At 51.8% G+C, this 70,764-nt stretch overlaps 1 protein-coding gene and 1 long non-coding RNA gene across 2 annotated transcripts in view; one reads left to right on the top strand and one right to left on the bottom strand.

Moving 5' to 3' along the window:
- The first annotated feature begins 57,534 nt into the window (after positions 1-57,534).
- LOC128316222 (uncharacterized) lies at positions 57,535-62,330 on the top strand. The gene is made up of 3 exons (XR_008299810.1): positions 57,535-57,840; positions 61,343-61,543; positions 62,130-62,330. It is a non-coding gene; the product is annotated as an uncharacterized LOC128316222 (long non-coding RNA).
- A 7,490-nt stretch (positions 62,331-69,820) lies between these two features.
- Positions 69,821-70,764, bottom strand: part of SERPINA3 (serpin family A member 3) — an 8,212-nt gene continuing 7,268 nt past the window's right edge. The window contains exon 5 of the mRNA XM_015074976.3: positions 69,821-70,236. Coding sequence (XP_014930462.1) covers positions 70,033-70,236 — 204 coding nt within the window. The 3' untranslated portion in view covers positions 69,821-70,032. The remainder of the gene's footprint in view (positions 70,237-70,764) is intronic.

Below are 70,764 nucleotides of genomic sequence, written 5' to 3'. Positions count from 1 at the left end.
CGTCTTGCATGCCATGCGGAGAATCAAGCCCCGTGTCTGCACAGCCCGAGGGTGGGTGTCTTGTCATGAACAAACCCAGGAAATTCAGAGTGATGTAATGGCCATGGGCCTTCTGGGTGAAAATGAGAAAAAGTCCTCACCTCGTAGCCCTGCCAATATTCGCGGACCATAAAAAAGGAACATTAGAAGTGAAAAATGGGCGATCGCGATGCAGCCGCCATGGAAATCTTTGGCTTTGGAGACATTTGGAAGAATGGGGTAGAACAATGGATTGGGGGGACAGACTTGTCCCGATATTTTTATCCCCCTTCCCCACTTGGGCAGGGGGCCTCTGGAATTTGTGTGCTGCAGAGGGCACGGCTGATCCTGGGAACCAGAATGATAATGACGATAAGAGCAGCTGCTATTTATTGATTGATCTATTACCTGCTGTTTGTCTGTTACCCACCTGGCTGCAAAGTACCAGGATGGGGCCGTCAAATAAGTTGTTGCTAATTCTCACGACTCCCTCGCAGTGGGGAAGGAATCTGGATCCCAGTGTGACCTCAGAGATGGAGAAAAGCAGAGTCCTGAACTCTTTGAAGACTCTCTCTTGCCTGGGCCGCCTATTCCCCGTGCAGGTGGCAGTGAGAGGAGGCCTGGCTTGAAGCCCCAAAGCAGAATGCTGTGTGCCATTCGGCAGGACGCTCGACGTCGCTAAGCCACAGATTCCCCATCCACCAAATGGACAGAGGGTCCCAGCCCTGGCCACTTCACCGCGCTGTTAGTTAGGGGGTCCCCTGGGGGCTTGTGAAGTGTTCTTTGAATGGAAGCCGCTGCTGATAGATTACTTGGGGGCTTTGTGCTACCCTATGTGTAGGGGAAATCAAGGGGAAGACCTCAGTGTGCAAGGGGTAGCCGGGCTCACAGTGACTGAGTGGCGACTCCTCTCTCTCTGGGCTGCCTGTCCTTCCCCTGGCATCTCTGATGTAGCCGCCACCGGGGGCTGATGGAGCATGACTTTGGGGCCAGGAGAGACCTGGGTTTTGAGTTCTGGCTCCGCTGAGGACCAGCTGTGAGACCCCGGGTAAGTCACCTATGTGTCACATGCACAAAGTGATATCCTCTCGCTGCGGGCGGCATGGTACCATGCTTCCACGTGCCTCGTATACGGTAAGCACTCCATGAATGCTAACTGCCTCCTTTTCGTCTGAAACCTTGTGTATTTTCTTTTCCAGCATGGCTGTTCATGGGTCTTTTGGAGACAGAGAGAGGCAACTGAGAATAATCAACAAATTTTAGATCCTGTGACGGTCGGTTTTATGCGTCAACTTGCCTGAGGCCCAGTCCTCAGGTATTGGGATGTTGCTGTGAACGTGGGTTTTTTCATTTATTTGTTGGCTTGTGTTTGGGTATGACTAACACTTAAATTGGTGGCCTTAGAACGAAGCAGATTATCCTCTGTAACGTGGGTGGGCCCTGTCCAATCAGTTGAAGGCTTGTTTAGAACAAAGCGTGAGCTCCCCTGAGCAAGAAGGAATTCTCCCAGCAGGTGGTCTTTGGACTCTTCCCCTGGATTCCTAGCCTGCCAGCCTGCAGATTTTATATATCAGCCTCCATAATTGTGTGAGCCAATTCCTTCCAACAAGCTTCCTCTCTCCCTTTCTCTCTCTCTCTTTCTCTCTCGATCTCTCCCCCCCCCCCATCCTGCCCTCTCTCTGTCTCCTTCTGTACACACACACACACACACATGTCCCGTTAGTTCTGTTTCTCTGGAGAACCCACCACAGACCCCCCCAAGTCAAACCTCTGTGCTGTCTGGCCCCCTCCCTCTGAAGAATCAGCCTTGAAAGCGATTTGGGGGCCTGGACGCCTCAGGAGGCAGGTGAAGGACTCAGCATGAGTACCTCAGAGCTGCTTTGCTGAGCCACAAGCTCTGGTTCATGATAATGAGAAGCGGACCGTGAAGCAGGAGGCATCATGGGATTTCCCCAATTTGTCTGAATAATGAAGTGTTGCCCTTTGCCTGCATGGCTGACTATGAACAAAATATGTGTTCTGTGCTCTATCCACCATTTGGGGCAGAAGAGAAAAAAACATTTGGATTTTTTTTATGAATGGTCTCGTGAAAACGTGTGCTGTGTTCATCGACGTCTTCCCTACCCTAGAGCCTTGCCAATTACCGAAAGTTATGTTCTCCCCATGCTCGTTACAGTTGTTGCGGGTGCTCAGACATGAACTTTCCAGGCTTTTACATTCTGACTTTCTCCTTATGACAGGTTTCTCAACCTCGGCGCTCTTGACGTTTGGGGCCAGACAATTCTTTGTTGTTTGGGGCTGTCCTTTGCATTCTGCGATGTTTCCCTGCATCCCGGGCCTCTAACTGGGGCTCACTCACCCCATTAGTCACAGTAGACCCCGTGCCTAAGGTTAGGGGCTTACAAAACCGGCTTCATCTTAACTGAATTTTAAAATCAGAAGAAAAAAAATGAATATAACAATAATGAGTATGTAACAATGTTTCCAATGTCAGTTCTATTCCTCTTTACACCAACTCAGCTTTTTAAATAATGTTTTTAAATGTTGAGTTTTGAGAGAGGGCTTGGGAGCGGGGACAGAGCAGAGAGAGAGGGGAACAGAGGATCCGGGCTCTACACCGACAGCGGAGAGCCTGATGCGGGTGTTGAACTCACGCGATCATGACCTGAGCTGAAGTCAGACGCTTTAGCTGACGGAGCCGCCCAGGTGCCCCGCACACCAACTGAGTTTTAAGCTATATTTAAAAAAAAAAAAAAAAAAAACTTTTTTTGGAGGAAGGGGCACATGATGATGGAAGTAGGGTGCAGGGAAGTCTTGATGCGTAGCGATGCCTGTATGCGTTGCCTCCCGCCCCCCAAAACGTCTCCAGACATTAGCAGGTGTTGGGCAGGTGGTGGGGGGACGTCCTACAGAGTCAGTCGGTTGGGAATGCCCGCTTTACGCTCTGCTATGTCATATCAATAGTAATTGCTTAGTCAGTGAACAAGCATCCAGAGAGCCCTCCTGGGTCCTGGGTGCTTGCTCTGAGGATGGGAAGAAGCATAGAAGGCTAAGAGAGTCTTCCTGCCCTGGGCGGCTTCGGGGGTGGCCAAAGAACCAGGGGAGGTGGGCAAGTGGGTTAAGAAGGTGCAGGGACACATCAGTCCCGTTGCTACAGAGGAAGAGGCCTTGGCTGGTTCAGGGGGTCAGGAGGGACTCTCAGACGTGGGCTTTCTGAATGGGGGCTTGGAAGGTGAGCGGACGTTTTTCAGGCTAGGACGAGAGAGCCAACAAGCCCGCAGGGGTGAGACGGCACCCCGGGGTCTGTTTCTGGGGCCACTGCGAAGTTTGAAGGGCCAGACATAGGGCCCTTTGTAATAAGTGTAGAATAGGAGCATATTTAGTTCCCTGGAATCCCAGGAATATTAGTTTCTTCTCGAATCTCCTGAAAGATTCATTTCTTCTGTTGGCACCAACAATAACATACGGCGTGAAATACCACCGGCCCTGACACCATGTCCAGCCCCGTGAAGTCCAATTAGAAAATTACCGTCGATTTCAGATTTATCAGATTCGAGTTTTGACTTGTGTCCAGAGGAGAACAGGGGCATGGTGTTATTACAGGCTTGTATTTCACCTTCTGGAGGAAGGAAAGGAAAGACACACGTCGTTTTGACGGGATCCAGAGCCAGCTCGGAAAGAGGCGCCCTATTTTATAACGGAGCTGCTGTCTAGAAATAGTCCTGCCCTGTGGATGCTGGTTAGTTTCTGGGCCCGTCATGCCAGCCACGTGAAACAGAGTGCAGTCTCTGGGCCGACACCAGCTTTTCCAGGGCGAGGGGATCTGCCCGGGGTAAGAGTCAATGCTGTGGCACAATGTGTGCTCTCAAACTGGCACGTGGAGGCGGGGGTGGGGGGCAGTGCTTCTGGAACTTTAAAATCAGCCACTGGTCCTGCTTTGCCTAAAAGGCTGGGGACTGTCCTTCTCGGTGGACACCTAAAGGTGGCCTGGAAACTTCTCAGCCTTCTTCTCTGACCATTAAGAGCACAGCCGCCCCCTCCCCACATCTCCTTCCCTTTCTAGGCACCGCAGTATGGGATAGAAGGATAAGATTTGGGGGGATGAGTCCCTCATGACACCCTGCTGGGGGTGCGTGCGGGGAGAGGCAGCCTGTGTTCCTTCGAGCCCCGCTTCAGCCACTCAAGTCCGCGGCCGTGAGAAAACCTCTTGACTCTGTAGGGTAAGGGTTGGCCAGGCGCTGTTGTACGTGTTTCTCCTGTCTTTGCTCGTTGGCCATCGCAACACCTAGGAGGTGGTGAGGGGCGTAGCGCGAGCCCTCAGGAAACGCTCGCTCTTGGCGGCGTTGATTTGACTTATCGTTACTGGAGCATCTGAGAAAATAATACGCACGAGGAGCTGAGCCCCGAAGCTGACGCCTCAGAGGTGTTCAGGAAGTAGGAGCTGGTGTTCGTATATACTGAGCTGGTCTTAGCTCCTGTATTATGATGGAAGGAGGGACTATCTGTGTATTCTGGCTGGGGGATTTGGGCACCGCAGAAAGGGTGTCATCATTCAGCAGGGAAGGGAGTCCAGCGGCTGTGATCCCTAGAGGAAGGGGGACACCTCGGGCCTCCCACTGGAGGTTGGGGCTCCTGAGCCCATGTGCTCTGCCCAAGGTCACACAGTGAATCGTGGAATTGTGGCAGAACTGGGAGCCGACTCGGGGCCACCTTCCCCTGTCCCAGGAGGCCTTGGTTCACGGAGAAAGTTCCGCCGGGCTCACACCCCTGTCCCTCCGGAAACCCTTCTCCCACGGTCTGGTCCGCAAAGGAGATTTGGATGGACGTCCTTTGCATTCCCTCCCCGACTAGGGGCCGGTGACCGTCACCGGGAGGGCCAGCCCCACGTTCCCAGGTTGCCCGTCCCAAGGTGCCCCGCAGCCCTACCCAGCATCTCCCAGAGAGCAGAGCCCGGTTGCCTCTGGCACCACCTAAAAAATGAAAATAATTTAATACTTAGCAATGCAGCCCTCATTATCTCTCCGAGCAACACGATCTGTCTACAAACCTGAGAAGTTCAGATTACCGAGTTTCCAGGCCTTTTTACCAACCCAATCCAAAAACAATCCTGGTTTTATAACTCAATAAAAAGGACTCAAGAGCTTTCATGCAGAGCAGAACAGGCGGGAGCTCGCAGGCCCAGGGGCTGACGGGGGAAATGATCAGTCTCCCCAGTTGGGAGGGGGTGGGGACGGCCGCCAGGCAGGGCCGGGCCCAGAGCCCTTGCTTGTACAGGGAGAAAGCTGTCCGCTTCCACTCCGTCATGGGATTTACCCTCCCGGCAGGCTGGACGGGCAGCAGGGCAGAACCCCCTCCTCTCTGTCCAACCGATGGGGAAACTGAGGCGGGGGGCAGGTGCCAGGCAGGGTTGGGCCTGGTGTTTAGATTTGGGGGGGTGCTCCCCAGCCAGCCGTGCTCCCTGGTGCGAGGCTGCCTATGCCTGGAGGGGGTGCCCAATCTGGTTCAGGCACTTGGCCTCCCTTCCCGGGCAGCGAGTTCACTGCACTGTTTGTTTTGTGGGTTTTTTTTAATGTTTTATTTTTTTTATTGTTGAGAGAAGGAGAGACAGAGCACAAGTGGGAGAGGGGCAGAGAGAGAGAGGGAGACACAGCATCCAAGGCAGGCTCCAGGCTCTGAGCTGTCAGCACAGACCCCGAGGCGGGGCTGGAACTCAAAAACTTTGAGATCATGACCTGAGCTGAGGTCAGACGCTTAACTGACTAAGCCACCCAGGCACTCCTGCACTGTTTTCATGGAGTCCCCGGGTCTGGAACGGAGGACAGCCCAGAGCGCCTTGTATCTAGCCCTTGCCCGCTTTTCCCGCAGTCAGATTGCCCTGGCTGGGTTGTGGGCGTGGTTGGATCTCTGAGTAAGAATTTAGTGCCCACCCCTCTGCCCCCCCCCGCAGCCTCAGTTTCCCCAGTGTGTGGGGGAAATACAGCTCTCTGCAGGGTGATGTGAGGTATAAATGAGGAGAGGACGCACAGGACTGGGGAAGAGGTCCTCTCCCACACAGTTTAGTGGAGTAGGAACTGGTTCCATCAGGTCTGTTTGGTGATTCGGATCCACGACGATTATCCCAATTTTGATCCAGTCATTCTACTTGGTGGAATGGGTCCTGGGGGGTAATTTGAGCTAAAGGCAAAGATGTGTGGAGGAGGAAGTAAGTTCAGGACTACCCTGTGTATGGTAGCAAAAACTGGCAAATCGCCAACCATCGGTAGAGGGCAGGTTTAACAAAGGTGCATCCCCCACCCAGTAAAATATGCTGCACCTGTTGAAGAGAATCAGCTAAGTTTCCATGCAGTGACCCAGATTGAAACCTAGTCACACACACACACACACACACACACCGGGTTATGGAACACGATGGAGGGCATTCCTTGATTTTGGTCAAATCTTTTATCATATGCATTGATTTATGTATTTTCTTCATATATACATAAATAAATCTGGAAATACCAACCAAATTACTAACAGTGTTGGCCTATGGGGAATGTTTGCAATCTACCAAATCCATTTTATAGTGCGTGGTTTTCTTTTTTCAAAAAAATGGAGCCTGGGGCACCTGGAGGGCTCCGTCGGTGGATCGTCCGACTTCGGCTCAGGTCACGATCTCACGGTTTGTGGGTTCGAGCCCCGCATCGGGCTCTGTACCGACCGCTTGCTCAGAGCCTGGAGCCTGCTTCAGATTCTGCGTCGCCTTCTCTCTCCGCCCCTCCCCCGCTCACGCTTTGTCTCACTCTGTTTCTCAAAAATAAATAAATGTAAAAAAAAATGAAATAAAAATGTAGCCTGCATTAATTTTATCATCAGAACAAAAGTGATTCCAGTTTAGAAAAGGAAAAAAAACCCAAAAACCTGAGAGAGCACAGAGAAAGCACAAGAATAGTTTCAAACACATGTTAGGTGCTCAGTAAATGAAATTTTGTCCACGGGGCCTCTTTTTTTAAAATTTTTTTTTCACATTTATTTATTTTTGAGAGAGAGAGAGAGAGACAGAGCGTGAGCAAGGGAGGGGCAGAGAGAGAGGGAGTCACAGAATCCGAAGCAGGCTCCAGGCTCTGAGCCATCAGCACAGACCCTGATGCGGGGCTCGAACCCACAAACCGTGAGATCGTGACCTGAGCGGAAGTCGGACTCTCCACCAACAGAGCCCCCCAGGTGCCCCTCTGTCCACGGGGCATCTTGATACTGTCCCTCCCAAGTAGCACTTTGAAATTTACGTGAGCATTTGTCCCCTACTGAAAGCCCTCAAGTCCAGCAATAAGTGGCTAAATTAAAATGGAAATATATGGGCCAAGTCAGTCTCATTGAAAGAAAAAAACAGAAAAGAAAAAAACCTGACTATACATGTGTATAAAATCCATATTATAACATGCTGGGCTGGAAACCATAAATTGGAAACAGGTGAAGTCGCCCTACATGGGCCTATAGATTGCATTTTTAATACATTGCCTTGACATTGGCCGTCTTCTTATAGCATCTGAGGGCGGCAAGGGGATCGCTGGCCTAAGGGAGCAGCGGGCCGCCCCGTGCTCTCGGGCACCTCTGTGTCCTCTTCCTTCAATGCCAACAAGTTAAAAAGGATCTTGTCACCTCCCGCCCACCTTCCCAATCTCCCAAGGCAAATACCAAACAGATGTTCTCAAAGGGTGGAAAAATGAAATGAAAGGCACATTTAGGATTTATAGAGCTGAAAACCAGAAACCAGTGGAAATTAGAACTCTGATGAGCACAAAGCTGGCCACTAATGCCTTTTTTTTTTCACCATAGCATTTGCAAATTGGCTTTCAGATCCCAAAGCTGCGAGCAGGATATAGGAAAGTGGCCTTAGTTTGCTAAAGTGATAGGTCTGAGTCAGGCATTCAAAGCCCTTCAGGACCTGGCAGGAACCTACCCGTGCAGACTTATTCCCCTCCCCTGCCCTCCTTGGTCCTTCCACCCTCGAGGACCTCCTCCTTCCCCCCACCCTCCAGCACCGCCCTCCTCCTCCACCCCCTCCCCCAAGTCTCCAACACTGCCTGCCTCGGTCCCGCCCCTTCCCCCAACACTGTGGTCCCTGGTCCCCCCATTCTCCAGCATTCCCATCCTTGATGTACCCCTTTCTCTGAACTAACATTTCCATCCGGGATGCCCAGTGGACTCCATGATGATGATTTATAGATCGGCCCTTATCCAAATCCCTGGTGGCCTCTATAACGTCGTTCTCTACATCTAGAATGCTCTCCTCGGTTGTGAAAACGTCTTGCAAACTTCAAGACTCAGAAGAAAGTCATCTCTACTTGTGGGCTCCCCTCCACCCAGGGAAGGACGCCGTCAGCCCTTCCTGCACGACACTGCCTCTGCTGTTCAGGCCTGGCCCCCCCCGTGGAAGCCTTTCGGAGGCAGGGACTATAGTTATTATCGCTCTGGCAGAGGGTTCCCATGGACATCTTCCCACACAACAGTAGAAAGCACTTCATTGGATGAACGGATGAAATGGGGTCTTTGCCACAGGCTCACCCCATCCTCCTCACCCCACGAGAGAACATCTTGAGCCCCTCGGGTGGGAGAAATAAAGCAATTTCAGGAGGAAGCAAATTGCCATTCATCACGACCGTCCTGCGACCGCCTGCCCTCTGGGGGCTTCATGGACTTTAATCTCATCGAATTTGTCCATTTCTGTTCTACAGATGTTGAAACAGAGACTCGGAGAGGTGAAGGGCTCTGCCCAAGGTCACCTCCTATCAGGACCCAGGAAACGGGACTTGGGGACCAAGGTGGGGAGAGACTGAGACCAGGGGGTGGGTGTGCCGGAAGCAGAAGAGGGCGGTCAGCAGGTCTGTGCTCAGGAAAACGCCCACTGACCGCAGGGTAAATGTTCATTTCAAATTCATTATTGTCTTTGTGAGCAAATGCCTGCTTATCTTCCCACACTAGAATTCCTGGAATCCTTGCATTTGACCTGATTTCCCTCACAATAGCCTGATAACAGTCCAGTGATATTTTCTCCCCCTAAATGCTCGTGAACATAATTAATATTCCATCTCAGACGAAACACCGAAGCTTAGGAGCCTTATTAGTTTCCCAAATAACCCGAGGACTTTGAGCCAGGGTTGAACCTGCGGGGTCTCGCTCCCAGCCTGTGCACCTCCCACCATCCTACCCCGCTTGTGACGCCTTCCAGTTGGGTGACCCCGGGCAGGGACACGTGTGGAAGCCCCAGCCTGGTCCGGCGGGCCACGCGATCCTTCCCTTGGAACTGGAGTCAAGGTAGATGCGGGTTCTAATCTCCCGCCAGGGCCCAGGGCCTTTCAGAGGTCAGTCAGTCGATCTGCAAACGCACGCCCGCTGTGCGCCGGGCCCTGTGCCTGTGCTTGTCCTGGTGTCCCCAGGGCTCACGGGCCACCTACGACTGAGCAAACACGCAAACAAGATTACTGAAGTAGCCGCTAAGGTCCTACATCCCGAAGAACCCAAGCAACGACATGAAAAGGGACCGTCACCCCACAGGTCAGGGATCACAGGGGTGTCACTTTTCATAGACAAGGGGACATCCCGGGTCAGGACCAACGGCACTGCCAGGCAGATTCAAAACCCTCTTTGCGGGTCTCTGCCCTGCCACTTCTGGCAAGGCTCGCATCCGTTGGGGCGCGCCCGGAAAAAGCAGCCCCAGTAGGCACTCCTGGGAAGGGGTCCACCGTGGACTGACCCACAGGTGATGGAGGACAGGAAGCGCAGAGGGGGAGCACTGAGCGGAGCCAGAGGTCAATGTGGGGGGGACAGCTGCCACCATCGCGAGGGTAGACAAGGGGTCTGAAACCAGGAACTTGGAGAGGGGGTGCTGGGGGAGCTGGGGGAGGGACCTCTGAGATGGGAAAGAGGGGAGGCTGACTGCAGAGTTGGGCCATTGTGTGTCGGGGGGGGGGGAGCTCGGGGCCAGCAGGGCAGAGGCCACACCCCTCGATGCCACCCCCCATCCTCTCTTGCCCTTGTGCCTTTCTTGGTGGAGCCCACAAGAAGCCACTGCCAGCCAGGTCACCTGCACACCCAGTCCCAGCATCCCTGACCTCAGTGTGGACAGATGGATAGAAAGAGGAGAGGCAATGACTGACTCTGCCACTTCCTAACTGTCTCACTTCTGGAAGTTTCCTTAAATTAACATCTCTGAACCCCATCCACGAACTGGCCTACTGCTGGTCCTACAGTTGCTTTGGGCGCTCCCTTCTTTTCCCTTCCCTTCCCCCTTCCATTCCCTCCTCCCTTCCCTCTCCCCTTCCTCCTCCCCTCCCCTCCTTTCACTTCCCTCTTCCTTTTCTCCTTTCCTTCTCTTCCATTTCCTCTTCCCTTCTCTTCGCCCTTCCCTTCCCTTCCCTTCCCTCCCCTTCCCTTCCCTTCCATCCCCTTCCCTTCCCTTCCATCCCCTCCCCTCCCCTCCCCTCCCCTTCCCTTCCGTTCCATCCCCTTCTCTTCCATCCCCTTCTCTTCCATCCCCTTCCCTTCCCTTCCCTTCTTGTCCCTCCCCTCACATCCCCTTCCCTTCCCTTCCCCCCCCTCCCGTCCCCTTCCCTTCCCTCCCCTTCCCTTCCTTCTTCTCTTCCTTCTTCCTTTCCCTCTTCCCTCTTCCCCTCCCCTCCCTTCCCTCCCCATCTCTTTTCTCATTTGGAAAGTGCTCAAGTAAAGTACCAGGCTGCAGGACTCTAGAGCCATAAAACAGGGCAAGGATGCGGTGGCACCTCCACAGCCCACTCCCTAAGCCACTCCCCTGCTTTCGTTTTACTCATAGCCAAATTCCAGTGAGTCAGTTGAAAACTCTTGTGTAATGTCCTCTCTCCCTATTAGAATCTGAGCTACAGAAGGACAGGGATTTCCATTTGTGTCCTTCTCTTGCGAATAAGAACAGGGCCCAGCTTGGAGCGCCTGGGTGGTTCAGTCGGTTATGCTTCAGACTTCGGCTCAGGTCATGATCTCACGGTCCGTGAGTTCGAGCCCCGCGTCGGGCTCTGTGCGGACAGCTCGGAGCCTGGAGCCTGTTTCACATTCTGTGTCTCCCTCTCTCTCTGGCCCTCCCTCATTCATGCTCTCTCTCTGTCTCAAAACGAAATAAACGTTAAAAAAAATTTTTTTAAAGAACAGGGCCCAGCCAGAACTTAAGTCTCATCCTTCCCACTTCCCCTCCCTCCCTCCTTCCTTCTTTCCTGGAATATGTACCATTTAAAGCCCTGGAAACTAAGGGCATGTTACCTTTAGTTACCAATCATCTTGCTTGTCACCTCCGTGACCTCGGAGGTGGGGTCTGACTCTTCCCTTGGGGTCAGGCCATCTGGGGTCGGTCGGTCCCAGCCCACCAGAAAGCAGCGGTGTCCTCTGTGGATAATTTATTCACTCTTCCGTTCATTTGTCCCACAAACTCTCAGTTAGGCTGCGTGTCCAGGACTTTGCTCAAGACTGGGGTAAATAGACCCATGCCTTCGTTTACTTTAGAGCCAATTTATTTAACATCAGCTATGTAACTCACTTAAAATCTCTGAGCCTAAGGTTACCTGTCTGGGAACCGGGCATAACAATCCCAGCTGTCAAGGTTACCGTGGAGAAAGCCACTGAGGCAAGTGACGGGCACACCCCCACTGCCAAGGGCAGTGGCCGTGAGCAGGCGGTGGGTTTCTGCAGCACGAAGAGGGATGCAATTAATCAGTCATCTGACAAAGCTTGCCAAGCACCTGCTCTGTGCTCAACCCTTCTAAGTGCTCTCCTGGTATGAACTCATCTAACCTGTAACAGCCCTGGGAAGTAGAGGTACTGCTGAGATGCCCTTTTTCTGGGGGAGGAAACCAAGGACAAGTTGAAGATACGCAATTTTCTCAAGGTCACACAACCAGCGGAGGGCAGGATTCCAACCTGCCACTGGACTCTGGAGCTCTGCTCTTGACCATGATGATATGAGGCGGGGGGTCAGGAGGAACAGGGACCCAACATTTCTGTATGGCAGGAACTGGGGGCGGGGGCAGTGGGTGTGAGGAAGGTGGTTTGCAGGGGCTCAGCCCTTTCTTTGCATAATTAAAAAAAGTCCACATCCAAGAGTGGAGGGGAGACCCTGGCCACCTCTTACCACCCACCTCTCCTCCCCCCAGGGTGTAAATGCACTTGGAGGGTCTGGAGGGAGGGTGGCTGTGGGGAGCCCTGTGGAGGGGTCTTAGCACCCTACCATGCAGGGGGTCTGCAGACCAGTGGCACCAGCCTCACCTCGGAGCTTGTGGAGAATGCAGAATCTCAGGCCCCATCCCAGACCCGCCGCGCCCCGGTGTGAGGGTGACGGTCCCAGAGCGTGAGCACCTGCGGAGGGTGGGGGTGGTGTCTAAAGTCAAGTTGGGAGAAGAAGGTCTCAGGTGGAAGAGGCCTTCCTTGACCACCTTCTTCAAGGCCCATCCCCTTTTATTTCCTTCTTTCTACTTCTTGGGCCCACACTCATTGCACACACATACACACACACGATACTAGTGGGGGGCAGGGCAGTTGAAGACTTTGTACGGCATGGACTCCCCGGCTTTCAACAGTGTGAAATATGATGGAACCCTCAGTTTTAAATGCAAAATTTGCAGAACGTCGGACATCTCCTCTCTGAGTCTGGTCTGTCCTGGGCGGGGGCCCTGGTGATTGGCTGAGCCCAGAAATTTGGATGTAAGCAGAAGAAAACGCGGGTGGAATGTATCTGCCCTGGGGCTGCTCAACACGGAACCACAGGGTAAAGGGGGAACAAAGAGTGACAAGCCCCTCCGAGGTTGGGCGGAGGTCTAGTCACACTCTAGTTAGAAGCAGGGAAGCCTTCACGAGCTTGAGCTCCGTACTAGGCTCTGCCACCCCCTTGCTGCGTGATCCGGGACGACCTGCTTGACCTCTCTGAGCCTCATTTGTATAATCTGCAAAATGGGGAGAATAACATCTGCCTCCTACTCATCTCTCGTGACAAATTTTGGCTCACCCCTCCCTCCCCATGCAGAACCTCCCCTCCTGGAAAGCAGGGACCAGAACGTTTTTGTATTTCTCTTTTGTTTCTCTTTCTACCTCTATTCGGCCTCGGTTTCAGGCAGGCTCTGTTCGGTTCAGTTCCGTTGCCTTCATCCAGCTGCCCCTGGTGGAAAGCCTGCCGTGGGGTGGGCCTGGCACAGGGACCGGGAGGGTGGAGAAGAGGGGAACCGGATCCTGGTCCCGGGGAGGAAGCAGTAGGTGGAGGAGGCGTCTCGGAGGTGGTCACTTCCATACAATAATACAGGGAGGGTTACAGCTGTGTAGCTGTTTGAGACCCCACAGTGAGGTCAAGGAGGACTTCCTGGAGGAGGTGACCCTTGCAAGATGAGGAACAGTTGGGCAGGGGAAGAGGGACCAACGTTGTTGACGATGACGGTGGTTGCTGGTAAGAGCCAGCACTTAGTATATGAGTGCCAGCATTTCCTGAGGGCGGTCTTCTGCAAGCGCCTATGAGGTAGGCATTATTTCATCTCCATTTATAGATGAGGAGACTGAGGCACAGAGAGGTTAAGTAACTTCCCCAGGATCACATAGCTCAGTAAAGCAACCACAAGTATCATTTACTGGATGTTTTTTTTAATCTTTTTTCTAAAAATGGTTATTTTTTAAAAAAATTTTGTTTAAGTTTATTTATTTCGAGAGACAGAGAGGGTGAGGGGGGAGAGGCAGAGAGACAGGGAGAGAGAGAATCCCAAGCAGGCTCCGCGCTGTCACCAGTGAAGTCCGATGCGGGGCTGGAACTCACAAACCGTGAGATCACGGCCTGAGCCAAAACCAAGAGTCGGATGCCTAACCAACTGAGCCACTCGGGTGCCCCTAAAAATGTTTTATTTTTTTTTTTAATTTTTTTTAACGTTTATTTATTTTTGAGACAGAGAGAGACAGAGCATGAACGGGAGAGGGTCAGAGAGAGAGGGAGACACAGAATCGGAAGCAGGCTCCAGGCTCCTCCGAGCTGTCAGCACAGAGCCCGACGCAGGGCTCGAACTCACCAGCCACGAGATCGTGACCTGAGCCGAAGTCGGACGCTCAACCGACTGAGCCACCCAGGCGCCCCAATGTTTTATTTTTGAGAGAGAGAGAGAGAGAGAGAGAGAGAGAGAGAGAGAGAGAATGAGCGGGGGAAGGGCAGAGAAAGAGAGAGGGACAGAGGACCTGAAGCAGGCTCCGGGCTGTCAGCACAGAGCCCGATGCGGGGCTTGAACCCACGAACCATGAGCTCATGACCTGAGCCAAAGTTGGACGCTTCACCGACTGAGCCACCCGGGCGCCCCTACCTGATTTTTTTTTTTTTTTTTTTTTTACACCAGTTACACAGTTAACTATTTTGCAACTCACATCATTTACCATTTTTTACCGATCCTGTCAGGTGAGACGCATCGGTTTGGTTCTGCATGATTCTGATTTTACAAGTTGGGAAAAGGCGACTGAAAGGGACAGCATGTCCACTGTCGCCCAGCCAAGGAGCCGGGAGGGCAGGACTGGAACCCGGGGCCTGCCGCCCAGAGCCTTGCGTCAGTCCCTCTGCTCTCCTGCATTTGAACCCCCGGCTCTGTGCCAGGCCTCTCCCTGGAACCTGACACGTAGCAGCCACGGGGCGGGGGCGCGCGTTTCAGAACGATTCACGAAGCAGCCACGGGGGGAGGGGGAGGGCGTAAGCGGAGAGCAGAGTCCCTCCCTTGCCCTCCCCCCTGCACCCCCACCTCCAGAGGAGTTTCCAGCATCCCAGTTAGTGCCGGGAGCCCTTCGCACACCCTTCCCGCGCTCCTGCTTCTTCTCGCTGCTGGTGTTTCATCCGGGCGCTCCTGGAGAGGTGCACCTGCGTGTTTCACAAGCCAAACGTTGGACAGAAGCCTCTAAACGTCTGGAGGAGCGCAACGAGGGGTGCACGCAGGTAATGAAGCTGAAAGCTCGCAGAGTCCGTGGCCTTCGGGGCTTGATTAGCGGGGACTGGCACTGTGCTGCAGAATTGGCAAATGAAATGCTTCTTGGAACTAACGCGGGGCGAATTTGTAAAACTTGGGAACGTTCGGTCTTGAAAAGCCGGCCTTCCCCAGTCTGGCAGGGACCCGGACAGACAGAGCCCCTGGAAGCTTGCTGACCCCTCGCGGGGTCTGCTGGGAAGGAATGGGAAGACTTGGAAGACGGAGGTGCCAGTCTGGGCGCTGGCACGTCTTTGCTGTGATCCTTGGGCCAAATTTCCTACCCTCTCGAGCCTCAGCTTCCTCATCTGTAAAAGGGACGCGTGTCCTGGGTGGCTCAGTCGGTTAAGCGTCCGGCTTCGGCTCAGGTCGTGATGTCGGGATTCTTGGGTTCAAGCCCCGCGTGGGGCTCTGTGCTGGCAGCTCGGAGCCCGGAGCCTGCTTCGGATTCTGTGTCTCCTCCTCTCCCTGCCCCTCCCCCACTCGCGCGCGCGCGCTCTCTCTCTCTCTCTCTCTCAAAAATAAAATAAACAGAAAAAATAATTTAAAAAAAAAGGTGGATGTCTCCTACCTCATGGCATCGTGGGAGGATAAATGAAATATTGCGCATAAATCTCGTGGGATCGTCAGCTCTGGTTCTCTTCATTCTGTTTTTTGCCTGCCTGCATCCCTCCCAAGCCCCGCTGCCCTCCACCTCTGTTCCCTGTTGCTCTGTGCCTGGAACGTTGCCCCCGCGAACTACATTACCCAGCTTCCCTTGCTCTGTGGCTTCGGCCATAGAGAGGCTCCGGTCGCGGCTCGGGGGCGGGGCCACAGAAAGAGGCCGGGGGTGTTTCTCCTCCACTCCTTCCTGGCTTCAGTGCTGGCCTTCAGACGGCATCTGAGTCCCTCGAGAGCTGCCGCTGCCACCAGGCAGCCCTCCAGGGGGCTCCGGCCCTCCCTGGGCTCCCGCTGCAAGAGATGGGGATGTGTCCCCTTGCGCTGGTCCCCATGTCTTCCCCACGCTCTGCGACTCGCTCCCAGAATTCCAGCCATGGCCCGTGCTGTGTCCTCCAGGCATCTCGTTATCGTGTTCTCAGTAATGTCAGGTTTAATTTTTCTGTCACCAACAGCCTACATGCGACCCGAGATGAGCCCCTTCTGCTGTTCCGCACTCCTCAGTGTCCGTGGCCAGAGACTGTCTGCTCTCCCCTCCGCAGGATAAAAAGGAGGTAAACAGTCTGGCCTCCTGCCAGCTTCGGGAGGGGGAGTAGCTTAACCAGCGGTGACTTTGGGATGGGAAACCCAGGGGTGGAATCCGACCCCTCCTTCTGGGAGAAAAGAGGCCCGCGGTTGTGGGGTTGGATTAACTCTGCGCACGAAATCTCAGGGACTCTGGTTTTTGGCCGCAGATCTGAGCTCTGCTCCCTCATCAGCTGTTGTAATGAAGCGGACGCCTCAGCCTACGGTTCTGAGGTCCCTGCTGCTTCCAGCCTCAGGAGGGCAGAGGTCACTGGCCCCACAGCCCCCAACACCTTTCCAAGACCAGTCTGTTCCTCTACAAATAACAGGGGCGCTACTGAGGGCTCACCAAACTGGAAAGTTCTGCAAGTCTGTGAATGCTGGAGCCCATGTTGGAGTGTGGGAACCCCGGGGGTTTGGATCCCGTCTTCCCGGCGAGCCCTCAAAGCTGGTGACCAGGTTTGTTCATCCTGAGATTAATGGGCCCTCCCCCCAGCTCCCAGCCCAGCGCTCCTTATACAGCTTGATAAACGCATGCTGAGGACTTGGTCCCCGGGGCAGTTCACGTCCTGCAGAAGCTCGTTGCTCAGGTGGGTTTGGGGCGTCCCGGGATTCACTGTAGGCAAAGCCCAAGCCCGTGAGGGAGAGGAGGCAGGAGCATCAGGGAGAGAGAGTCTTCGACCCCAGTGAGCTTCCGGCAAAGTCTCGGCCAGCCCAGGGGAGAACTCCAGAGCAAAGATTGCTTGCTGAGGACGCGTGCTAAGGACACGAGTGGCCGGGCCCTACTGCCCCTGTAGAGACCAGCTATTGACAGCCGCCTGGCCCGGAAATGCCTGGTCCTGGCTCGAAGGCCAAGCTGGAGCCGGATGGCTCCGTCGGCAGAAGGCTGGCAGCTCAGTGCTCGCCCTGACGATGAGCCCCAGGTTCCTTCTCCAAGAGAGACCTGAGCGGCTCGCCCCCACCAACGGTCACTGGGCCATCTGCTTAATGACAACTAAAGGAGACATACAGGTCGCAGGCCTCTGAGGCGACCGTGGTCCACCGGCCACGATAAGTCCAGACCATCCGAGCGGGCAGGGCCCTTAGACTTAGGCATTCATTCAGCAAGTGTCAGGGGAAGCCGTGGGATGCCGGGCACGGTTCTAGGCTCTGGGAAAATAGTAGGTGAATGAAACGGTCTCTGTGCGGATCTGCCAGGAGAGGGGTCAGAAAACTTCAAAGGGCCAGAGAGGAAATATTTTAGGTCTGTCGCAAGGACCCCGTGCTGCTGTTGTGGGGACACAGCAGTCGTTCACTGTGTAAGCGAACGGGCGTGACCGTGCCGGTAAGACTTCACAAAAACAGGCCAGGTTTGGCCCGCAGGCTGTAGTGTTCTGACCCCGGATTGGGATAACACCTGCCTGTTTACAGATGCAAAGACTGAGGCCCAGAGAGGGTAGGCACTAGACCCAGCTCACACAGCAGGAGGTAGGGGAGCCAGCGAGGACTTAGGAGACTTGACTCCCATCCCAGCGCTGTTTCTGAGACCCATATCTCGTGTCAGTGAGCTTCTGGCGGGCAGACGTCATTCCCCTGTCGGCAGAGGACATTCTGGCAGGAGAGGGGCTCACGCTGACACCAACTGCTTGGGTGATGGAGGAGGGACACCGGGCCGTCTGCCGACTTCAGTCCCGTGCCACCGAGTCCACGAACGCCAAGTCCTGATCCGCTGCTTCTGGTTGTGGAGCCTGGGTCGCCCTTCCTCAGTCTCCCCATCTGTAAAATGGGTAGACCAGCAGTGCCCTTCCGTCGGATGGTGGGGATTAACTGAGGCAATATTTGCGGAGAACCCAGGGACACGGAAGGGGGCACTCTGCCTCTATTTACCCAGATAAAACAAAAGGTAGCCTCAGCTGGAGGAGAGACCAGACCCAGACCCAGAGAGTGAGTCACCCATAGTTAGGGTACCTTTCACACAATCCAGGACCGTGTCCCGGTCCTGGCTGGGGAAGAGCGAGGGTCCCCTTCCCGTCCAGCCTCAGCGTCATGAGACCCAAGTTCCGTGTTTGGATTACAGACGTGCGAGGAATCTGGTCAACCGAGTGGTGCCGGTCATCAGGCTCAGTGCTACAGGGCACCTGGTGTGGCCACCACAGGACACACACCTGTGGACCCAGCCTTGGGCCTCCCCCTCATCTGGGTCACACAGCTTGAACCAGAGCTGGGGACGGAGCACGATTTGCTCACCTTGCAGGGCCCTGCAGGAGTCACGCTTGGGCGCGAGCCATAGCTGCGGGGTGCCTGAACTATTGTTTACTTGATTTAAAATTAAATTTAAATTAAATACGCCAAAAATGTTAAATCCGCAGTTACTAATAATTTTTCTTAACTCAATCCTCATTTTACTTGAATACATTTCCTTGAGAGGAAACTGTATATATAGACAGAAAACCGCACCCCTTGTGAGAAGCAGAAAGTCATCTTAGAAATACACAAAATGAGGGGCGCCGGGGGTGGCTCAGTTGGTTAAGCGTCCAGCTTCAGCTCAGGTCGTGATCTGGCGGTTCGTGAGTTCGAGCCCGGCCTCGGGCTCTGTGCTGGCAGCTCAGAGCCTGGAGCCTGCTTCGGATTCTGTGTCTCCCTCTCCCTGTCTCTCAAAAAGAAGTAAACGTTAAAAAAAAGAGAGAAAAGCAAAACGAAAAGCAGGACATATTCCTCTAGCTGCATACTTTTGTCTTTTGTCTGCTAAAGGATGTGACCCTGAGATGAGCTTTCTCTCCACCGTGAAACAAGGAAGCTAGGTGTTAGGCGTTAAATGCGTTAGGACCGAGCCTTTCTTCTTGATAGAATCAGCAAGGCCGAGGAAGAAGCATAAAGGCGCTAACTTTCCCACTGGGTGATTCTTCCTCCAGGCGGTGAGTGTCGGGTGGGGGTGGGGGCGCTGGCGCGTGGCTGGCACACTCCCGCTTCTGGGCAACTCTGCTCTGGACAGACAGAGGTAGCTACGTACCTGGGGCATTTCTTTCGCAACGGGGAGTCTTCAACAGGAGACCGCGGACATCAGCTGCGACAGTGCCCCAACTCTGGAGCGGTCACAGACACACAGGTATGGCGCTGGGCAAGTCAGTTTCTCGCCTGGACGCACCTGAGGTCCCTCTAGCCGTGGCCCAAGCATTCCAACGGGGACAGCTATAGCTTGGTGGTGGGAGCACACGTCTGGGGGCAGAGGAGACCCAGATAGCTTTGACCCTTACTCTGTTTCTTATTAGCCGTGTGGCCTGGGTTAAGTCACCCATTGTGTCGGAGTCTCATTTCTTCCTGCGGAGACGACGATACCTATTTCAGAAGGTGGGTGTCAGAACAGAGAGAGCAATCGTGCTGGCCACGTAGCACAGGGCGGACCACTAACGCGTGTGTGTTCAACGGACACGCAAAGGAGCACAAATCCTACGGGTTCTCTAGCGCGCTGGGACTCGGCAATCCTTGTGGCGCGTGTCGACCCCGTTATACAGATGAGGAAGCTGAGACCAGAGAGTTAGGGTGCTCTACCCCAGGTCACACCAAGGGCGGAAGCCAGTGTGGAAACTCTCCGGGGCCCTTGGCTGCCATCTTCTTCCCATGATGCCCCACAGCTTCCCGCGTTCCAGTCTGCTGCACTTGGGCCTGGTTTTTATGGCCCAGGTTTTGTATTTTCCTTTTTTAGAGGCTCTGGGAAAATCTCGGTCTTTCCGCTGACTTGGAAGCCATAATTACCGTATTAACTGGAGAAGACTTTTGGGTTTACTGGAGCACATAAAAAGCAGACGCAGGCCCTGGCCGGGAGGGCCTGGGGACAAACAAAAAATGCCCCCTTTCGCTTGGAGACTAACTGAGCTCTTGGTTCAGGCACCTAAGTGGGGAATAAAGATGGATCCTGCAAATCTGAGGTTAGAACCGGTGCTCACGGTCGTTCGGGCTCTTGGGGAGACGTAAAGAGCCTTAAATACAATGCTTGGCTCAGTCTGAGCGCGGTAATCTAGCTCTCCACTACCCCTTCCGTGAGGCCAGAAATACCAGGACCCCAATACCGGGTCCTTACTAGCCTTGTGCAAGGAGAGTACACGAATGCTCCATTTATCAAAGGAAATGGTCCAGTTCCCCCAGGTTTGTAGCCTGAACTGGAATAACCATTTGGCTGAGCACAGGGGAGGAGGGACATGAAAATTTAATGAGCACCTACTCTGTGCTAGGTACTGTACAGGGGCAAAATCATTTCTCTTTGTTGTCAAAATAGACAGCAGGGTATGACTTTGTGCAAATGAGAGGCTCGGCTCCCGGGGTAAGTTCCTTGCCCCGGATCCCGCAGCTAGGAAGGGAGTGGGAAATGTTGGGAGAATCATGTGTATCTCATTCTGTCTCCCCAGGAGGGGCCTATTATCATGGGGAGGCGGTTCTTCCTGAAACTCACTGGCCTGGCTGGGGTCGGAGTGGGGGGGGGGGGTCGTTGGTGAATGTGGATTCTGCAGCAGGCCTGGGGGAGGGCTCTGTGATTAGCCTCACACGTTGTTTGCGCCTTTCCAAGGCTCAAAGGGGGAAAGACAGGTATTTTCCCTTCGCCCCCCACTCCCAGTTTAAACTGGTTTTGTTGCTAACTGTGAAGCTGGCCCTGTCTGGGCACCTCATTTGCTGCTGAATTGGAAATAGCTGGAGTCTCAGCAGCAATGGGAAGTGGAAAAGGGAGAAAGATAATGCTGGAATTTTCGCTGGGGGAAGGGTTCTCCAGATCCATCCATCCAGCCAGCCGTCCAGCATCTATCCACCATCTGTCCGTCTATCCATCCATCCCAAGGCAGGCTGGAGTGGAAGCTTTCACCGCTGTCACCTGGGAGCCCTGGGAGCCATCCCAGGCTCTGCCACTTACCTGCGATGTGATATTGGGTGGGCAGTGTGAGCCCCCTGAGCCTCTGTTTCTACACCTGCAAAGCAGAGCGGACAATACCTCCATCACGAGAGTGTTAAGTGGCATTCACGGGAAGAGGCTCATTGAGTAGCCAGTATGGTGGTGGTGACACCGTTGGCTCTCAGTAAATGCTGATTTCCAGCACCTTCCTTGTCAAGCGAATGGCGCCTAGTCCTTCTTCTTCCTTCCATTCCTTCTTGCTCGATATTGTGCTACACCCTCCTCAGGGACCCAGCAGGGAACAGGAGTTAGTGGGACTTCTGCCTTCATGGAGCTAACGGTCTAGTTTTGAACAAAAACGTGCGACTGAGATTGTACGTGGGTCTTTCTGACGTACGGAGCCCAAATGGCTCTGTCAGCGATGTGTCGACTTAAAAAAAAAATAGACCTTATATTTTTAGAGCACATTTAGAGCAAAAGTGAGCAGAAAGTAGAGAGAGTTCCCATGTGCCCCCAGCCACCACACACACACACACACACACACACACACACACACACACAGCCTCCCCCATGATCAACATCCCCCAGGACACAATGTCATCATCCAAAGCCCATACTTTGCATCAGGGCTCACCCTTGACGCTGTGTATCATATGGGTTTGGACAAACGGACAGTGACACGTGCTCACCCTTCTAGTATCCTCCCCAAAGGTTTTGCTGCCCAAACACTCCTCTCTGCTACGCCTGTGCATCCCACCCTACCCCTAACCCTGGCAGCCGTCGATCTGTTTGCTGTCGCCCTAGTGTTGCCTTTTCTGAAACATCATCTGGTTGGAATCCTGTCCTTTTCAGTATGTCCCTTTCTGAGATTGGCTTCTTTCACTTAGAGATGTGCATGTCAGTTCCCTCCACGTCATTTCATAGTTTGAGAGCTCATTTTCTTTTTAGCCCTGAATAATAGTCCGTTGTCTGGATGCACCCCGGTTTATTCATCCGTCACCCACTGAAGGACGTCTCGGTTGCCTCCAGGTTTGGGCAATTATGACTAAGCCGCTATAAACATCCGTGAGTGGATTTTGGTGCGAACAGAAGTTTTCAGTGCGTTGACTTTTTTCTCAATTAACTGCCAACATTTACAAGTTGAGATATTTCACTTTAAAAACAAACACTCAACCAGGGCTTCCAGCTTTTCTTGGAAATCCAAAGATCTGGTGTCTCCTTGCACAGAGCAGCAAGTGGGGGGTGGGGGTGGCGGGGGTGGGGGGTGAGTGTGGGTAGGGGGATGCCCCCCCCATGGGGTCGGAGATCTCCGGCTCTCTGCTGCCATCTCCCAGCCCTCCCTGCCCCCTCCCAGCCCTCCCTGCCCCTTTGCTCCTTGTCCCATGTCTCTAGGTGTGTGAATTTGAGATCCTTGCAGGGGAAGATGTGTGCCTTACCCTACAAATGCCTGTCTTTAAAACTAAACCCTTACATAGTGCTCACATAGGGCCAGGCACTGTTTAAAGAGCTTTATAAAATTTAACTCTTTCAGGGGCGCCTGGGTGGCTCAGTCAGTTGACCGTCTATTTCAGCTTAGGTCACGCGTCGGAGCCCCGCATCGGGGTCTCTGCTGTCGGCGTGGATCCTGCTTCGGATCCTCTGTCTCCCTCTCTCTCTGCCCCTCCCCTGCTTGAACTCTCTCTCTCTCTCTCAAAAATAAACAAACATCTAAAAAAAATTTTTTTTAAATTTAAATCGTTCAGTCTTCATGGAAATTCTAGGAGGCCAGTACTAAACGGATCCTTACTGTACATATGGGAAACAGAGGCACAGAGAAGTTAAGTAAGTTGTCTAAGCTCACACAGCCAAAAACACGAGAGCCAAGGTTGGAACGCGGACTGCCTGCCTCTTTTTTACGTTTTAATTTTTTTTAATGTTTATTTATTTATTTTTTAGAAAGAGAGAGAGAGAGCGAGCATGAGTGGGGGAAGGGCAGAGAGAGAGGGAGACACAGAATCGGAAGCAGGTTCCAGGCTCTGAGCTGTCAGCACACAAGAGCCCCACGTGGGGCTCGAACTCATGAACCGCGAGATCATGACCTGCCCCTTAACCGACTGAGCCTCCCAGGCACCCCATGACTGTCTGGCTCTCACGTACTAAGCTGTGTGTATTCCAGGGGTGGTCTGAGTAGGGGCGGTCCGGGTGAGACACATGACGATCCAAGAGAAGCCACAGGTCAATGGTGCCAGTAACTGGGAGGCCGGAAAGGGCCAGGGAACTCCGGGAGAGGGAAACTTCACGGCTCTCCAGGCTCTCCATAGTGCCTGGTGTGGATAATCAGCCAGTGCTGGTGGGAGGAAACTTGCAAGGACTGAATACGGCTGATCAAGTCTGGGCAGGCTTCCTGAAGGCGGCAGCATCCACCGGCTGGGCCTTAGCCCGGAGGAGACAGGACCAGGAGACAGATTCTCTTGGACTCTCTTAGACGCGACCAATGGTCACTTCTTGGACCCCTGGTGGCACGATCCTAGTCCACGGGCTGAAATATGGGGTACGCATGCCCTGTGCGTAGAGCAGGCAGATGTTGCCGTGATGAATCTCTGAGCAGAGAAGCTCAGGTGCCCGATCCCCCGTCACAGACATCACGGGCGGTTAACCCAAAGTGGGCGCCGGGCATGGGGCGTGGTCCGTGAGCTGGCCACGGCCGTGTCTAGAGCCCCAAAGAGCAGCGACTGGTGCAGACATCGGGGAGACCTCTCACTCATCTTGACCTGTCGTGGACAGGGGATGCCAGACTGTTGCCCTCTGCTAGGAGCCGGTGCTGGAGAGCAGCGAGCCCCATGGGGAACGGGCAGGTCCCTCCCGTGTGGCTACAGGGCCCAGCAGGCTCTGGAGCCTGGGCCTCCCTCTGTCAAGCCCAAAACTCACGTCCTGGGAGGGAAAGGAGGTCACTGAGTTGCCAATTTGGGTGCGAGGTCCCCAGAAATGTTCACTGCCTGCCGAAGGCATCTGTCTCACTGACTCGGGGCCACTGGCATCTCCTTATCTCACGGCGGCATCTTGCCATGACAGTTGACATTGAGTCCTGGCTCCCCAAGGAAACACGCGTGGCTTTGAAAGCCGTTGGGAAAAGCACCGTGGGGCCTGCGAAGGTGGCCACGCACGCAGTCTCTCCCAGCCCCGGCGGCTGCAGACGAGCCCTTTGGAAGCCACGGCAAGGACAGGGGGCTCTGTTTCCAGAGGAGGTCCCAGCAGTGACGCGTGTTTGGGTTTTGTGTGCTGTAAAAAGAAGCAGAAATATCTCGGTGTCTCGACTTCCCTCTCTTCCCTCTCCCCCTTTAAACCAGGCCTTTAAGCGCTGGCCCTCCGCCTGCTGATTGCCTCGCCGCAAAGCTATTTAGAAACTTCCTGTTCCACGTGCTAATTAACAGTCTATGAATTTTAACTTCCACCCAGGGCCCGTGTAGCTAGAACGTGAGCTCGGTGGAGGCCTGTATTTGCCATTCGACGTCTGTGGTGTGTTTTTCTCTTTCCTGCTAATCTGGATGCACGATGGGGATCTTCGCAGGATTATTCGTGTCTCAGGTACCCCTGACTCCGGGACGGGGTCCTTTATCATGACCCACCTTGCCATTCCTGGCAAGTTCAAGGGAGACGGGCTCTGATTCACCAAACACCACTGCAGGACAAGAGAGCCTGTGCTGGGCCCAGCCCCACCCCCAAGGGCTCCCAGACTCGGTAGAGGCTGACAAGTCACCAAGGGCGGTTCTGGGGAATATTCACGTATTTAGTCTTTACAACAGCTCCCATGAGGCCAGGACCCTTTTATGGACTAGAATGCTAAGGTCCAGAGTGGTCGAGTAACTTGTCTGGGAACACACAGCTAGTCTATTTCATATCCCGGGCTCATTTGTTTTCTATTGAGTTTTTGGTCTCCGTGATTTGTAGGAAGTCTTTAAATATCGAGGAAAGCGTCTCTCCGTCCGTGATAGGAGTTGTACGTATTTTCTCCCCGTTTGTTGTTCGCCTTTTATTTTGTTTAATTTTTCCCCTTCCAGTTTAAAAACTGTATTCATGAGAATTCAACAATCTTTTCTTTTACGGCGTTTGAGTTTTGGGTCCTGCTTATTTATAAAAAGGACTTCCTCGTTCTGAAATTATATATAAAAATGCTGTGCATTCTTCTAACAATTTTAGCCTGTATTTTTTTTTTTTTTTTTGCATATACATACTGGTTTTGCTTGGACCTTGTTTGGAACTATGTCACAGTCTCCCCAGTCAGGAGAACCAAAGCTTGGAGTCTCAGAGTATCCGTCAATATCTAGCAGCTGGTGGTACTGAGGATTCTAGATGGGTTAGAAGGGTATCGACCCAGCTTGAAGTTACAGCTTAAATTGGAGCATTAAATCCCGCCCTATTTTCCAGACCCTTTGCCCCTCAATAGCAACTGAAATTTGAGCGCCCCTTGAACCGGAGGCCTGGGCATTCTCTGGTGCAAAGCCCGGGACTGGCGCTGGGGATCAGGAGATAAATAAGCCAGCCGCTCCCTCGCGGATCTCGCAGACCAGCCGAGAGACAGAAACGGCGGACCCAGCACGGTGAGCATCCGAAGGCCAGCCCTGGGGCTGCGTTGGCATGATGCAGCCATTGTGCCTGGAGAGGCAGGCTTTTCTGCCATTCAGGACGTCCCACTCGCCTGCACGGCGGACCTGTCGGGTCCCCAGTCTGCAGAATGCACCGTGCGACCGGATGGTGTCCGACTTCCCTCCGAATGCATGACTTTACAGCTTGCGTTGTGGAGACGCCCTCCAGGCACTGAATGGTTTTTGTCTGAATGCTTTTATTTCTTTCACCCCAACGTCTAAATGTGTCTGGAAGAGTGCCTTGCGAAGTCCCTTCTGGTATATTGCAGGAGCGTCGTTATTCTGAAAACTGTGTCACAGCAGGAGAGGACGGCAGGTGCAGGCGGAGACCTCTAGGACTGACCCCCTCCGTCTGGCCCCCGGGGGGTATCAGAGGAGCCGGGTGAAGGCCACAGATCACCAGAGACCCATGACGGCTGAGTGGCCTCGGCTGGCCGGTGGCCTTCCCTGAACTCGGCTGCAAGGGTGGGGGGCCTGGGTTCCAGGGTCCTGCGTGGCTGGAAAGTTCCACATCTGTGGCCAGTGAGAGGGTGGGGAGAGGCTTGAAGGAATGTCCCTTCTTCCCGCTTGGTGACTGACAGTGCCTGCCACTCCACTGGCCCATCCTCCTCCTTCTGGTGGGCACATGAGGTCCCTGAGGATGCTCGGGGAACTTCAACAATTTTGGATACTCTAGGCTGCAGGGAGGGGGTGGAAGGGTCCTTTAAAAAGCTTCTAATCTGCTGCCAGAGACTTCTCTTACCCAGTCTTCTCCAGAAATCCTGGTCCGAGGCCTTGGGTTGGCTCCAGGGCCCAGCCTGCCCCTCCCAGCCCTGCCCGGCCGCCCCGCAGCCCATAGGCGCTGCTCTGGCGCCGCCTAGTGGTGGGCGAGCGTCAGCGCCCTTAAATCCTGCGGCAGAGGCTTCCTTAGCTCTCCTTAACCTGCTGGGGGTCCCAGTCCTCACCGTTTTGGTGGCTTGGTGTGTGTAAAAGCCAACGAGACACCTTCCAGCTTCCTCAAATGTTTCCTTTCTTCTATTCTCTTTTTCCTGGTTGATGAGGCGGTGTTTCTATTTTATCCTATTTTCTTCCTCACATTGAAATTCTGTAACGAGGGGAAGGAGCCCCGGGGGTCGATGATCAAGCTGTGGCTTCCCTGGGCCAGTGCTTTCTCATCTAGAAAACAGATTTTACGTAGCGTTTAAGCACAACGACTCTGGGGGTTCTGAACCACATGGGCAATGCTCATGTCGTTTTGTTCGTTGAGAATGTAGGACACAAAGCCGGGTTTCATCTACTCTGATGACAATTATTCATTGTTTTCAATGAATATTCTTAATAGTTTTCATTAATATTCTTTAATGAATTTGTTATTTATTGGTATAATGTGATGTACAAGATAGAATATACAATATATGCTATAATACATTAAAAGGTGATATTTGTAGGAAATCCACCAAAGGGCAAGGGCGCTCACAGCAGCCCCAAACTAGAAAGAGCCCAAAGGTCCACCCACGGTGGAATGGCTACGTTAGTGACAGCTCAGCGGGAAGACCCCACGGTCACCATGCTGAGCGAAAGGGACGAGATACAAATGATTTCACGCAGGTACAATTCTAAAACAAGCCACCCTCGTCTATGGTGGTAGAAATCGGGAGTGGCTCTCTGCACGTGGGTGTGGGGTGGGAGGGGGGCCTGCTGGGGTGCCGACCACCCCGCATCGATCCTCGATCACTAATTGATCAAGCTAGCGGCTACATTCATGCCAACGTTTAGCAAGCTGTACAATTAAGACTAGGCGTGTTCTGGGCCGGATGTTTGTGTCCCCCACAAATTCACACGTCGAGACTGTAATATCCAATGTGATCGTGTCAGAAGGTGGGGCCTTGGGAGGTACTTAGGTCATGAGGAAGGAGCCCCGACGAATGGGAGTTGTGCCCTTGCGAAAGGGACCCCAGAGAGCTCCCTTCCCCCTCCCCATGTGACGGCACGATCAGACTCTGTGACCCAGAAGAGGGTCCTCACCGGACCATACTGGCACCTTGAACTTGGACTTCCAGCCTCAAAAATCTGTGAAAAGCAAGTTTCTGTTGGTTATACGTCACCCGGTCGATGGTTTTATTATAGCAGCCTGAACGGACTGAGACATGTGTTTCCACATTTTTTTTTTTGATGATGTGCTTCAATGAAAAGTCAAAAAAAAAAAAGAAAAAAAAGTAGCAAATGGGGCAGGAGGAGACACGCCAAGTTATCAAGTTAGTTGCTTCTGGAGAGTGGGATTATGGGTAATTTTCCTTCCTTTTATGCATCATTGTGCTTTGAAAATTTTTAACCAGAAAAATCACTTTTAAAAAATGTTACGTATCTCAGTACTTGGGAGTGAGTGAGCGCAAATAATATGCCTCTATGTGCTTTGTAAAATGCCAAGTGTTCTGAAAACCGTCGGATGCGGTGTGCTTAGGAAGGTTCTAGATGTGTCTGTGGGAGAAGGATGGTTGTCTTGGCGAATCGGGACAAGAGCCTATTGGGGCCCAAAGGGCCTCGTGCATTTTGCTCTGTGGAGTGTGATGTTCATCTCACAGCCTAGAAGGTTCTCAGGGGGCAGTCAGGAGCGGTCTGTGTCCTGATGGGGAGAGAACCGGGCACTCGGGGGTTTCTCAGTTCCAGCCTCCCTTCTCCTGTTGACTTCATGAGTGACCTTGGGACAGCTACTTGTCCCCTCTCCCCATCTGTCGGCTGTTCACCTGGGAGCACCCGGGGCTCCAAGCTCCTCCTCCCTTTCAGCTTTAACGCTGCTGACGGGCATCCTGGAGGGAGAATCAAGGTCGGCTCTCACCAGGCCTGTTCCTGTGCTCTGGGTCAGACCAAGAGGGGGTGCCTGCTGGAGGGCTCTTGTCCTGAGGGTCCAAAGAGCCCTGGGGATGAAGAGTCGCCTTCAGCTCTCCGGGGACATGGCAGATCAAGTGACTTAGAACTCTGGCCGCCGTCATACAGAGCCAGGCCTGAGTTATAGCTCACCACTCACAGCCATGTGGCCCTGCCTGACCCTCCGTCTCTTCATCTGTGAAATGGCAACGACCATACCCATCTTGCCAGGGTGGATGAGGATGTTCTCATCCTCAGGGTGGATGTTCTCACTTGTGTCCTGGCCCCTGTGGGCGCTCAGTCACACAGGGACTCCCTCCCCTGCCCAGGCTTCTCTGGTTCAGAAACCCCAGCGGGTGACGTTTCCATCTACCAGCCGGCACTTGCTAGGTGCTCAGCGAACGCTTGCCGAACGCGCCCAGGACCAAAAGCCAGGAGAGCAAAGAGCCGACTTGTCTGATGCCTCGTCTCCTGAGGAGGAGGCTGAGAGGGTAGGAAGGGGACGCTTCTGGCAGGGCACAGCCACAGAGCTTGGAGAGTTCCCTCCGGTCCCTCTCGAAGTCCAAAAGGAAATCAACAGCGGCTCCCAGGGCTCCCTCAGGCAGGACCCCAGAGCTCAGCGACCTCCTCAGGCCTGCGGAGACCTGGGGCTCGGGGCGTTTCCCGTGAGCTCTGGTCTGGGGCCCGCAGCGATGGCTGGGCCCGGCCTGGCCTTGTGCGGGGTCCCAGGGAGGCCCCGGCCGTGCCGCCGAGCTCCCCGAGGTGCTGCTGTCCGGCTGAAGCTGGGGACAGACCTGCAGGTGCCTGCGTCTCCGAATGCGTCATCTCCTTGATTCCTCACCATACCCCGCTGCGGGCCCTTAACACCCTCGTCTGACAGAAGTGGAAACGGAGGCCCAGAGAGGCGGAGTAACTTGCCTAAGACACACAGCTTGGGTGTGAACCATGTAACTCCAGACCCCATACTTTCACCTGCCTCAGTTTCCCAGAGAAACTTCACTGATAGAAGTGGCTTTTGGGGGGACAGACGTTGCTTTATGAGGCACTGGCCTGGGCCCATCGGGCCGTGAGGGAGTCCTTTCCAGGGGATATCACCCCTCTTGGTAGGGCCGCAGTATGACTTTTGTGGGCCTGTTTCTTCATAAAAAAACAAACAAAAAAATCCAAAATTATATTTCACAATGGCACTGGTGTGAAGAAAAATATAAGCCAGGCTGGCTTTGACCTTCTGATTTTAAAAGAAATGAAGACAAGGGGTGCCTGGGGGGCTCAGTCGGTTGGGCGTCCGACTTCGGCTCAGGTCACGATCTCGCGGTTCGTGGGTTCGAGTCCCAAGTCAGGCTTTGTGCTGACCGCTCAGAGCCTGGAGCCTGCTTTGGATTCTGCGTCTCCCTCTCTCTCGGCCCCTCTCCAACTTGTGCTCTGTGTCTCTATGTCTCTCAAAACATAAATAAAGATAAAAAAAAATTATTTTAAAAAGAAGTATGGTGACTCTGGGCGCTGGCCCAGCTGTGCTGCTGCGCCCCTCGGACACCCTGCTGGAGCAGTCACGGCGGACTTCCTGCGGGAAGCGGCCCTCACTGCAAGGGGCCCGGTGAGGTGGTGGCCCGGCACTCCCCGAGCTTGCGTTCGCCATTCTGGGAATTAGGAACCACGTTGCCGTGGAGAAAAGCTCTCGACTCTGAATGTGTTGCCAAAGCAAAGAGGCTCTCAGGGCAGGTCCCCATCACGGAACTCACCGGGGCTCCTGGAGACCAGAGCCTCCCCGCCTTGGCTGCACATTAGAATCGCCTAGGAAGGCTTTATAAATCCCGGTGCCCAGCCCCCTCTCCAAGCCAATGGAATCAGAATGTGGAGCTAGGACTCACCCCGCAGATTCAAAGCTAAGAAGGGATTTCCTGAATGGGACCAGAGTCTGAGTCTGGCGTTGGGTGATCTCGTAATGGGAAGGGGGTCAGGCTGGCCTATGTGGATCTGTCAGACATCCAGAGCAGCCGCGGCCTCTGCCTGGGGTCCCTCGGCTGTCCTGAGCTACTCCGTCGGGCCATCCCTCTTGTTTCCCCAGCCGGCCTGTTCAGGTGGAGGGGGTCTTCCTCCCTCCCCGGGGCCCCCGTTTTACCCGCCCTCTGGCTTTTGTCTCTGATCCAGACTCCTTCCCACCTCCGTGGTCCGCAAGGCTCACTGTGGGTGAGCCCTTGGAGGTGTCCCGTTGAGCTGGGAACCTGCAGTGGCCAGAACACCGGGAGGGAGGAGAGGTGTCCTGCAGAAATGTTGGCTGTGTGTGACTGTGAGGGTGCCAGCGTCGGATCCCTTCTCGGGGCTTCTGGCTCAGAGTCTTCTCTGGCTCCGGGTGTGCCGGCGTGGGTGGAGCCCCGGAGCCTGAGCGCACACGTGGGAAGGGCCGGTGTGCCCACGCGTGAGTACTGGTTTATCGCCGGGGTGCGCAGCTGCATGAATGTGTGTGCACGTCCCCGCTGGGTCATCTGGAAGGCAGAATTACGCACATACATGCCCGGGGCTCCAGCAAAGAGGGGGGCGCTGAACAAGGGGCGAATGCATTGTTCATTCGCAAACAAATACGTGCGTGGAAAAATAAATAATTTAAGATTGTAATCAGACAAATCCGGGAAGAACCTCCTTTATTTTTAGCACACACACATATGCTTTCTTGCCTTAAAAACAAAAAACAAAACAAAAAAACTTGTGTTTTAAGTTCCTTGTGGGACGTAGGGAGACTCCATGAGCTTTTCTGGGCTTAGGAGTTCTTACAGTCATTTGGGACCCCAGGACATGCTCGTGGGTACTTGCTTTTCTGCCTACAGAGCAGAAATCTTTGTAGCTCATCTACCATTTCTTCGTTTTCACTTTTTAAATGTTTATTTATTTTTTTGGGAGAGAGACAGACAGCGCAAGAGGGGGAGGGGCCGAGAGAGAGGGAGACGCAGAATCCGAAGCAGGCTCCAGGCTCCGAGCTGTCGGCACAGAGCCCCACGCGGGGCTCGAACTCACGAACTGCAAGATCATTGACCTGAGCCGAAGTCGGAGCTTAACCAACTGAGCCACCCAGGCGCCCCTCCAGCTACCGTCTCTTAACAGCAAGTGGAAAAGGCAGAGAAAAGGCCGGAAAAGATTCTGACGCTCCGTGTGTGCTCGAAACGCCTCCCAGTTAGGCCTGTGCGCATCTCGCTTTGCAGCCTCATTCATGCACTTGTGCAAATGCCTGCACCGAGGAGGATGCACGTGACTGCGCTCGTGAACACAATCGTGGTAAGTGGGAATCAGCCACCTCATCCTGCGTTCTAGACGATCGGGACTGGGAAGACTGGAAACTTCCGAGCTGTCAATAAAGAGGAACACCCCTAAGTGCGAGAGAGGCAGGAAACTTACTCCAGCAGGTAATGACTATTACAGCCGGTAATAAAGGCTTGTATGAGGATGGCAAGGGTGGGATAAACAGGGGGTGATCACGGGAGTTCAGCATGTTGACAATCCCCCCTCCTCTGGCCGGGCAGCGCCCCCTGCTGATGGGGGAGGAGGGTTTGGGGGAGAAGTCTTGGAACTGCCAAGGGGGCCTCTGTGGAGCCTGGATGGAAAGCAGAGAGAAACGATGGAAGATGGCTTCTCCCTGGTGATGTCATTTGAGCCCCCTGGATCAAGCCATACCTGAAGCTCGCCCAATCTTTGGACTTGCCCGTTGGGTGAGCCCATAAATTACCTTTATGTTTTAAGCTGTTTGACCTGCGTTTTCTGCTACTCGCAGCCTAACCCCCAACTGATATGTCATCCTTATGGCCTCTTGGGGCTGGCAGAGGCTCGAGACACTTTGAAGTTGCTTCTGAGATGCTAGCTGCAGCCTCTGAGCCTCTGATACATTCTGCTTTCCAGGGAGGCCTGAGCATGGACCTGACCTGGGCCCCAGGACCCTGAGCCAAGGCTCTGGCTTTTGCCTCCAACCAGAACTGAACTTTGCTGTAATAGTTGGGAAGGTTGGATTCTCCAGGCTGTGAACTCTGAAATGTTCTGTAACGGAAACATCTGGGCCCTCTGCTGGCCCCAGGGTGCACAGCCCTCAGACTGCCATAAGTCACGACAGCACATCAAGGGTTTTATTGTGGTTATGAATTATGGATATGGCCCAGGCTGTGCACTTTTCATTATTTTTTCTCCTGCTGCAATTAAGCCACAAATCATACTTGAGAAATGGGAGGGTGACCGAATTAGTCAGGATTCGTCCTTAATAGGCTGACCCTGGAAAAGTCATCCAGGAGGGGGTCAGATACTCGCCAGGTCCCAGGAGCCCGGGCTGGGACACAAACAACGTCTCCTCGTCCAGGCTTCCAGCTAATGGACTTTGTACTTCCGACAGACTCCCGCTGCTGAGCCACGCGTTTAACCCACTCGGTGCCTTTGTCCAGCCTCAGCCGGAAAGCACAGAGGCTCCGCCCACAGCAGATGAGGGAGGAGGCTGGGGCAGGGGGAGGGGGTCCTGCTTGTCGCCCGCCCGGCGGCTCTCAGACGGAGGACCAGCTTTCTGATCCCCTGAGTGATCGTGACGAGGAGGGAATGGGACCCTCCCGAGCTCTGAGCCTCTGGGACGAGAGGGGTTTTCACCCTGCCGGAGGGTGTGAGTCCTTTCCTTGTTAAAATTGGCTTTTTATTGAAATATAATGTCCTTCTAGAAAAAGCGTACAGCCTGATGAGTTTTCAGCCTGTGCCGCAGGCCCCCAGATCGAGGTGAGGATTTCCCGCTGCTGAGAGTAAGTCAGGTCTTTTGGCCCTTGAGAAGCTCACAGTCGGCCAAAGGAAAGGCTGCATAAATAACTCCCAAGAATATTGACCGAGACGAAGTCGAGGCACAACGGTGCCAGCCCACCGCTCTCTCGGGAGGGCATGCCGGGCTGTCCATGGGAACCTGCGTCCATCCCGATGCCCGCGGACGTGACTGATCTTCCTGTCCCGCCCCCGCCCCCGACAGTTGGGTAGGCCAGGAGACTAGTTCCAGGCCAATCCGTTGAGCGGGTGTAACCGGGGTCACTTCTGGGCGAAGGATTTCATTGCTGGCCAGAGACTCTTACAAGCTCTCTTTCCATCTATGATGGTGACGGGTGACATTTGAGAAGGGGACCGAAGAGCAGGGAAACGTGGGGACGTGTGGAGCAGCGCCCCCTGCTGACCTCAGAGGACAGGCTGGAGCAGCTTGATTTCCGGGTAAGAAACCCAGATCGCAGGGCTGATTGTTAATGCAGCAGCCAGGAGCGCACCCGTCCGGACGCCAGGCCTGGCCCTGCGCACCTTCGTAAGCCGCCTGGGGCCACCCGGGACCCCCGCTGACCGCCAAAGCTGACCTTGAGGAATGCGCCATTCATGTCTTTTAGCGAGTGCTCGGATCAGTCACATAACGGTTGACTGGTGTCTTCATCTTCCAGCCCCCAAACCACGGGCACAGTCTCTGATGTGCTGCCTCTCCGTCCCTCCCGTGCCCGGTCCCGTGCCCAAGCCCCGAGCTGTGGCTTCTCTCTGTGTCTTCGTCCCCATCCCCACGGCCAACTGATTGGTTTCTCGAGGGCCGGTCGTCGCTAACCCCGGGCGCTGCGGTGGCTGAGGGGCCTCTCGGCCTCCCACGTCGCCTTGAACCCTGTCCTCGGCCTCTCGTCCGCGCCGCCGCTAGAGCGAGCTGCCTCCAGCACAAACCTGACCGCGGCTGTCCTTCTCCACTTGCGCGCGCAAAACCCTCGCACGACGGTCTGTTGTTTACAGCAGGGCTTTTCAAGACCCCGCAGCGCAACGCGTGGGAAGGCGCGCTGACTCGAAAGCCAGGCGGCCTGCTTTCGAACCCCACCTCCACCGCCAGCCACCTGTGTGTCACCGAGCGAGTTACCAGCCTCCCTGTGCCCCAGCTGCCTCATTGATAAAAGCGAGGAGGAAAGCAATAATAATGGATAATAACAGTACTTGCCGCACAGGATTGTGGCGAGCACGGCACGAGTCGGTAAGGCGCTGAGGACAGTGCGTCCCGGGTATATACCGCGCGGCACTAACAGAACACCCCCGACCGTGGCCGTTACTTGATTATCATCTCCGGCGTTTCTGGGGCCTGAATGGGCACGGCCGGGCTGTTTTCATTTGGGTCCCTCTCGATGGCAGCCGGGGCTGGAATCGCCTCCAGGCTTCCTGTCTCGCTTTCCGGAAGGTGAGGCCGCTGTCCCCCCCACCCCCGGCGTGGGCGCAAGGCCGCCGCACCCACGCCGGGCCTGGACATCCCGGTGGCCTGGTGCCTGGGTTCCGAGACCGGGGATCCCGAGACAACCGGCCGGAGGCTGCACCAGCTTCTATGACCTTGCTCTGGAAGCCACACAGCAGCCCTTCTGTGGTCACTAGAAGCCTTTCCAGCTTCTAGGGGAGGGAGAATAGACATCATGGGAGCGAGGGGAGGGCTGTCACCATCACATTATAAGAAGAGAACGTGAAAGAGATTCTGCTATGACCATAGCAGGAAATACAATCTGAGGGGCGCCCGGGTGGCTCGATGGGTTGCGCATCTGACTTTGGCCCAGGTCACCATCTCGCGGTCCGTGAGTTCGAGCCCCGTGTCCGGCTCTGTGCTGACCGCTCGGAGCCTGGAGCCTGCTTCCCATTCCGTGTCTCCCTCTCTCTCTCTCTGCCCTTCTCACACTCAGTCTCTGTCTGTCTCTCAAAAATAAATAAAGAGTAAAATAATTTTTTTTTAAAGAAAATACAATCTGCTGGGCAACGCCCAACTAGCAGCAAGTGCTCAATCAAGGTCAAGAGCTGTTACTGTTGTTATTGTTTCGTGAATACAGTCTTCATTTGGCAGCTCAGTGTGTGAAAAAGTAGAGCGGCAGGGGGTGGTGGTGGCACAGAAGCCCCTGCATCAGCCCCGAGAAGGCCACTGACACTGTACCTTCCCCGCAGCACCCAATGGAAAGCCCCTGGGGTGTACCAACCCGAATTCTCGAGTGTGAGCCATGGAACCCGCTCCAGTTACTTTAAAGGGAAAAGGGGATTGTCAAAGGCCGTTGGCAGCTGTCAGGATGTCCGGGAGAAGCCAGGGGCGGGGGCTTGGAGGCTCGAGGGCAGGAGCAATGGTCCCGTCTTGCCCCAGTGGAGACAGACCAGTGCCACCCGGGCTGCTCAGACAGAAACAGGTGCTGATGATGCCACACATTCCCACCCTCGTGGGGTGAAGTCTGCAAGGTGAGCCTGCAAAGCACACGTGTCATACCACTGGCTTCCAGAATTGTCTCCCAGGGCCGTGTCTCATTGGATTCAAGGTCACGTGGCCGAACCTGGTTGCAAAGGATGCCGGGAAAGAGACTTACAGGCTTTTTCCTTGGGAAGGCTCGCCTTTCTAAGAGGGGCCCTTCCTCCATTCGGGAGGAGCGTCGGAAGGTCCCGGCAAGTTAAGGAGCACCACACGTGTCCTCCATATCCACGTGGGTCCCCTTCTCGTCCCACGGACTGTCCTACAGCTCCTTCCGTGCCCCCACTCCTTCCGTGGCCCCTTCCGATCCTTGCTCCCTGGCAATCTCTGATCCAGCTCCCCTCGCCAAACTTTTCTCACTTCCTCGCCTGCCTTTCCTTTGTTGGAGCCCCGCAGGAGCCGCGCAGACCTCTGTCCCGGCTTCCAAGTGCAGAAGCCCAATTGCTTTTATTTATTTGCGTGTCTGTCTCTCTGAGGGCCGAGTCTCCAGAAAACGGCTGTGTCGTTTCTGTCTGTAACTCCCACGTGCGGAGCCGCGAGCTGGCACACAGTAGGTGCCCTGTGCACGTGTGTGAGGGACTGGAATGAATGGCAGAGCTCACGCCCTAGGGTTTCGTGCTCTGCTCACCTCCGAGGCATCTGGAAGCCCTTACTGGGTCTGAGACCCGCGGCGTCTAAGGGAGCACACATGCGCCGGGCTGACTTCGTTCGATTCCCCGGAGGAAACCATATTCTGGGGGGGGGGGGGGGGGGGGTCTCTCCACCCCCGAATAATACTCGGGGCTAAAACCAAAAGAAAGAACCCAGCAGGAAGTGAGGCTATTTCCCGGCCCCCAGTGGCCTCTCCGTCGAGTGTTGACCCTGCTTTTCTGGCGACACACATTTTCCTACCAAAGGGTCGAGGAGTGGGTGACAGACTCGGGCTCATCTGGCTCCCTCTTGATTCATGCCGACCTCTCCAAGCGAGGGGCCGTGCTGTCGGCAGGGACTAGGAGTTAATCTGGCACTAACTGAGTAATTAAAAGTGAGGCCTTGGATATTTGCGTAACGAGCTGAGAGCAGCTTACTAAGCTGTCATGCAGGCCCGCTGATCAACGCGGTCGTCACATTTGATGGCAAGTGACAGTGTTTATATAAAAAAAGGAGGAAACGAAGGCATATGGATCTCCCCCCAGCCCAGGCCGTCTCCCCTCTGTTCCTGTGTGGGTTTCCAGCTCCCGCTGCTGGGTTGGGCCGCGGCCGGCCAGAATCTGGGTCAATGGTGGTGCAGGCTTATGGAATGTTCCAGAAGCCAGTTATACCTGAAAGTGGGGGTCAGGGCCAAAGAACATAGTTCCTTCAAGGCGGGGAGACATACGGGTGGGTGCACACACACACACACACGCACACACGTATAGATAGAATTTATTCTCTAATTCGTCGGTTGGCACTTGTCTACACATTCAACTCAAGAAGTATCCCCCGAAGTAAAAGCGCCTAGAATAAAAAAAGCTGTCTCCTCTCTTCACTTACCCCCGCCTTTACCGCCCCCTTCACCCCTACGCATTTAGGAGCTTCTGGGCACAGATACGTACCATTTGAGCGGGTAGGAATCCTTAGGATTCTATCCTAAAGCTTCTGGCTTTCCCCTCCCGATGATGAACTGCCCCTTTCTCTACCCCTGAAGGCCGATCTTGGTTGAGTCCCATCCAAGGACTTTTGGTCACTCCTGGATAATAGAATACCCTGTAGCGTAAAAAGACAGAAAACAAAAAACGATTCCTTTGTTGAGTTCAGTACGATCGCGAGAACACAGAGTTCTGCCCACAGGTGAACTTCTCCCTGGGCCACCTGCAGACTCAAGCCGGGGGTCTGGGGGGCGGTAGGCAGGCCCGGCAGCCTCTTTCCTCTGCCCCCCACCAGCACCTCACCGGGAGGTGTCCTTCCTGCTCGCTGCTCCAGGGTTAGGGGACCGGCAAGCTGCGGGAAGATTGTGGCCGATGCAGCAGTGGTGGGCGGGGCTCGGCAGCGTGCGCTGAGCCTCCGTCTTGCCGGCCGTCTTTGTGGGATCCTGGCGACTCCCCCACCAGGAACCTCCGCTTGCACTTCTCATCCTTCTCGAGGCATCTCTCACCTTTGCGGTCGGTCCGCCTTTGGGCTCGGTCAGCCCGCCCTGTCCTGCGGCGTGTGCCCTCTGGGCAGAGTCCCTTCCGAGATGACCCCAGGCTGGCTCCCGTGGTGGGTTTACTCAGTTTGAGGGGGAACACCTCCCACATCTGTTCCCTGCCTTCGGCAGAAGTACTGTTTAGCCCCTTTCTTCCTGTGCCGACACCCTGTTCTCCCCGACTCTGGGCTGGGAGCTCTGGCTCTTGCCCTCGGGTTTTCTCCGGCGCAGGGCTGACACCTGTGAGCTTTGCATCCACAGACACCAAGGGTCCCCTGACCTCCCCCCCCCCCCCGACCCCGGGGCTTGAGGTAAGAGGGAAGGATCATTCCGCCACGGGGTAGGGCAACACCCCAGCCCCCAAACCCGTCTCCCCAGGAACACTAGTGTTTTGCTACTGGCTTCTGGGGCTTCAGGGAAATGTGAGACAAAGTCACATGTAACATCCTGCCCCTGGAGGCAAGGGGGCAGTAATGCTGCCCTTCTCCCCCTCTGGCTCCACCCACGTTCATCAGGACCGAGTGATCTTACACATCATCTCACCCAACGCTCCCAACATATGTGGGACATATGGGAGCAGTTAACCGTGTTCCCATTTTATAGATGAGGATACTGAGGTTCAAAGAGGTCAGGGAATTTGCTCAAGATCTTAGCACCAGCAAGCACAAGGCCTTGACTTGGACTCTGATCTTTTGACCCCGCGTGCCTATTAATGAACGTCCGTGCAGGGCTCAACACCACCGTTTTATGCCCTGTGTTTTCCAAGGGTTTCCAAGTGGATCCAATATGGGACCACCTCCTGTCTTTTCTGAGCTCTGTTAGCTGGTGTATTTGCTCCTCCTTGGGGCCCCACAAGCATATTAACACATTAATGTACACTAAATTATAGGGCTCTTAATATATTTGCAGTCTTGTCTTTGTCTTCGAAAAGGACACTGTGGGGCACCCGGGTGGCTCAGTCGGTTGAGCGTCGGACTTCGGCTCGGGTCATGATCTCACGGTTCGTGAGTTTGAGCCCCGCCTTGGGCTCTGTGCTGACAGCTCAGAGCCTGGAGCCTGCTACGGATTCTGTGTCTCCCTCTCTCTCTGACCCTCCCCCGTTCATGCTCCATCTCTCTCTGTCTCAAAAATAAATACACATTGAAAAAAATTTAAAAAAAAAGGAAAGGACACTGTAACTGACCCCCACTCTGATGAAGCAGGACACTTCATGGTGTGTGTGTGTGTGAGCAAATAAGTGGCAGAGGGGTCACCATTTTCATAGTTATTGCCAGTTTTTTCCTACATGTAAAGGAACTTTATGTATTTTTATTTTTTAACTTTTAATTTTTTTAAGTTATATATTTACTTTTGAGGGAGGCAGAGAGAGTGCAAGCAGGGGAGGGGCAGAGAGAGGGAGAATCTCAAGCAGGGGTTCCTCACTGTTGGCTCAGAGACCAGCATGGGGTTCAAACTCATGAAACCATGAGCTCATGACCTGAGCCAAAACCAAGAGTCCTACGCTTCCCCGACTGAACCCCCCAGGCGCCCCAGGAATTGTGTGTATTTTTAAAAATATGGAAGCATATCACACACACGCTGTTCTGCCTCCTTTTTCGCACAGCAATTTATCACTTCTGGACAGAGCAAGATGGAGTCACTCATGTCAGGTCACGGGGTCAAAGACTGATGCAAGCAGCGAAGACCGGATATCCCCAACACCAGCACCACGGATGACACGCTCAGAACTGAGAATCCCCAGAAACAGAGGAGGTCTGCAAAGGCCCATGACTGATGAAATCCTTTATTTTTTTTCAAATTTTTTTTATGGTTATTTATTTTTGAGAGAGAGGGAGAGACAGAGCACGAGCAGGGGAGGGGCAGAGAGAGAGGGAGACACAGAATCCGATGCAGGCTCCAGGCTCCGAGCTGTCAGCACAGAGCCTGACACGGGACTCGAACTCACGAACCGCGAGATCATGACCTGAGCCAGAGTCGGACACTCAGCCGACTGAGCCACCCAGGCGCCCCTGAAATCCCTTTAAAAAGGGAGCATTTTCGCAGCTAACTCTCAGAATCCTGACACTGACCCCTTAACATCTGACCACTTTAAAAAGCCACTTCCTACCCAAGCCTTTGCCCGACTGACCTCAGAACAGAACTGAGATCCTTCCCTGCTTGACCAAAACGAACAATCTACCTGGACCACACCGAGGCCTCATCCTACCTGCGTGCTCACAGACTGACTTGGAGTTTGATTCGTTGACTTCCTACCCCTGCCTCTATCTTGTTCGTTGTGCTTCGATTCGCGGGACGTGTAAGAACACGGCGAAATGTCGTTGAGTTTGAGATCCTGAACCCGCTTCATCGTTGTGCTGACCTTGCTTTACGACTGCGCGAAACTGACATTGGAAAGACACAGCGCGGGGGCGTGCCTTCCTAGCGTGTTCTGGCAGTTTCTTATATTTGTAGATCTGCTTCTTTCTTTTTTTTTTTTTTTCTTAAAAAGCAGTTTAATGTATTTAATAGCAAGCTTACAGGAACGGCACAGAAGACAGACAACATTCCAGACATGCACTCGCACCCTGGGCGACTCAGGAAAGTACAGTGAATGACAGACTCACTTACGTGACAAGAATTCTACAGATACTGTTTGGTTGCCATTAATAAGAAAATTCGTTTGTGTTTTTGTTTTCCGAAACCTCAAACACCGGCATTGTCCAGAAAAGTTTAGCAGGTTTATTTGCAGTTGTTATCAAGTTGAACGGCTGAAACGCATGCACTGAAACATTCCGATTTGCGTAAATGCTTTATGTCCCTGCCTGTTGACTGAAAATTCCCATACTAAGGTAAATGAAAAACTGCCCATACCTGATTTCTGTCTTCTGTTTTGCCACTTGCAGTCATCTGCTTAGGTACCTTTTGACCCCATGGGGAAAAAAAAAAACAATCATTCACAATAAATAGTAACAGGAAGAAGAGATTTTTTTTTCCCTTTCCTTTCTTTCCTTTCCTTTCCTTTCCTTTCCTTTCCTTTCCTTTCCTTTCCTTTCCTTTCCTTTCCTTTCCTTCCTTCCTTCCCTTCCCTTCCGTTCCCTTCCCTTCCCTTTCCTTTTCTTGTTTTTGACAATGAAATGCTTCCCATGATTGTGAAGTCTTAAGCACGACTCCGCGAACATGGCATGCCGTTGGAATGTGACGTGTCCTTTGGCATAAATGTGAGCCCTGTGGTGTGGATACCACAAGCTTGGTGTCTGAAAAAGGGCCGGGCAGATAGGTTTCGTAGCCAGGAAGCTAGTCTGCTTTGTAAGAGCCGTGGTTTAGTGTCCTCCTTATTGACCCCTCCTCTTCTCAGCCAGAGCCCCGCAAGCTGGAGGCAGTGCTGGAGTTTGGTTCTTTCTTTTAAATAGTAGTGCAGTACTCCGAAATGGGAAGTTCAGAGTTCAGTCACTTTCCGGCATTGCCTCTCTTTGCTCGACCTAATAGAAAAGCCAGTAGGTTTCACCATGGCTTTGGAACTTCATTTCTTATGAAGTCTCCCCCTGTGGCACATAAAACTTGTATTAAATAAAATTGTATGCTTTTTTTCCCTGTTGATCTGTGTTATGTCAATTTAATCCTCAGACACAGCCAAAAAGCACCCTAAGAGGGTAAAGGTAAAAGTTGGGACCCCCCTAGAAACAGCTGTGCCGTAATTTATTCAATCAGTGCCATGGTTAGCTTGCTTCCAGCCCCCCGCTAAAACAAGGCTTCAGTGAATATTCTCGTGTGTGTGTATGGTCTTGTATTATTGATTTCTTTTTTTTCTTTTTAACTTTTTTTAAAATCAAAAAAATGTTTATTTATTTTTTAAATTCTTTAGTGTTTATTTATTTTTGAGATAGAGACAAAGAGACAGAGTGGGGGAGAGGCAGACAGAGAGGGAGACACAGAAGCCAAAGCATGTTCTAGGCTCTGAGCTGTCAGCACAGAGCCCGACGCGAGGCTCGAACCCATGAGCTGTGAGGTCATGACCTGAGCCAAAGTCGGACGCTTAACCGACTGAGCCACCCAGGTGCCCCCAAAAATGTTTATTTATTTTTGTGAGAGAGAGAGAGAGAGAGAGAGAGAGAGAGAGAGAGAGAAAGCGCACGTGGGGGTGGGTAGAGAGAGAGAGAGAGAGAGGCCCAAGCAGGCTCTGCACGTGGGGCTCGAACTCACGAACCATGAGATCGTGACCTGAGCTGAAACCAAGAGTCGGACGCTTAACCAACTGAGCCACCCAGGTGCACCTTGTATTACTGATTTCTTAGGAACAAGTTATTCCAAGTGAAACAGTCGATGAAAGAACGTTTAAATTTTGATAAAAATTGCTTCCCACAAGGGCTGTGTCAATTTATCCACCTTCCCAAATTTTCTCATACCCTGGACACATGATATATCGTCAATCTGTCTCATCAGATCTTTGTCGGTCAGATAGAGGAATATGGTACCAAGTTGTAGACTTCACCGATTTCTCTCATTGTGACACTGGATGTTTAAATGCCGTCTGTGCTTCTCCCTCTGTAAGCCGCCTGTGTTCTTTTTTTACTTTGCTCCGTTTCTTAATAATTAATTTGCAATTTATTAATAAATAAGTATCCAATACTTAAATTATTAGATTAAATAATATATTAATAATCGGTTGCAGATTATATACAAATCATGTATACTCATATAATTATAAATCATTTACAGTTATATATATGTATATACTTATGCATACGTATATATATGTAGCCTGAAACTCTTTTTTCCAGTTTGTCACTGGTCTTGTGACTTCATGGTACCTTTCTTTGCCAGTTGAATGTTGAAATTTTACATAGTAAAATTTATCATATTTATCGTCTTTTCTTTTAGGGGTTTTGGGCTTAGGGTCATGCCTAGGAGAAAGCATACACGCGCACACATCATAAATACAAACAAATTTGCCCTATGTTTTCTTTAACACATTTTTAAATTTTTCATTTCTTACATTTAAGTTGTTGCTTCATCTGGAATATATTGATATAAAGAATGACGAAGCAGCCAGAATTAATTTTGTCTGCATGGTTGCCACATTATCCCAACCATGTTGATTGAAAGTCATTCCGTCCTCACTTTATGTCACATTTGGGGCACCTGGGTGGCTCAGTCGATTGGGCGTCTGACTTCAGCTCAGGTCATGATGTCGCAGTTCATGAGTTCGAGCCCTGCATTAGGCTCTATGCTGACAGCTCAGAGCCTGGAGCCTGCTTCGGATTCTGTGTCTCCCTCTCTCTCTGCCCCTCTCCCACTCGTGCTCTCTCTCTCTCTCTCCTTCAATAATAAATAAACAGTAAAAAAGTTAAAAAAAAATAAAAGGTCACATTTACCATAGATTCAATGGCAAAATTAGCCTACAGATAATGGAGAAAGTTACACTGTAAAAGATCAGTAGATTTGACTGCCGGGAAATGTACAATTTCCTTGTATTGCAATGTGCTATGAATAAAGGCTTTTTTAAAAAAAGATGTAAACTTTGGCCAAAAAAAAAAAAAAAGGACAGGGGACTCTGTATGTAACGCATATTCATGTTTTTGCATTTTCTAAACATACCAATTTGTCATCGGAGAAAAAAATTACCAAAGAATATCTTGGGGTCGCGGGTCGATGGCACTTTTGCTGTATCGGTGCCAGGGAGGATGAGGGAGGTTCGCAGTGGCTGGGACCGTGTGGCGGGGGCACGAACAGGATGTTCAGAGCCACTCCTGAACCCGCTTCTGCTTGAACTTGCATGGATCTGTCAGTGCACCGTTGCAATTAGCGCGGAGGGAGAACACGCTTTAATAACCGGAAGAGTTTTAAGGACTGGATTTGACCCTTCCTTCAAAACAATTCCATTAGCCATTCTGACATTTCAAAGGAATGACTTGACAATCGCTTCTGTCAAATTATGAAAAACTTCTGTTGGTTTGACTGTTATTGCGTTAAATCTTCATTTAATTTGGGATAAATTGGCATCTTTTTGCCATTGTGTCTTCCCATTCCGGAACGTGGTCTTTCAATTTCCTTAAGTCTCGTTTTAGAGCTCTCCGTAAGTTTCATATTCTACATCCAGATTTTTCCATTACCTTTTGAGAGTCATTCTTAGAGGTTTTATGTTTTTTATGGTTATTATGGAGGGAATCTTCTTTCCTTTTCTGTGTCTTCCCATCTGGCATCGCTGGTATATAAAAATGCTATTGACCTTGGCATATTTATCACAGATCTGGTCTTATGATTGAACTCCCATTAGTTCCTAATAGCTTTCCAGATGATTCCCTTGGGTTTTCTTAATATAAATACTGCCTAAAAATAACCTGATTTCATCTCCTCCTCCAGAAATCGTATCTCTTATATCTACTTTATACAGAATTGCCTTGGATGGGAACCCAAGAACAAAATGAACTAATAAAAACGTTCCCTGGCATCCTTTGCTTGCCCCAATTTAATGGCAATGTCTGTGATACTTCACCACGGAATGCGAGATTAAGTTAGATGTCCTCTTCCTAACTGTCTGAAATGTTCCCAAAATTTAAATTGAGAATGAATATGAAATTTCATCAGCTTTCCCTTGTGGCGTTTGCTAAGACTCTTGGTTTTTATAAATGCATTTTAGTCAATTAATAGTTTACTTGCTGTTAAACCCTTTTGCCTTCCAAGTTTCTCCACTAGGTCATGGAGAACACTGTCATAATTTGATTTTTTTAAATTTAATTTTATTTTAGAGAGAGAGAGAGCGAATAGGGGAGAGGGGCAAAGCGGGGGAGAGAGAGAATCCTAAGCAGGCTTCTGCCCAGGGCAGGACCTGACACAGAGTTTCATCCCACGACCCTGGGATCATGACCTGAGCCAAAATCAAGAGTCAGACGCTTGACTGAGCCACCCCGGCACCCCTATAATTTCATATTTGGCTTGTTAATATTTGTTTGTTTTCGCACTCGCATCTTACATGAATGAGGTAAGTGTGCATCCCTAGGTCTGTGGACAGGCCTGACCTTACTTTTGCAGGACCTAGAAGGAGACTTCATCTAGAGGCCATGGTTAAGAGCAGAATGAGAGGGGTGCCTGGGTGGCTCAGTCGGTTGGGCGTCCGACTTCGGCTCAGGTCATGATCTCGCGGTCCGTGAGTTCGAGCCCCGCGTCGGGCTCTGTGCTGACAGCTCAGAGCCTGGAGCCTGTTTCAGATTCTGTGTCTCCCTCTCTCTCTGACCTTCCCCCATTCATGCTCTGTCTCTCTCTCTGTCTTAAAAATGAATAAACATTAAAAAGAGCAGAACGAGAAACCCCCATAACACATGTCTATAGCATATATTTACATGTATATGAACTAGATGTTTAAAAGTTATAAGCCAAACTAATGAACCACTAAATAACATATGTTCTATCCTACCTTTTCGAAGATACTTGTACAACAACAAAATAAATAGTCTATGAAGCTAGGATTTTTATACGAGTAGAAGTTGGCAAAATATTTAAGAAAAAACTGAATTGAATTATTATCATGTATGTCTGGATGTTTGGTTATGTAACAGAATGTATACACACAAAAGGCTTAGATTGGTATACATTTATTTCAAAAAATATTTTTATTTCTTTATTTATGGCTTCATTTCAGCAAAGTCACTGGCTCTATTGCTGTAATCAAGATTACTACACAATGTGTTCTAAACAATGTATTAAACGATGAAATGTAATTAATTCAAAGTATCAAAAATGTGAATGTACTTTCCTAAAAGTGTAAATAAAAAAATGTAACAGAAACTTAAACACTGTTCCTGTTTTCAAATGATTTTTTTTCTAAAATATTGAAAATTATCTTTCATCAAATGACAAAATGCAAATTAAAATTATATAAATTAAGATGTAAAGTTTGAAATCATTATTCAGATAAGGCAGAACTTAGTTTTTAAATTTAGTTAAATTTTAAATTGTCTTTAAATTTAGTTAAATCTTACTAAATATTTTAATAAATACAAAATCATTTGCAAGCCTAGTGCACCTGGCAATGTGAAAAGTCAGTCCATCCCACACTTAATGCGCTTTGTCTGGGCCTATGTTGTACAAATTTTGGAGTAATGTAAATTATTTAATATTGAAAAATATTACTGGGGCGCCCGGGTGGCTCAGTTGGTTAAGCGTCTGACTTCGGCTCAGGTCATGATCTCACGGTTTGTGAGTTCGAGCCCCGCATCGGGCTCTGTGCTGTCAGCTGAGAGCCCGGAGTCTGCTTCCGATTCTGTGTCTCCCTCTCTCTCTCTGCCCCTCCCCCGCTCACGCTCTGTCTCTCTCTGTCTCTCAAAACTGAATAAATGTTAAAAAAAATTTTCTTTAATTGAAAAATATTCCTCAGCTGTCATGAACAACTATTTGGGGATATTATGCTGATTTGTGAGTACTTCCAGAAGCACAAATTATAGCACAAGAAGAAGCAGGAAAGTGCACGTTTGTGCTTCCAGAAAATGCTACATCATGATGCAAATATCTGTTGAATTCTTGTTGAGGGAAAGAGTTAGCGAACCGATGTATCTGTCTTTCCTCTTACTCGCTCACTCGACTCGGCACTCGGAAACAGTGTCCTTCTCCAGAATCAACAGGGACACAACTCATAGTCCTTCCCAACATCTGGGCACCCTCATCTTTTGTTTTGATGACGTGACACAAGAGACCTGGAGATGCGTTTCTGTTTTCCTAGGGCCTGAACGGTGTTAGTCACGAGAGCGGATGTTCAGACGTACACTGAGCGCCGAACTCCGAATGTTCGTTAATACATCCGTATGTGTGGGGACGCACGCTCACCTACATGTATATGTGTGTGTGTCTGTGTGTGTGTTTATATGAATAGAGGGGGTGGGGGAGAGAAAGAGAGATACCACTTGTGGCAAAATGCTAATGACTGGTAAACCTAGGAGAGATGTGTATGTTTCTAAATTGTGCTATTCTTTCAACTTTTCTGTGTTTGCCATTTTCCAAAATAAAATGGGGTGGGGGGGGCGGATATTTCACTCGCTTCTTCCTTCTTTTACTTGTAGGCTGCTAGAAAGTTCTGATTTGATTCCAGCACTTGTATGGGAATATCCCCAGAATGTCTGAGCTGTTCTCCCTTGGCAAGTGGTAGCAGGACTCAATCTCCGAGCACTGACTGGGTCTTCAGGAAGCCGTGGCGTATCCCCGGAATCAGCATTCTTTCTGCGAAGTGATTTGGGTATCGGCGGGTTTGGGGGTTTGCCAGGTGCGTGAAGGGGGAGGGTGAAGGGGGAAACAACTGAAACGAAATGCAAGGGTGTTGGTTACCAAAATTGGATGTGGACTCTCAGCCGGGTGAGGAGGGAAATGAACACATGAGAGAGTCCGAAGGAGGGAAGATTCCAGATCAGTGACTGGATAATGTAATAGAACGAAGAAGTGTTGGAGTGAGCTTGTTGTCAAGACAGGCAGTGGTTCAAGGGCGAGAGGCTCGTGTGGCTGACAGCATCATGTGGATGGCGGCCAGTTATCGGTCATGACCGAATCTCGGATGCAGCCGTAGGAACGGGGGCCCCAGGAGGGTAGAGTAAAAGACCACTGGATGTGTAGGCATTGTTGCCAGAGAAGGAGAAGGAGTTATAGCATGTTGCCTAAACACAATAGGAACGCACTACTAGCCGCCCGACTTGGGACAAGTCGCTTCACCTAAGACTCAGTTTCCTCATGTGTCAAACGAAGATAATAACCTTCCCTCCGCGGGTTCAAGCACAGAGCACAGCACATGGTACGTGACGAATGCCAGTGAACACAGCCCATGACCATCGGAGTGAATCATCTGAAATTGCCAATAGTCAACCATGTTGACTTACAAAAGTGACAATTTTATAGGGTTTAATCTAACATTATAACATTTTATTCTTTTCAATAAAAGTCATGTATTATATTTCCAATGCAGTAGGGTTTAATGTTTACAGAGCTGTTGTATAATTTCTTCATTTGAGGGTGGCAAAATGGTTTCAGTCAAGCCTTGAGGCTCAAGCCACTCGAAAACAGTACACGGCCTGCCTCTAGAGCCCTACACGCCTGTGGCCCAGGGTCTGCGTGGCTTGAACTCAGGAACTGATTTCTGCCAGTTGTGGACGGGCTTCTCTGTCTGGATGTTGGTCAGCCTCAGGGTTGGTCCCCAAAGGCCTAGGCCTGGATGATGAGCTGTGCCATGGGGGTGAGGGAACCAGGATGAAAGGTTGGAGAAGGTCCTAGAGTTAGTAATGGGGCCTCGAGGAGGAGCTGAGCCATACAGATGCCTCCAGAATGCGGCTCTGCAGCCGGGGTCCGTGATCACGGCTTTTTGGGCAGACGGTTCTGAGTCTCTGAGGACTTCTGAGTCAGGCTGCGTTCTTATTGTGTTAGAGAACATCCCTGATGAGCTGATTGCCATGAGCACAGGACATTTTATCCTTGGCTTTGCAACTTTCTTTGTATTGTCCCACTTCCTGTCGAGTTCCTCTGCTTGCTGTCTGTCAAGACCCAGGATCGAAGAAGAATTTGAAGATGAACACTGTATGCACGTGAAGGCATTATATCAACACAGCAGGTGGTTTTCCACAACTGCATGGGATTAAAATATCACCTGTTTGTGTTTTGGAAGTCACTTAACATTTTTATGTATTTTAGGGGAGCAGAAGGAGATGGTCACGAGAAGGCGAGGGCCTATTCTTAAAAATCACCGATGTCTATTTGCCGAGGCAACTAACGTGTGCTAGATCTTGAAGGGTGGCACAAACATGAGACAATAATAATACTGGCTATAGTTTATGGTGTCCACTATGTACCAGGCACTGAATGAGACACCTTCATTATGTGATCTCACTCAGCACTCAAGAAAACCCTTTGAATCACAGCCCAGAAGATGAGAAGAATTTGAGACCATCCGGACCAACTCGGATATGTGTCAGAGAAGTCAGCGAACAACAGAGCTTAAAAAGAGGCAAGGAGAACGTACCCGATGTAATTTATTTGTTGAGTGGATGACTTACAGCAGTCACTGGAATTTTAAGAGGAAATGGAGCCTCCAGTAACATTCTATCTGAAAGGAATCTAGACATTCCCAAGTGCCGTTGATGAGCACTTCGTAATAGGGGCTCCCGTCAAGATGGCGTCCTAGTATCAAAGGACAAGCTTGAGAAGGCCAAGCCAAAGGGCAGAGAATCTGCAGTGCGGGGTCCAGGGGTAGGAGAAAAGGGGTGCATGTCAGCTATAACAGAGACCGGTCTCTGGCAATCCTGACTAAAGGTTGCATTGCTTCCTTGATGGTGAGCAATGAAAAGCACCATGAGAAGGCCCCAGATGTGCCCGTGATGTATATATTTTTGCTTAAATTCACTGAATATAGTTCTTACTCCAAAACACAGGGTCAGTAGTTCTCAATGAACTTTATTCTTACATGCAAAAAATTCCAAGTTAAAGAACTTCTCAAAGTGGATTGGGTCCACCTCGTATGACTAATGTAGCAGAGATTTCAGCGCTCGGCATGGGCAAATCAGAAGATACTTCTGGACAGTCTTGGTCACCTGTAGGTTTTAAAACTGACAGATACGGGAGTGGAAATAACCCACAGCGTCTGGGGGCAATAATGGTCCCATGATCAAGTACAAGTTTCAAGAGGAGCAAAGGTCTGAAAACAGTTAGTGGAAGGCAGAGGCTGCCAATGGAGCACCAGGCAGAGACCCCAGCTCTGAACAGGTAGGTTCAGGCTGGGGGGTGAGCCAGAGCCCAGGAGAGCCACGTGCATGGACACACATTGTGATGTGAATCAACAGGTCGGGACATCCGAAAGACAGCATCTCCTGCAAAGTATTAACATAATAATAATAACAAGAAAAATGTAGTAGGTATTTATTTTATACCGCCAACTCAGATGTACAAGCGTTACGCTTCTTTATTTTAAGAATTCACATTTATCTGACTCTGCGTCCCCATCCAGCTGGCTGGGAATTCATTATCGATCATTATCAGGAAATGGGTGTGGGTAGGTGGCCCTCTCCCTTAGGTAGCTGAGGAGGAGGCTTAGGCGGGAGGCAGGACATCGTAGACAACCGTCAGCTCTTCTGTCCTAACGATGCTTCTGCTTCGGGGATGCTCATTGTCAAAATCTTTATTGTCATGGTCATGATGCCTGAACCCTCCAGCATCCGCTTGGGTGGGAATCCATTGATGGTTTTGGATTGTGAGATTCTGCATAAATCCTTCAATGACGTATGCAATCAAATCTGGGTCTTCCTGATTCTGAAGTTCCTTCTCATGAGGAGCCCTGGCACAAGGTCCTTGGAGTGGGCAATGTAGGAATGGGGTAGACCTCTGAGTGGGAGGCCTATCTTGGTCCCCCAGCCCCTGCTGAAGCACATAGCTGTCTGATGTAGCATGACCACTTATCCCAGAGGGTCTCAGGTTGGAATTTCTCACTTGAAATTAGTGGTTTAAGCAGAACAGAAAATTCTCCCTTTGGGCAAAAGCCTTTCATGGCCTTAACTACCGAGAAGAGAGCTGTGAGTATAATCTTCACGGGACCCTCTGTCGAAGATAAGAAGGAGAAAAATGCATTGACATTCTGGAGCAATTTGATGGCTTTAGTTTTGGGGAAAAAAAATCTTTCAGCTGAAATGGAATTAGAGTTGACCTTTTAAAAAAAAAATTTGGTCTTGGCTTTTCTGAAGAAATGTCTTCCAATTCTGAAACATACAAAACTCAATGCAGCGGGGAAATTATGGGCAATTGCCTTGAACCTTCTTGGTATGAGATTTCAGAGCATCTAGGGTTACATAATTGTTTCCAATAGTCAGAAACACACAAACACTTAATTTCATTGTTTGATGGGTCTTCGTTGTGGTTCTGTGCTGGCGAATTCCAGAGAACTAGTTGCACGCAGAGTTTTTTGTTTTGTTATATATATCGTTTCTTACCTGTGTAAGTCCACCAATGGGATAACTTCCTAGAAATGGAATTGCTAGATTCCAGAGTATGTGTACTTATATTTTGAGAGATTATGTCATATCCCTCCACAGAGACTGCTCTAATTTATATTAGGACAGATCTAGGAATATAGGAGGGTCCCTATTTTCCACATTCTTATCAACACAGCATCGACTTTTCTCATCTTTACCAATCTGACAGATGAAACAGAGCTTCCCCTTTGTAGTTTTAATTTGCATTTTTCTTAACCTGAGTGATATTTTCATAAGCGTAAGAGCCAAGTTAATTTGCTTTCTTGTGAGAAACTGATTAATATTTTTGGCCAGCTTTTATATTGGGTCACTCGTCTTTTTCTTATTGATTTGTGAGAACTCTTTATGTATAAATGAAATTAGTCCTCTTTCCATGATATGAGTTCTAAGTATTTCCTCCAGTTTTTTCCTTTGTATTTTAACTCTGCCCATGGCAGTTTTTGTCACGCAGCAATTCTTTGTAGGAATTTAAACTCACTAATCTTCTAAAAGTTGGTTTGGGAGTCTTAGATGTCAGTTAGAAAGGTGTTCTCCAGTCATAGGCGTTTTAGGATTTCTCATGATTTCTTCTAGCATTTTTAGGGCTTCATTTTTTACATTTAAATCTTAAATGCCTATGAAATTTATCTTGGTGTATGCTGTGAATGCACCAGGTAGGGTAAGGTAATGTATGCTGCAATGTTCATTCATGTTCCATGTCCGTTTTGTACTAGCTCAGGGCTCTAGGACCCAGCGGACAGAGAACATCACTGGCTACAATGGCAAGAACAGAGATATATGGCGATACAAAACCTGACTCTTTAAGGGTTCCTCTTGAAAGAAACACATTTACGCTCCCATTTCATTGATCAAAGCAAATCATATGGTCAGAAGGAGAGGAGAGCCGGAATATTTGTGAACAGATTCAGTGATTACTGCAAGAATTATGGATCCAACTCTTTATTTGCAGATGCCAACGTTGTTCTCTCAGCTGTATCTAATGACGAATCCACCTTTTCTCCACTGATCTGAAGTGCCTTCTTTATCGTGGTCTAAATTCTGTTACGTATTTTGGACTATTACAGAGTTTCTATTCTGTTCCAATGATGGGTCTGTCTATTCACGTGCTGTATGGTTTTAATATTATTCAATTATGATTTTCTAATTTATAATTAGAAGCTGTTTGAGTATCTCGTAGGACTAGTCTCCCCTCGCCAGCCCCCACCCAGCCCAGTATTCCCCTTTTTTTTTTGAGGATTTTGTTATTCTCGTTTATCTTTTTCATATGAATGTTGGAGTCATCCTATTTAGTGACCATATCCTGTTGGTGCTTTTTGTTGGGTTTCCATTAAATTGGTATCTTAACTTGGGGAGAGCTGTCATTTTTATGAGGTAGGGCCTTCCTGCCCAAGGCTGTGTTGTGTCTTTCCTTCTGTTTGTTCTCATGTTCTTCAGCAGCATTTATTTTTTTTTTAATTTTTTTTTTTAACGTTTATTTATTTTTGAGACAGAGAGAGACAGCGCATGAATGGGGGAGGGTCAGAGAGAGGGAGACACGGAATCCGAAACAGGCTCCAGGCTCTGAGCCATCAGCACAGAGCCCAACGCGGGGCTTGAACTCACGGATCGCGATATCATGACCTGAGCCGAAGTCGGCCGCCCAACCGACTGAGCCACCCAGGCGCCCCCTTCAGCAGCATTTAAAATTGTCCCCATCTACTGCCCACATGCTTCCCGGCTAGTTCCCGACCATTTTGTTATCATACTGCTACTGTGTGAAAAGGGACTCCTCATTCTTTTTCCTTCTTCTCCCTCTCCTTTTCCTTCTCTCTTTCTTTCTCCTAATTTGTGGGCATGAAAGTCCTTGGTTCCTCCGGTCCCTTTCACAATTATTAAATTGGAAACAACGATAAGGTGGGATATAGGCGTGACCCAATGTTAACATAAGGGCGAGTCAGAGTTGTGCACAGACATTTTTGCTTTCCCATGTTTCACCTCTAGAGATCGTAGGACAATGAACTTGAGCCACAGGGTTGTTATTTACAAAGTTCGTTTGTCTGGAAAGTTGGCAAGAGGGAGGCAGGTTAATCCCAAAGGAAGAAAAGCAGTTTACTTGACAACTCCCAGCTTAAGCCATATCAGGCGTGTCCTGGGTGGCGAAATGAAGGAGTGCATCCCTGGGCCGGATGACTAATGCAGTGTCTGCAACCCTCCGGGTGCCTTATCAGGTATTTTTGGAATAGAGTCAAGTCTAACCAGAGTTTAAGCACCGGAAGGGGGGCTTCAGATTAGCCAGAAGAGTGGTTCTCCGCTCTGCTAGCATGTGAGAATCACTAAGGGAACTTCTGGAAAGCACTGATGCACGGGCCCATTTCAGACCAGTGATGTCAGAAGCCATAGGGGTGAGGCCTGGGGCAGGGGGTGGGGAGGTCAACACCTTGCAAACGTCCCAGGAGATTTTACTGTGCAGCAAAGTGGGGAACCACCGCTCTAGACCAACGTTGTTGCTGAGCAGATGAGGGGTGGGCAGTGAGAGGTGGTGAGGTGTCCGTGGTCAAGCTGAGAGCCATTATGAGGTCTCCCGGGTCCCCAGCCCAGGTAACGGGAGCTCTGCCTCCCGAGGCTGCCAGGCCTACGGGCTCCTAAGTGTTTGAGGGTTAGAACTCTTTTTACCCTGTCGACAACCCCAGGAAGGAGGCATCAGGCTATCCCCATGAAATGGGAAGCCAGTTGGGGCGCCTGGGTGGCTCAGCTGGTTGAGCATCCGACTCTGGATTTTGATCTCGAGGCTTGTGAGTTCAAGCCCCACATCAGGCCCCATTCTGACAGTGCGGAGCCTGTTTGGAATTCTCTCTCTCTCTCTGCCCCAGCCTCTCTCTCTCTCTCTGTCTCTTTCTCTCTCCCTCTCTCTCTGAAAACAAAAAAAATTAACTTAAAAACAAAAAAAGAAACAGGAAGCCCGTTCTGCAGCTTGCACAAGGGTATGCAGTCAAAAAGGGCAGAATTCAGGAGGGAACCCCTGCCTGCCTGACCCTTGTGCCCTGGGCCAGCCTCTTATTTACTCGGGCCATGAGGCCTCGGGGCACTACCAGCCACATCCCCCTCCCTGGGGAAATAGTGAGTTATATAATACGGTCATTAAGAATTGTTTACATTTTAAATATGTTTAGCGGTGCAACCTCTTTGTCAGTTGAAACCTGACTTCAATAACGGGGAGCAGGGCCGCCCAGCTGGGGGCAAGCCGGGGTCGCCGAGCCACCCGCTGGCCCCCTCTGCCCTGTCGCGCCCTGGCGTGCTCCCCCTAGGGAAGCGTTGTGTTTGAAAAGCAGGGGCATCAGATGCTCTAACATTAGATGAGCAATAATAAAAGAGTAAAAGAACGAGAGGAAATCGTTATCCGTTCATCTGCCGGTGGACATTTAGACTGTTCTCACCTCTTGGTTATTGTGAAATAATCCCACGATGAACAAGGGAGTGCAGACATCTCTGTGAGATTCTAATTCCGATTCCGACTCAGAAGTAGGATCCCATCCACACCCAGGGTGTGGTAGCTCTACTTTTTTTGTTTTTTTTTTAGTAAATTTTTAAGTTCATTTATTTATTTTGAGAGAGACAGAGAGAGCACAAGCAGGGGAGGAGCAGAGAGAGGGGGAGAGGAAGAGAATCTCAAGCAGGCTCTGCAAGGTCAGTACAGAGCCTGACGCGGGGCTCGAACTCACGGGCTGTGAGATCAGGACCTGAGCTGAAGTCGGCCGCCCCACCGACTGAGCCACCCAGGCGCCGCCCCCCCCCCCCCATGGTGGTTTTGATTTGCATTTCCCTGATGACGAGTGGCATTGAACATCTTCCCATATGCCCGCTGGCCGTGTGCACATCTTTAGTGTCTTCTTGAATGTCTAGTCAAGTCCTTTGTCCATTCTTTAGTAGGGTTATTTGCGTTTTTGCTTTTGAATTATAGGAGCACCTTATATACTTTGGATATTTGCCCCTTATCAGGTAGATGATTTGCCAATATTTTCTCCCATTCTGTAGGTTTCCTTTTCGTACATACAATGGAATATTATTCAGTCCTAAACAAGAAGGAAATTCTGTATTCTGTGACACCGCGGATGAACCTGGAGGGCATTATGCTGAGTGAAATAAACCAGTCGCAGAAGGACGACTTCCGTAGGATTCCACCTACATGAGGTATGGAAAGTAGCCAAAGTCACAGAAGCAAAGAGGTGGAATGCAGCTGGCCAGGGGCTGGGGGCAGGGGGACACGGGTTACTATTGCTATCGAATGGGCGTGACTTGTGGTTATGGGAGATGGAAAAGGCCCAGTGACCTGATGCACACTGCGGTGTCTACGGTTAACAGTGCTGTATGCACACTTCGTTCGTTAAAAGGGTTGATCTCGCTCTAATAAGACAGAGACGGAGGGATTCAGCTGGATCTCCTCACTTTGCACCGCATTTCCTCTAGAGTAGCACGTGAGCTTTTTGTGTTCTCGTTTTGCCACCCCCAGATCTGGCAGACGGAACCCCCCCCCCCCCCCCACTCAGACTGAAGGAGGGCCTGGTTTTAAGGGCCACACCTTCGGGGCTCTCGGGTTACCCACCCGGCCTCTCCTAACGAGCAGATGGGCATCTGGGGTACGCGTGTGCACTGGCCATATTGGACCACTTTTCTCTGCCACCCCTCCCCCAGGCTCAGGGCAATCAGAGGCCCGGATGCCAAGCCTGGTTTGGAGAGATTTTCTCCAGCAGGCCCCGTCCGCCCCTGCCCACCCCCCTCCTCCCAGTGCTGGCAGCTGCAAGGGGACCTCTAGACCTGCTAAGTGATGGGACGGTAGGGGGCAGGGGGGCCCGCTCCAAAGTGCCTCTGGAAACAATTTCTTCTGCCCTGCTTTGGGAGTCTGTGAAATTTTCTCTCCTGTCTCCCTGTTGCCTTTCTCGGCCTCTGTCTCCGGGGTCCTGCTTTCCCTCTTGGCCCAGCCTGCTTTCCGTGCACGTGCGCGCGTGTGAGTGGAAGTCGGAGTGTGCTCTGTGTTAACACCTCTCTCCCCGACTGCCATCCCTCTCTCCTCTGCTCCTCGTGTGGGAACAGCCCAGGTCTGCCGGGGATTCCAGCCAGTCGGGGTCCCCCGATTGCCCACCTTGGCCTCAGGGTCTGGAGGCTCCAGGAGTGGCTCAGACACGGTCCCGTCTGCTATAGGCATGACAGGTGGGCGCTAAAACCAGAATGCCGGGAGAGACGGGTCACGGGGCCCAGCAGCCTAAATCTGTCCTCGACTCGCCCTCCGTCACATTCTCACATTCTGCCCCGGTGTGCCCAGCTCCACCATGGGCTCCTCGGGGGCAGGGTCCGTGTTAGACTGCCCTGCGCGTGGCAGGACGACCTACCCCCAGCATGGCCGCTGTTGTGTGCTTGCTTGGCCGGGAAGGCTGACAACTTCAGCGAATTGCATTGTTGCAGGAATCTGGCATCAGAGGACCGAGGGCCATGTCACCAGACAGCCAGAGGGCACCTCCCGACTTTGGTATTGCGGACGTCTGAGCTCATGCCGGGGCTTGGACCGGATCATCCATCTGGGTGTGGATGGGGCACAGGGACTTGGCCGGATCAGGTTCCTTAAACCCCAAAAAGGGGGGTGGGTGGGTGCATTGAGCAGGACACCCCCGCTTCACCCTCTCACAGAGGCTTGGGGCTGTCAAAGCTTGGAAGGGGTGGCTCGGGGGTAGATGGAAATGCCCCAAAGCCAAGAGCTATGAGCTGTGGTCCCCCGGGACCCCGTAAGCCTGGACAGGGAGCGGTTTAGCAGGACTTCAGAGGGCAGGGTCCCAGGGAAGAGCCCCAGATGGCCGGAGGAGACTGTCTGCCAACCCCGGAGGATGGGGCTCCGAACAGATCTCCTGCATCTGGGGAACTCAAGGGACACAGCATTGTTGACCCCAGGGGTGGGGATTCAGGTCACCCCTGCTGCTTCTGGAGCCCCACACGGGCCTTCATTCAACAAACATCCCCTGCTACAGCGTCAGTCCCAGAGTGCCTACACGGGGAGTGTACTCTCTCAGGGCTGCTGGGACAGACGACCACAAACAGGGGTGGGGCTTAGAACAAAAGAATTGTATTCTCTCACAGTTCCGTGGCCCAGAAGGCTCAAACCCCGATGTCAGCAGGGGCCACACGCCCGCCAGAAGCACGAGGGGGAGAACCCTGCTCGTCTCTGGCTAACGCTGGCCGTCAGCATCCCCGGTGGTCAACCCTCCCGTCTCTGCCTCGGACTTCACGTGGCCTTCTCCTCTGTGTGTGTGTCTCCTCCCGTCTCCTAGAAAGACTTGTCATTGAATTCAGGGTCCACCTGAAAAGTTCAGGATGATCATCTCAAGATCCTTGATGACATCGACGAAAACCCCGTTTCTACATAAGGGATGTTGACAGGTTCTGGGCGTTAGGACGTGGACGGGTCTTCTCAGGGGCCATTGTTCAGCTCACTCCAGATAGCGTTAACAGAATCCTTTTCCAGAGCACTTCTGTGGCCCAGGGACCGTTCTCAGTGCTTTCCTCCACTGGCCCACCTCACCTTCATGCTTGTGGGGTGGGCACCAACATTACCCCATTCGCAGGTGAGAGGGCCTCCAGTTTGTAGAGGTGAGCTGAGGGGCGGGATTTCCCAACCCGCTACAAAGTGCAAGTAGAAATCAGGGAACCCCCTCTGTCTGGCATGAGGAGTCCAGGCTTTGTCTACATTTTCTTCCTGACATCATACCTCGCATACCGTACCCCCCACCCAGAGGGGACAGATGGGAGACCCTGGCTGCCTCCTAGCCCGGCCCTCTGAGGGCAACGTACAAAAGACGGCCAGTTTTCGTACGTATCTGGAGACTCACAAGCTCTCAATCAAGCCAAAACCAGCTGCGGAAGTAAACAGAAAAAGGATACGTTCAAAACAGTAGAATTGAAAATCCCACCCACAGCCGCAGTTTCGTGTGACTGCAAATCAGCAAAACACCGAAGGTGACCGAATTTAATTACTGTCGCTCATGTCTGGGTGTCTGTTGAGGCACCAATAACGTTTAGATGGGAAATAAAGACACAGGTAACTCACAAAGCTTTCTGTATTTTCCATAACATTGATCGTTTTTGCCTTCAGTCGACAAAAGTCACTAATTATCTTGTTATAGTAGTGATTTGTTGCACAAATTGGCTCTATTGGCAGAAATCGTCTAAAGGACAAGTCTTGAAAAGCTTGTGTAAAATCTGCTCAATTTTGAACCGGGTGCTGTGATTTTAAGCTGCTTTGTAGCTGCCGCTTCTTCTCTCTGGGGACAGTCACATGTTTGCCTGGAGACTTCACAGGCCAGGGCTGGGTTTTAACCAGAGCTCCCGAGACCGGCTCCTTATCCTAGGGTCCAGCCTTGGGGATCCTGTAGACTGCCTTCCGTGCTGCCTGCCCCTGTTGGGGATGATGAAGAAGCTGGTGACGTTCCTGGCGTGGTCCATCTGGGGGGCACGGAGGAAGGGGTGGAGGGACTTCCGTTTCATCGTGGGGACCCGCACAGCTCTGTGCTCATCCACAAAGAAGTCCCTTGGGCTCACGGCATGTGGGTCAAAGGGTTGCATCCACCCGGCTGAGGGGAAGAGAAATACTGGTTCGCTCTTGGAAAGAGCCAAGAATGGGCTCAGGGGTCACCTTCTGGAAGCCCTTGTGAATGGGAATCCACACTCTGGACACCAAGCCCAGCTTTGTAGCTCACTCCTGGCCTGTCCTTTAATACCCGTGTGATGCTGGGGGTGCAGAGCCCTTGGTGGCCCTGAGCGGCTGTCTCCTTGCTTGCAAAATGCAGATACTTCTAATACAGCAGCAAAATGCAGATACTTCTAATACAGCAGCATATGCCTACTGCTGGCATACTGTTGCCTCTCTGGTCTCCTCGACCTCTCTCAGAGGTGGTTAATATTTTTATTTATTTTTTAATGTTTATTTATTTTTGAGAGAGAGAGAGAGAGACATAGGGGAGGGGCAGAGAGAGAGGGAGACACAGAATCGGAAGCAGGCTCCAGGCTCCAAGCCGTCAGCCCAGAGCCCGACGCGGGGCTCGAACTCAAGAACCGGGAGATCGTGACCTGAGCCGAAGTCGGACACTCAACCGACTGAGCCGCCCAGGCGCCCCAGAATTGGTTAATTTTTAAGAGAAAAGACATCGCTGTGATACACGCTGCTCGGAATGCCAGTGTGGCTCTCCTGCCTGGCTTTGAGATGCCAGGCAGGTTGCCTAACTTCCCACAGTTCTTCAAGTTTCTCATCTCTCAAGTGGACGTAATGTCTACCTTGTCGGGCTGTGAAGAGAATTCCATGCAAATGACACATGCACTGGGCCTGGCATATACTTAGGGGTTTCATGCTTGGTGTGTGTGTGTGTGTGTGTAAACACGCTTACATATAACGTATGATAACTATGCCCAGATGTGTGTTTGAGTAATGCTTTATTGGATCAGGAAAATAACCTTTCTTCTTCTTCTTTTTTTTTTAAATATAATTTATCGTCAAGTTGGCTAACATACAGTGTTATGTGTCCTCTTGGCTTCGGGCGTAGATTCCCGTGGTTCATCGCTTACGTACAACAACCCAGTGCTCATCCCAACTGTGCTGCTCAGTGCCCATCACCCGTTTTCCCCTCTGCCCCGTCCCCCCATCAATCCTCAGTTTGTTCTCTGTATTTAGGAGTCTCTTATGGTTTGCCTTCCTCCCTCTCTGTTTGAAACTATTTTCTTCCCTTTCCCCTCCCCCACGGTCTTCTGTTAAGTTTCTCAAGTTCCACATACGAGTGAAAACAGATGATATCTGTTTTTCTCTGCCTGACTTATTTCACTCAGCATAATACCCTCCAGTTCCATCCACGTTGTTGCAAATGGCAGGATTTCGTTCTTTCTCCTTGCCAAGTAGTATTCCGTGGTATGTATAAACCATATCTTCTTTATCCATTCATCAGTTGACGGACATTTGGGCGCTCTCCATAATTTGGCTATTTTTTCTAATGTTTATTTATCTTTGAGAGACAGAGAGAGAGAGCATGAGCAGGGAAGGGGCAGAGAGAAAAAGAGACACACATACACAGAATCTGAAGCAGGCTCCAGGCTCTGAGCTGTCAGCGCAGAACCCAATGCGGGACTTGAACTCATGAGCTGTGAGACCACGACCTGAGCTCAAGTCAGACACTTAACCGATGGAGCCACCCAGGCGCCGCTAATCTGGCTACTGTCGATAGCACTGCTATAAACATAGGGGTACATGTGCCCCTATGAACCAGCACTCCTGTATCCTTTGGATAAATCCCTAGTAGTGCTATTTCTGGGTCGTAGGGTAGGTCTATCTTTAATTTCTTGAGGAACCTCCACACTGTTTTCCAGAGTGGCTGCACCAGCTTGCATTCCCACCAACAATGCAAAAGGGCTCCTCTTTCTCTGCATCCTTGCCAACATCTGTTGTTGCCTGAGTTGCTCATGTTAGCCATTCTGACAGGTGTGAGGTGGTATCTCATTGTGGTTTTGATTTGTATTTCGCTGATGATGAGTGATGCGGAGCATCTTTTCATGTGTCTTTTGGCCATCTGGATGTCTTCGGAAAAGTGTCTATTCACGTCTTCTGCCCGTTTCTTCACTGGATTATTTGTTTTTTGGGTGTTGAGTTTGATCAGTTCTTTATAGATTTTGGATACTAATCCTTTATCTGATATGTCATTTGCAAACATCTCCTCCCATTCTGTCGGTTGCCTTTTAGTTTTGTGGATGGTTTCTGTTGCCATGCAGAAGCTGATCTTGATGAGGTCCCAATAGTTCATTTTTGCTTTTATTTCCCTCGCCTTTAGAGATGTGTCGAGTAAGAAGTTGCTGCGGCCAAGGTCAAAGAGGTGGCTGCCTGTGTTCTCCTCTAGGGTTTTGATGGTTTCTTGTCTCACATTTAGGTCCTTCATTTTGAGTTTATTTTTGTGAATGGTGTAAGCCAAGTGGTCCAGGTTCATTCTTCTGCATGTTGCTGTCCAGTTCTCCCAGCGCCATTTGTGAAAAAGACTGTCTTTTTTCCATTGGATGTTCTTTCCTGCTTTGTCAAAGATTAGTTGGCCATACATTTGTGGGTCCAGTTCTGGGTCTCCATTCTATTCTATTGAGCTGTGTGTCTGCTTTTATGCCAATACTAGACTGTCTTGATGATTACAGATTTAACCTTTCTTCTTTAAAAAAAAATACGCCTTGGGGCCCCTAAGTGGCTCAGTTGATTAAGCGTTCAACTGTAGATTTCAGCTCAGGTCATGATCTCGTGGTTTGTGAGTTCAAGCACCACGTTGGGCTCTGTGCTGGCAGTGTAGAGTCTGCTTGGGATTCTCTCTCTCTCTCTCTCTCTCTCTCTCTCTCTCCCCCCTTCTTCTGCTCTCTCTTTCAAAGTAAATAAAAAATTTTTAAAAATCTGTCTTATCTGTAAAATGGGAATTTTAATCTCAGTCTTGTCTGCCTCCTCCAGGTGAGAAATCAAGCGAGATCCTGGGAGGCAAGATCCCTCGAGACCCACAAAGCCCTGTACAGATATGAGGAGCTCTGGCTTAACTTGCTGAATGAAGGGGTGTGATTGAGGAATGAGGCATACAATTCTCTTGGCTCTTTTGCAGAACATTAAGGACCTTCCTGCCCTGAGATTCTTCCTGCTCTAAGCCACTTGCCCAAGGTCAAGGAGCTAGTAAATGGTGGAGTCAGGAATTGAACCCAGAGCCTGGGGGTGGGGGGGGGTGGAGTCAGGAGGAGATGAGAGGAACACCCAAGCAAACATCTGCCCCCGAGGCAATGATCCTGCTCCCCCACGTTCACCCCTGGGTCCTGGAGGCGCCACAGATCTCAAGTCAGCTGAGTCTTCTCCAGCTGCTTCCTGTGGGTTGGGAGGGGGCCCCCTTGACCTTTGAGGGGGTCCCTTTTGTCCCCTCCATCCCAACCCTCCTGCTTCCCGCTCACACACAGAGATTGGGTCTCATCCAACAGTTCAGAGCACTTCCTCCAGGTGACCCCTTTCAAATCCTGGTTCCACCATCTCCCGGAGTGTGACCCTGGGTGACTCACTTAGCCTGTCTGAGCCCCATTGCTCATCCCTGGTCTTGGACTAGCAGAACGCTCCTGAGGAGAGCAGGTGCAGGAAGCACCTCACGGTGCCAGGAGACAACCTGGCAACCCAGGCTGGGCTCAGGCTCTGCTTCTGTGTGGGAGAGAGAAACCTTGGTCAAGTCACTTTACCCCTTGGGGCCTCTGTCTGCTCTCTGCAGGGTGGAATTAAGAATCTCCTCGTCACAGCGCTATAGGAATTCGACGTGATTTTGCACCATACCGACCCAGCCCAGGACCTGGCACAGGGAGGGCCCCCAGAAGACTTGAGGCCTCCCTTCCTGCCAGACACTGTGCCCAGCACAGGAGCACAGATGCCCGAGTCTTAGTTCCTGCCTGCAGGGAGCTTGGGTTATAAAGTCCAGGGAGCTGAACTTTGTAGTGTTGTTTTTGTTTTGTTTTTTAATTGTAATAACCAGTTCTCCAGGAAAGCCAATAGAATGTTCCACTTTAATGCAGCACGAACAGAAACAATATATACTCAGCAGAAAGCGTATTTAATGACACTATTGCAACTCAAATGCCTTGTCCTTCCTGAGCTGCCTTGGTGGCAGGGATGGTTTATAAAGGTAGCCCGCCCACTGAGTGCAGAGACAGGTTTTACATGGGTTAAGATGTGTGAGCCAGGCTTAATTCTCCCCCAGATTTATTATTCCTTTACTTTTCCTATGCTCATCCACTGCCTGGACATAAACACCCACACAGTCCCTTTTTATTGATTTCTTGGGGTCTTCAATTATTCTTCTTGATGTACATTCAAGGGAAGATACAGCAGGGGTCTGGCATGAGATTCGTCGCATTCATTCGTTCATTCGTTCCGTTTTGAAGAATAAGTCACAGTCCTGCCCTCAGGGATTCTTTTGTTGCAAATTTTTGTCGTGGAAGAATTCAAACAAATACAAAAGGTCGAGAGAAGGACATAAGGAAACTCACATACCTGTAGCAGCTTCAGTTACGAGGCATATGAAGCCAGTATCATTTTTTCCTCACCCCCCAATCCCTTTTCTCCCTTGGATTGTTTCAAAGCAAATCCTATCCATCATTTCGTTTCACTTGTGAGATTAAAAAAAAAAAAAAAATCACAGCCACAGCAGTGTATCACACCTTTAAAAAAAAGGTGCTTACTTCCTTCACATCAAGCCATTGTTTCCCCTAACTGGTTCCTCAATATTTTCTTCTTTTTTTTTTTTTTTTTTTTTTTTACAGTTGATGTGTTTGAATTCAGATCTCACACAGCCTTTAGTTAACGTGTCTCCAAGCCTCCTCTGTGTCTGTGAGGTGAAACTCACATAACATGAAATTAACCATTGTAAAGCATACAATTCAGCCTCAGGTCCATCCACAATGCTGTGCATCCACCTTTGCCATCTAGTTGCAAACTATTTCAAGCACCCCCAACAGAGACCCCATACCTGTTAAGCAGTGCTCTTCATCTCCCCTGTCCCCAGCTCCCCAGCACCTGGCAACCACTCATCTGCTCTCCGTATCTATGCACTTGCCTAGGCTGGACGTTTTGTACAAATGCAATTACCTAATTCGTGACCTTCTGTGTCTGGCGTCTTTCACTTAGCATAATGTTTCCAAGGTTCCTCCGTGCTTTGGCACCCCACGTATGCCATTCCTCTTTGGGGCTGGGTCCTGTTCCAGAGTGTCACCTCTATTTCACCGTCCCTCCCTTCCATGAGTAATTGATCACTCAGTCCTATCAGTGATATTTCCAAAGTGTGTCTGACAATGTCCCTTTTCCTCCGTCACACACCCATCTCCTGCTCGGTCTACTGCCGCCTTTCACCTCACTTCTTTCTATCGCCTCCTCGCCGTGGAGGCAGAGAGCAGTGTAGAATTGTGCAAAGGAAGTATTTGCTCCAAGGAAGGGAGTGTATTGAAGCCAGAGGTCTCAGCGCCGATCACATCTCTGGCTCCCACATTTCCCCAGAGCTTCACACACAGATCGTGGAGGTTCGGGGAGCACTAGCCAGCCTCCCTGGGTCACTCCGCACTCCAGAACTCAGTAGGGCTTAGGGACGAGGCCAGTCGTGAGCGGTTTTAGCTTTGGGACCCACGAGTCTGTGCAGTTATTCCTAAAACAGCTGGCTGGGTCCTTGTCTTGGAACACATGGGTGTGAACAGGCGGCTGTAATACACTCTGGGCGAGGAGAGTGTGTGCTGTGGGTCACGGCTGGGTGCGGCGTACCTGCTTTGCAAGTCCCAGGACATTTTGCTTTGCAAATTGCAATTGCAACGGCATTGCTTACTGGGGTTGACAACTCTGTCCGGAAGAAGCGTGCTCTGGGTGGCTGGGGGATTGATGGCCACCAGGAAGGGCCTCTTGGAACCCACCGTGGTCCACTGGGTCCTCCCTCCAGAGAACAAGCGACTCTTTTATTTTTAATTAATTAATCCTTTGAAAGAGAGAGTGAGCCAGCAGGGGAGAGGAGCAGAGGGAGAGAGAGAGAATCCTAAGCAGGCTCCACGCTCAGCCCAACCTGGAGCTCGATACCACGGCCCTGGGATCATGACCTGAGTCGAAATCAAGAGTCGGATGCTCAACCCACTGAGCCACCAGGCGCCCCGAGGACGAGGGACTCTCGGTGCCCATGGCTGTAGCTGCTGCAGTGCCCTCCTCGGCCAGCTCAACCGCAGCCGCGTGCATCTCCCTGGGGGCTGTGGAACTTCCCACACCTGGGTGTCAGAGTGGGCTTCTGGTGGGCAGTGGGGTGGCCGGGGAAGCCAGCCTGTGACCTGCGGGGGGTAGGGGAAGTGGCAGTAAGAGTCAGAGTGGTGGCAATAGCAGTCACTGATGGTCTCGTAGAGTAGATGCCCCCCCACCAGTTAGGTGCAGAGGCGGCGACAGTGACGTCGGGTAACGTGGCCCAGGCTGTGTGACTCTGAAGCGTCAATCCAAGAGTTGAGCTGACTCTGAAGTCAGCCTGGACAGCTGCGTGGTGGGAGGGAAGGTCTGAGAAGCTTGAGAGAGGAGAACAAGATGCGTGGAATCTGTGGGCATCCTCCCCCCTCCCCCCCATTTCCCCATCCTCCCCCCTCCCCCACATTTCCCCATCCTTCCCTCTCCCCCACATTTCCCCATTCCCCCCATTTCCCAATCTTCTCCCCTCCTCCATTTCCCCCTCCCCCCTCCCCATATCCCCATCCTCCCCCCTCCCCCACATTTCCCCATTCCCCCCATTTCCTCATCCTCCCCCTCCCCCACTTCCCCATCCTCCCCCTCCCCCATTTCCCCATCCCCCTCCCCCACTTCCCCATCCTTCCCTTCCCCCACATTTCCCCATTCCCCCCATTTCCCCATCCTCCCCCTTCCCCCACAGTTCCCCATCTTCCCCTCTTCCCCACATTTCCCCGCCTCCTCCACATTTCCCCATCCTCCCCCTCCCCCACATTTCTCCACCCATAGATCTGTATAAAATGCTGGGCAAGCGTAAGCCTTTCACCAGTAGACAGATCATCCCACGTGCACGACTTCGCTGGACCATCGCCTCTTCAAACTCCAAGCACCATCTCGTTTCCAGACACCCCTTCTTTCCCCATCAGCCTCCCTGTCATTACTTCCTGTTCCTGCAGCCTGGAGGACAACAATCCTATCATACCAACGACTCTGGGTCATTATTTTCACATGGAATCACTTTGCCCGTGGATCCCCCATCCCTGCAGGCAGGGCAGACTTTGACTCTGGTAGGATCCCGCAGTCCACCCCCTTTGGTCTGTGTCTGGACTCCCGAGATTCCCGGCAACCATGCACTTGCACAGGTCAGTGACATGGGACCCAAGCCACCCTAATCACACCTACCAGAACCTGGAGATTCCCTGATGTCTCCTTGTCTCCCCCTCCCCAGACCTCTGGTTCATTTGCTTCCCCAAGATGGATTCAGTAGGGAACATTCCTCTCTGCGGCACAGGGGAAAGTAGGAGCCGTTTGAGGGGCGCTCCCTCACCTTTCTGCCAAGGTGCTTCGAGTCATGCTTTTGCCCTCTGTGTCTTCTCCCTAGAATGGCGTGCCACCCGTGGGGCCCAGGGCTCCCCCTCCTGTGCTTGGTGTCCCATCCAGCCCCCATTTCACCACCCACAACTAACTTCTATTTTCTGTCTTCAAACTCGCATTCGGAATTTTATTATTAAAACATGCTCAAGGAGCACCTGAGTGGCTCAGTTGACTGGACGTCCAACTCTCGATTTCGGCTCAGGTCATGATCCCAGGATCCCAGGATCATGGGATCGAGCCCTGCCTTGAGCTCCACGCTGACCATGGAGTCCTGCGTAAGTCTCTCTCCCTTTCTCCCTCTGCCCCTCGCCCCTGCGTTTGCTCTAATTAAAAAAAACAAAAAAAACAAAAAAAACTTTTAAAAAGGAAAAATAAGCATGCTCAAGACTCTCATTATTTAAAAAAATGGAAAGACAATCCTCACGTTTTCTAAATGACTCTCAAGATCCCCTCTTCTCTGCCTTTCGATGCCAAACAGCGGCGGAGCGATGTTGACGGTGTAGACTGCCCCCACCCCCCCCCGCGACTGCTCGTCTGCCCAGCCTCCAACGCCACTTCCTGGTCTCACCCTCCCCCGTGGTTGTTCCTGCCAAAGTCGCCTGCGGACCAGTGTTGGGACGGTTCTAGAGGACGCTCTTCATCCTTCGCCCTGGGACTGCTCGGCCCCATCCCATGCTGGCCATCCGTCTCTGCTGTGGCACCTTTATCCTTGGGCCTTCACGAGACCACCCTCCTTTGCGGCCTCCCTTGTGGTCTGCTTGTTCCCTCAGACGTCGGCGTTTGGTTAAGGGCACCTCTGGGCTCTCGGCCCTGCACGCGCTCCCTGAGATATCTGTCTCCGCTCACTGTCTCAGTCAACATGCCGACCGTGCCATCCGTCTCCTTCCCTCTTACCGAGCTCCAGATCTACACGGACATCTCTTCTGACGTGACCCACGGGCATCTCCAACTGCACGCGTCCGCATCTGAGCTCATCGCCTTCCTGCAGAAGAACGTTCTTTCTGTAATCCCGAGCGCCCAGAGCAGGGTATCGTTTCCAGCTTCCCGAGCTCCCGACCTAGCAACCTGGGTGTCAGCCTCGATTCTTTCCTGTCCTTTGTGCAATCAGCCACTAAGTCCTCGTCATGGCATCTGCTGACATCTCTCTGGGCAGCCCCCGTTCTCTGCACGCTTCCCCAGTTCCGTAGCTCGGGCTACAACATCTGGCCATCCTGCTGCTCCTCTCCCGCCCCAGCCCTCCCCCAACCACGCATCCTCCCCTGTGCGGGCAGAGCGATGGCGCTGAAGCATAACCTAGTCAGCGAGTCGCCCGTTTGTGATAAGGCCCTGTTACCCACCACTCTTCGGACAGACTCCCAAAGCATTGTGGGTGACGTCAGTGAGATGGCCAGATAAGATGCCCCTCGCTTGTATCTCTCTTTCGACAGCAAGACTTGGCACCCTTCCGTGGACCGAATGCCCTTGGGGGGACTTTGGGGTCCTGTGCCATACCCTGAGGGGCCCGGGAGGCATCTCGCCCACCCGTGTGTCAGGTAACAGTCACGCCGACCTCGAGCCCTCTTGGCTGCGGTCTCGGAGTCCCTGGAGAGCGCTGACCTGGACCATCACCCACAGACAAGAGAGTCTTTGTGAACAGTCTAAGAGTCCAGTGGGAAAGCTCCAGAACATCCTTGGAGCAAAAAAGAAATCCCAGTTTGGATGCACCGGAGGCAGGAAGAGGGACGGTTTGACTCCTCTCCCACGGCGGCACCGCTTGGTGCCTGGAGAGCACTTGTCAGCCTGTGATTTCTCCCACGGGGCGAATGAGAGCTCAGGAGGGATCGCCTGGCTTCCCCACCTGCGTGGGGTGCTGTCGAAGAGGCCGAAGTCCCATATAGAGGACTGAGTCACAAGTGTGCAATCTGGGGGCAGAACAGTCAGGGCTTAGGATATGGGGGGCCTGCTCACCATCTCCTCCCCTGGGTTCATTCATTCCCTGCTTCACTCCTCAGCCCTTCCCCCTGTCCCCTCCACAGCTCTCCTCTTGGTCCTGGGGTGACAACTCAGGCCACTCTCCCTGCCCTTCTCTTCACAGTCCGTGGCACTCACTCTGGGGGGGGGGGCTCGTCCCCCTCAACACTCCCTTGCCCATCCAGGGGGACAGATCCTGACCACTTGCTACGCCCCAGCCCAGATTTCTCTCCCAAACCTCTGAAGCGAATCCCTTGGCCATCTCCTGCGAATCCACCCGTAACGTGACATCGGCTGTCATCACAGCCTGCGAACCGTCCCTGTTCTCTCTCTCCAGCCGTGCCTTTGTCCCTTCGAAGCACCTGCCATGCCCAGCCCACACCCCTGTCCCAGGCCGCTGATCACTTCTCTGCACAGCAACCAGTGTCTGCGTTCTAGTGTGCAAACCTGCTCCCGTCAGCTCCCTGTTTAAGCTCCTTTAAAGCTGCCTGCGGCTCTCAGAAACCATTCCAGAACCCTCGCTGAGCCGCCAGGCCCTCAGCAGTCCTGCCATAGCCCTCTCCCCTTAGGAGCCCCTCTGCTCGCTGGTCCAAGCTGTCCCACAGCCTCCGGTTTCCTGAAAGGGCCTCCATCACCTTCCCCTGCCCAGAACACCCTCCTCTCTGCTCACTCAACAGCCTTCCACTCTTCCTCCGATTACAGCACAGGGGTCACCTCCTCCAGGAAGTCTTCTCTGACTTCCCTGAGTTCGGTGCTTTGCTCTTAGCTTCCAGAGCCTTGCTTCACCATCAGTCTTGCCCAGCAGATTCCAAGTCTGTGAGGGTCACCACTGTGAGAATCTTTTCTTCTTTGTTTATTTCATTTATTTTGTAGTTTAGATTGAAAGAGAGAGAGAGGGAGAGACCATGAGTTGGGGAGGGGCAGAGGGAGAAAGAGGGAGAATCTTTTTTTAAAATTTTTATTTTTTTAAGTTTCTTTATTTATTTTGAGAGAGACAGAGAACGCATGACCGGGGCAGGGGCAGAGAGAGAGAAAGAGAGAGAGAGAGAGAGAGAGAGAGAGAGAGAGAGAATCCCAAGCCGGCTCCACGCTGCCAGCACAGAGCCTGACACGGGGCTTGAACTCACCAAACCGTGAGATCGCGGCCCAAGCTGAAACCAAGAGTCGGACGCTTAACTGACTGAGCCACCCGGGGCCCCCCATCACTGCGAGAATCTTCAAGGGCAGAATGTCTTTGCGGCTCGGAGCGGTCCTCTTGACATCTAGCAGGTTGGGATAATACCCCGCTGGCAATAATTCCTAGCTGTGTGGGCTTGGGGGAAATTACTGAGCCCCTCTGTTCCTCAGTTTCCTCCTCTGTAAAATGGGGCTCAGAATCACCTAGAGGTTTTAACTGCAGTTGTCCTTTTATGCCTCATTTGCTTGCTGAGGGTTTCATCTGTTGGAGAGGACTCAGGACTGGTGAGGCAGGCGAGGAACTCCGGCCGGGAACCTACAAAGCAGCTATTCCTCCTGGACTGGGCGTGCTGGGGGGCGCAATAAAAGGAGACATCGTGGAGGAGGGAAGGCCTGGGAGCCAGAGGTCCAGGGGCTATGCCAGATGTGGTCAGGGTTGGGGGTGGGGGTCCATGCGTAGACACATCTGGGCCCAGGGGAGGGAAAAAAAGCGAGACTGGAACCCGGGACAGGGGAGCCCACAGAAGAGAACCAGGCCGCAGGCTCTCCTCCCGTCCCGGGCCTGAGGTCCAGGTGGGCTTGGCCACGAGTGCCGCAAGCAGAGGGGCCCAGAGCCTGGGTGAGACTGAGCCCGGTGGAAGGTTCTGGGGCTTGGCCCCTGGGCACAGGCAGCCGCAGGGCCGTGGAGTCAGGCAGATCAGGGTAGAAAGGCACAAGGAGAGCGTCCTGTCTGAGAAAGGTGGTTTATTGCTGTCTGGAGGTCTCAGAGCCTCCGATCAAAAAGTCCACAGGCTCCCTGTGCAGGTGGAAGCCACGAGGCAGAGTCACTGTCATCGTCTAAAGGATGAGCCAGGCAGGGCCTGGCATGTGGCTCCTTGGTGCGCAGAGGCCAGGCTGCGTCTGGAGGAGACCCGGGCGCCCGGCACCTCAGAGGGGGGGCCCTAGGCTTGATTGGGGTTGGCGACCTTGCCCCAGAAGAGGATGTCCTGGGTGTCTTTGCTGAGTACGGACAGCAGAAACGGTCTGTTGAAACTCACAGTGGTCAGTGGGCCAATTTTTCCAGACATCAACATAATTTTGCTTCCCGTGGCCGCTGCTGCTTCCGTGCCCACCTCGGTCACGTCGAGCACGGTCTTGTGGACCACCTGCGGGAACGCGAGACCGTCAGCCACCGCAGATGGGGTGGGCAAGAGGTGAACAGCCTGCTCGAGAGTCCCGAGGGGGCATCTACCCTGGCCTGTCATTGTGCTGCTCAGCCGGATCCGTTTGTCTGCTCCTCCCGACGACCCTGGCAGCGGTCTTGCACAGACCCAACGCACAGATGCACAAACTGAGGCTCAGGGTCATGGAGACACAGAGGGAGGGCACCCTGATCTGAGTGCCTCTCTGTCTGAGTCCAGGGACTGTGCTGCCCCCCAAAACCACTCCATATAATGTAGAAGGAGGGTCAAGGGTCATATGAGGCATTTTTCTCGCAAGCGACTTTCTGGCAGCTTCTCGGCCTTGAAGCAGCCGCCGCAGACATCCCTGCAGACAGGAAGGGCCCCACTGGTTTTAGCACCTCTCCTGCTCCATCTGAAATGTCCTCGGGCCCCTTGGCGACTTTGGGTGTCATGGGGCTTCACATCCCTGGACCGCATGGGCCCCTCTGCACACGTCTCTCCATCACCGCA

The sequence above is a fragment of the Acinonyx jubatus genome, chromosome B3 (assembly GCF_027475565.1).
Source record: "Acinonyx jubatus isolate Ajub_Pintada_27869175 chromosome B3, VMU_Ajub_asm_v1.0, whole genome shotgun sequence".
NCBI lineage: Eukaryota > Metazoa > Chordata > Mammalia > Carnivora > Felidae > Acinonyx > Acinonyx jubatus.
Note: the sequence above shows the minus strand (reverse complement) of the source record. Positions and strands in the feature narration are given on the sequence as shown.